Source organism: Eubalaena glacialis, chromosome 1, assembly GCF_028564815.1.
Source record: "Eubalaena glacialis isolate mEubGla1 chromosome 1, mEubGla1.1.hap2.+ XY, whole genome shotgun sequence".
Classification (NCBI taxonomy): domain Eukaryota; kingdom Metazoa; phylum Chordata; class Mammalia; order Artiodactyla; family Balaenidae; genus Eubalaena; species Eubalaena glacialis.
Genome location: NC_083716.1, coordinates 203,274,278 through 203,346,366, shown reverse-complemented (window position 1 = coordinate 203,346,366; position 72,089 = coordinate 203,274,278). Strand labels below are relative to the sequence as shown.

The following is a 72,089-nucleotide window of genomic DNA, read 5'->3' as shown; positions in this document are numbered from 1 at the left end:
TCAGTGTTCTATCCTCAGTGTTTTCTATGAGTTGAAAGTTAGATTCCTAATTCAATAACCTAATTAATGTTAATTAGTCTCATGTTTGATTTTTTGACACACATATCTCATAAAGTGGTGCCGTGTGTTTCATCCTGCATCATAACAGGAGGCACCCCTGTCTGGTTTTCTCACTGTTAGTGAGGCTAGATTGATCAGAGAGTTCTGTTCCCCATCAACACTTCACCTAATGGTTTTACCATCTGTTGATGATCTTATCTGCAACAGTTATTTCATGAGAACTTGAAAAATGATAACTTTTGCCAATTCTATGATTCCTTCTGCATTTGTTTGCTGAAATTCTGAATGGAAAACCTTTCCCTCATCCATTGGATTACCCTGAAAAATAGTTTATACCAGTAATCCAAGATGCATACTTAATTCTTTTCCTTTAATGATCAATTTTTAGAGTAATGAGCTGTGCCCTGGCTCCACTTGTTCTCAGTCAGCTTAAAAGACCCCTTGTCAGCATATTCATCATTGCACTGGCCATGCATATTAATGAGTGTTCAGCCTCTCCACTCACTGCTCTCTACAAGACCTGTTCCCTGACTCTAATGAAGTTTCCCTTAATGCTTGAGGAGCAGGTGGGAAGAAAACAAAACAAAAGGACCAAGTCAGGGCCAACCTTAGTTAATGTTATGAAACAGACACCTCCCTGTTTCTGTTCAACACCCTGCCTGGTTATCCCCCTAATTCTTAGCTCTCTTAAAACACTATTTGATGTACAATGCCAAGAGCAAAGCCTAATATAAACTAGGACTTTGAGTGATCATGGTGTGTCAAGATAGGTTCATCAGTTGTAACAAATGTACCACTCCGATGGGGGATGTTAATCATGAGGGAGGCTGTGCATGTAGGGGGTCAGCGAGTATGTGGGAAATCTCTGTACCTTCCGTTCAATATTGCTGTGAACCTAAAACTGCTCTAAAAAATAAATTACATTAAAATAAATAAAAACACTCCATGGCTGCCCAGAGCTGTTTACATTATCACCCCTTCTAAACTTGTTCCATTATGTAATGCCTGATGCCCCCAAATTAGTCCTCTTCCCATCTGGGTACAAACTCCTATAACGACCACTTTCTTTTTTCACTTATTAACTTGTACAAATTAATGCACAACGGGGCTTTAGAGTGGACTAATGAAGACATATGATGTTATCCCCTTAAAGTATGCTAATAAGAACAGTAGTTGGTGTTGACGGGTATGAAATATTTCCAAAGTCCTTTGCTATTACACTTTTCGTATCCCATTGTAATTATGAAACATCTGTGTTTTACCCTCAACTAGACTGTGAACTTCTCAAGTGTAGGATTTCATCTTATTCATCTTTGTATCCTCCAGCACCCAGCGTGGTTCCTGACCCAGAGTAGGTGCTGAATAAATATTCTGAGTGAGAAGAATAACTGAAATATTTTCCATTTAATAAAAGCAAGAGCTGTATATTATATACTTACCAATCTATACCAGAGCTTAGGATGGAAATAAGAAAGGAGCATCTACTCTGTGATCACTAATACCTAAAGCATTGCAAATCTAGGTCTTGGCGAAGGAAAGGGCAGAAATGGAAGGGTGTCTCGGAGGGTCTGCACCTGTCTATGAACCAAGCAGTTGAATTATATCTATCAAAAGATGATGTTGTTCTGGTAGCATATGGGCATTTATTTAAAGAAAAATGCCATTCACATCAGCTAGCACTCTAATCGTTGAACACTGGGAAAACACAAAGTAATGATGTACCATTTCTTTAACTTTGTCATTTCTTACAGATTTATAATCCCTCTAAATCTCCCAGACTATGTATTCCTATAAGACAACAACCAAAAAAGTGTAAGAAAATTAATCATGTTTAGGCTCAGTATTTATTTTTCTTTCATCCCATAGTAACTTTAATCAATATCTTGAAGCTTGTTCATTTGCATGTTCTCACTGAACAGGCAGATAGCTTTCGGGAATTTTTGGTTAATTTAGGACACACCTAATATTTTTTGCCAACTCTCCTTTCAGGAACGTAGAAGTACATTGCTTATGTTCACTTTCAATGACACTTGGAAATATAGCCATCACTGCTAAACTAAGTTTAGGCAATTTCTAGATGTTTGAATCAGTATCAAGCTCAATATTTCAGTTTTAATTAAGTTTGCCTATGGAATTCATGCAAATCTTTGTTGAGAATTCTAATTTGTACAAACCTAGACGTTCAATACCACCAAAACATGCGTGACAGGGATAATATTACCACAGCACAGAGATTGTTATTTTTCCTCTTAACTGTGTAGGGAGTCTGCTCTTCCTTGTACGTGTAGATTTAAATCCTTAAAAAATAACCTTCAATGACACTTAGAATTGAAAACAAGTATTTTTATCTGACCATGCCCTAATAATAGAAATACACAGTATTCTAAATATTATCTAACTTCCTACAGCTCAGACAGATTTATAAGACAAAGCTTTGTAGGCCTTAACTTTCAAATCTGTGTAATTTATCTCTTCCCCTTACACTTCCAATTCATCAGTAAATCATCCTACAGCGGCCCCCATTGCAAGCTATGGGAACAACATACGGTCTGTTCCCGTCTACAGTTTTGCTCTGTGATCCATGGAGGGAGTACCAGAGCTCTGTCTTAGCATCTGTCAAACTCCTTTCTCCAGACCAGACCTTTTGTGATTGATTTTTCTTTATTTAATTAAAGTGAAGCAAAAATTTCATGTTATCAAGAAAGAGATCAGTCAAAAGATTGCACTTTCCCTTTAATCCCTATCAAACCCAAAGCCAGGTAATGTTTGTTTACTCTTTTAATGTGGTTACTAGAAAACTTAAAATTACCTACGTGGTGGACATTTGTGGCTTGCAGTGTATCACCATTGGACAGTGCTGATCTAGACGCCACTCCTCCTGCCTCTGCCCCCCCCTCCTCCTGAAGGTGGGATTCTTTCAACCATCTAGAGTCCCAAGCTTTAGAACTGGTCTTATCACTCAGTTGTTGGGATCACAGGGCAGAGGAGTTGCCCACAACTTGAAGCTAAATTTATATGAACACAAACATACCTAGACAGTGTTCCAGGTGAGAAGATAGGAGTTGCTCTGACCTCTTTTATTACTTTCCACGGGACAGAAACTATGGCCACATGATGACATCCCATCACTCAGTTACATCAGCTGTGTCATGGAGGGGAAGAGTAGGCTTCTTTTTTTTAGAAACATAAAAAGCAAATGAGCAAGACCCCTAAACAAAGAGGGAGGTTTAGGTAGGAACTTTGCCAAAGCCTCATGTGTACCTCCTTGACATGGGTCTAATCTGAGTCTTGGAAGGGGACACAGATGTAGGTAAACCTGGCTAGAGAAGGAGAGACCAGCTCTACAGTCAGCTAGTGGCTCCCATTTCCATTGGAAGCAGATATGGTCACATGGTGATGCTAGAAAATGTAAGCCGCCATCAAAGAGAATTTTTCTAAGTGTCTTCCATAAAAGGCTCATTGACTTGCCATGCTGAGGAGGCCAGCACTACTTCATCTGTGCACCGGGCTGTAAATATCTTGGTGGGGAGAACACAAAAATAGCTAATTATCAAGATTACCTGGGGGAGCTTTTCAGAAACCACTCAGTAAGGATCTCTGAGGGTGAGTTAACATGAACCAGTGGCCAGAGCCTGCATGATGTTCACCCTTCCTTCCAGGCAAAGAGAAATTCTTAAGAGTGAATGAATTAAAATGAGAGGCCAGTTTCTGTCTCTTGATTTTCTGATGAGCTCTTTGTTTGTATGCTGCAGGGGGGAAAAGGGTGGGGTGGAACATTGTGCTAAGAACTAAAATTTGGAATATGTTAAGGAATATGTGCACCATAGAATGATTCACGAGCTGTGCTCAGTAAGCTTGCAGTCTATAATATATCCACAGTGTAAATTGTTAGAAACACTGAGACAAAAATTCCATGCATCGTTCTCATAGTGTTTTAAAAATATACTAGTGCATATTATGGTTCTGTCCTTAATAATGCCTGGGGATGTGGTATCACCTCTGGGAGATGTCAGCTCCTTATTGAAGAGCACAAAACATGAATATCAGGTAGAGTCAGCATCTGTTGTTTCTACCCATTGGCTGCCCTCCTTCCACTGGGAAAATGACCTCCCTGATTCATCTGATATGGAAGGAAATGTCAATTACAGGGTCTTTCCTGACATTTGGCCACATAAGTGAGCATGTGACCCAAACCTTACCAAGAGTGGTTTTCCAAACTGTGGTTGGTCCAAGAGCCAAAGGGGGTCAGACAAGACCAAATCCCCAAGTAGAGTCCAGGTATATGGACCCTGGGGGACTGTTTCTCTTCTCCCTGGGTGGTGACCTGGGAGAACCTTGAAGCCTAGAGCTCCTCTGCATCCTTTCACTCTTTCCCAATTAAGTAGCAGCCATAGTTTAGTGTGACTGGCCAAGGCTGCAGCTCCAGAGATGGGCCCAAAGTGTCATAAGTGTAATCTGGTCCTCGTGGCCACAGTGACCAGTCTCATGAGTGACTGTACAGGACTTCTGTTTGATGGCTGAGGTAAAAGTCTTTCTTGTCCTGGACAATATGGTATACTGATGTGATCCCTGAAGCTGCTGCAGCCATTTGAGTACCTAAGAGAAGTCAGCATAGGAATGTAGTCAACACATGAAGGAGGACAGAGTCAAACAAAACATAGAGACACAGAGAGCCCTGATCAAACCCCACCTGAACACTTTCAACTTCTGGAATGCAACCTCTAGTTTTTAAACCATGTAACTACTTTCTTATTTAAGCCAGTTTAATTCTGTTTTCTGTTACAAATTTGTAATTTCTGTTACAAATTCTGTTTTCTATTGCAAATCAAACTGATACAGAATTTGGTACCAAGAATGAGGAAATAAACCCCTAAACAGTAGGCTTGGCTGAGAGAAGGAGGGCCAGCAGAGGGCAGTGTGGAGCCCAATATTCCAGCGTGGAGGTTAGTCATCCCTATCTAAGGGCAAAATGTCAACTGCCATTTATCACCTTAATTACACTGTGATTTTCTTCACTTTGTCCTGTACCCATGTCTCTATCAAAAGTAGAAAAACAAAAGGTAGAATTGAGTACTGCTGGTTCAGAGGAGAGTGGGATCTCAGGCCTGCTTTACTCACTTATAAATATCATACTCATTATATCATGGTCTGATGTCTAAGGCATTTGAGTTCACAAACTGTGAAGTAGCTGTCCCCCTGATTGTAGGGAATGAGAGTGAAGGGGAATAGTGGCCAGGTAGGGGTAGGGAGTTGACCTACATTAGCCCTGAGGTCCTAGGAGTCTATAACATAAACATAGAGTGTATCCTAATAGCTCCTATTGATTTCTTTAGACTTTAGTTATTTTAGGAAACTAAGGCATGCATAAAATCAGGAGGCTGTCATGATCAAGAGGGTATCATCATATAACCAAGAGTTTTGGAATTATTAATATTATTAATATAGTAACATATTAATAATTATTCCAAATATTCTCATTATCAAACTTACATGAGCTCTATCAAAATAGCTCATGCCACTTAGTACTCTAAACATTTTTTTCCCTTTGTTACAAAAATTCTGAACATTACTGTATCCAAGCCACCAAGAGTTGTCAGGATCTTTATAAGAATACTTTCAGATACAACACCAAGAAAGAATATTGCATAAAACCCAGTCCAGACATATCTGTTACTATAGAGGTTTTGTCAGATGAGTGACATGTTAAAGCAAAGCACAAGGAAATGCAGATTTATTTGTGTCTTTATTTTACAGCATAATTTCTAGGAATAGAGCACTAGGAAAAAATAACTTAATTGTACTCTTCCCCCAAAAAACATTTTTTAAAGAGTGATATAATTAACTCTAAGACAACGTCCGAGAGGTGGAAAAGTTAGGGTTCTGGGTTAGAGCTGTGGGTCCCTGCAGACATCTTGAGAGTCAGAATTTCCAATAGCCTGTGTTTCCAGTACTTCTTACCTCCTGAACCAGGACCAGACTGAGCCAATTTTTTTTTCACTTTTTGGCCACTCCCCATTGCATGTGGGATCTTAGTTCCCCAACCAGTGATGGAACCCACACCCCCTGCATTGGAAACACAGAGAGTCCTAACCACTGGACCACCAGGGAAGTCCCAAGCCAATTTTTTTTTTTTTAATGATCATCAACAAAATCAGGTGTTTATAAAACCTTACCAGGCAAAATCCATGTGATTTTATGTGAAAGCCAGTGAAACATGAATCTGGTTAAATCAATGTTTTTCTCTTTAGCTGGAAGGAATAAAGGATGCATAAAGGTGTGACTATAAGAGGACAGAGGAGAATTTTCAAAGCTGAGCGCAGCTCTGGATGATAATTATGAAGAGCTCGGCCTTGGAGTGAGACTCCCTGGTTTGAATCCATCTCTGTCACTTATTACCTATGAAACATTGGACAAATTACTCACCCTCATTGTATCTCCATGTTTTCCTATGTAAAATAGAGTTGATAATAGTGTCTCACAAAAGAATGAGGATTACATGGCCTACTCATGTTAAAACAGAACAGCATCTGGCGCATAATAGGTTCTCAGTAAAAATAACTATGTCTCTGGCACTTAAATGTTGACATTTTTCAAGAGGTCTAGTAATGGCAAGATATATTATGGGTTTCCATAGCCTGTTATTTCTAGGATATTGCTGATCACTCTCTTAGAATTGGTTGATTTCTCCCGCTGACCTGGACCTTTGTTGGAAGATGTATAACATTAATTCTCTAGGCTATTTCTCTGCAACATTTCCTAAAGGTCAGTTTCTGAGAATGTTCGAACAATACCTGAATTTTACAGTTCCGTGAATTAAGTTAATTACTTTTGTTAAGTGATTTCATTATTGGATGCTTAATGGTGCATGACATGATACAGTGGTTGATGGCCACTTTGCCCTTTTGCTTTACAACAAAACTCTCCTTAAGATAGTATCAGAAGATGCTTCTTCAGGCTTAAGGATTTTTCTTCTACAAACAGGATGTAAGTCAAGGCTAAAAACTGGGTTACTGTGCAAATAGGGGAAAAGCAATGAGCACATTACTTATAAACCTATTTTTAGTTCTACTGCCTTCCACAATGCTGCCAGAATTATATCAGAAACACAGATGGGATTGTGTTATTCTACTGCTTAATAGTCTTCAAATGGCTCCTCACTGCCTAAAAAATATCCAAACTCCTTAACAAGCCCAAGGCTTTAAACAATCTGTTTCCAATCCACCCCTGTAAGCTCATCTCTACTCATTCCCTCCTCTACATCCATGTTCTGACTTCTGAATACATCATATACTTACTTGCTTCTATTCCTTTTCTTATGTGGTTCCCACAATTGGAATACCTTGCTTATCTGGCATACTATATTTCACCAGGTGAAACTGATATGCTGTCTGTATTGTGCTTCATACTTATTTCATCTTTTGTTGGCTTCCAGGCAGAATTAATCATTTCCTTCTCTGAGTTATAGAGAACTCAGTTCAAGTACTATACTGGGGATACAATGTGAAGTCTAAACAGACGTCAATCCTGCCCTTGTGGAGCAAACAATCTAATGACAAGTCAGACATTAATCAATTAATATCACAAATATAAAATAAACTATGATAAGAAGAGGAACATTTAGGCATTTAAAAAGGCTTTCCTAAAAGACCTGAAGAGTAGCAGTAAACTAGGTAAAGGGAGCAGGGAGAGTATTCTAATAAAAGCATGTGCAAAGTCCCTGTGGCAGGAAAGAGCATCAAAGTGTAAGAGCTGAAGGCCAGGGTGACTGGAACAGAAAAATCATTGAGACACCTACAGTTGGTTGACCCTGGAAAATAGCACAACAGCCTTTCTTCTCAAAACGTTACATCATCTACTCTAATCCTTTTGCCTCTAGAGGAAGATAATATGAGATTCCAAGAAAATTCAATATGGAATTTGTCAGATTTTCTATTACTGCTAATTCTTAATGATAAGAAAGTGAACCATTCCCTAAAGACTACTTTCGGCATTCATAAATGAAATTTATCTATTTTATTCTTTTTAGTTCTTTATATACTGCTCCTGACAGTATATAAAGGAGTTGTCATTGCTCAGAAAATAAGATAATTGCTTGTTTTCACTGGCAGGAGTAAGTCAACACCCTCCTGCCAACAACTACCAGTAAGTCCCCCCACGACCACCTCCTACACACACTGTATGTCCTGTAGAGGGTAGATAAGTTAATTGCTGGGGAAGTTAGCCACACGTTTACTCCATGTTGCAGTCTTCACAAGATTCCTAGTGTTATTGATCTTAGAAAATTTAGTATACTGCTCTGAAAGTAAACTTTAAAAAAATTTCTCAAGAGATGCATTTGCCAGCGACTTTTCATAATGGAAACAAGGGAGATAGTTGCTCTCTCAGGGTTCATTACAAAAACAAGGGTTTTTCTGGGTGATGGATTCAGGGCTACTTTGTGGGATTTTTTTTTTTTTTTTTTTTTAAGAAAGATGACTTTATATCGGAATCCTACGAGTATTACAATTCCAGTTAGAAAATGCAATGATGTGATGCTTATTTCACCTACTCATTCAACAGATATTTATTAGGCATTTACCATGGCCTCATCACTATGACAACTATGATCAGAAATACATTTGTGATTTATGTATTTTATTTCCTTAAGCCAGGCAACCGAAGTGTGACAGAAAACAAAGCAACCCTTAATAAGACTGGCATATCTGTTTTATTCATTTGCTCTTCAGACACATGCATCTCAGATATTAATTCCCACTTTGTGGTTGAGGACATTAGTATTCCATAACTAATTACAGTGCTGCTTACAGAAATGATAGATGAGGAAGCAGGAATTGTGAAGATGAGTCCAGAATCAAAGCACTTCATCACTTTTGATAGAACCAGAACAAAACTTTCCATTCGGTTCATGTGAAATGGATTACTGAGTAAGGCAAAAATGTAACCGGTCTTTCTCAATTCTAAAATTAGGTTTTTTGTGTTTTTACTAAATGCCTCTGTTGGAGCTTCTCTCTAACCATTCAGGACAAGATGTCCCAAAGCTTAAGCCATCAGGGCAGGCAGAAGATGGAGTTAGGGCAGACAGGACTGTGCTCAATTTGTGCTGGCAACTCTGCTTATTACTATAAAAGGAGCCATCACCTGTTTGCTCATAAGCTGACTGTCCTCAACTAGACATCTAAGTGCATTGTTGCAGTGTCCCCTACTAAGTTCAACTTCAGGTTCTCTCTGTTCTTTGTAAAGGGAATTTTATATGACTGTTGCCTGGATACCAAAGACTCCAACTTGTATTGCAGTAGTTCATACTTCTGTCTCCATCTGTCAGGTCTTTAAGATCTTATAAAATCAAACACTCAACCTAGAATTTACAATTGTGGGGAAATCGAATTCCCTCCAAATAGAAATAGAAGGGATGGTAGTTTCCTTTTTTCCCCAGTCAGGTCGCTGTCTAACAAATAGTTGTCTGTGATTTTGGAGAACACAAACTTCTCGGTATTTTATTTTCAACCAACGGTCACCCTGCTTCTTGTGTTTGTGCGTGTTTAGATTAATTTTTTGAAAATAGTGCACTTGCAGCAGGATGACCTCTTTAAAACCAGATCCTAAAGAATTTTGAAATTCTTATGAGTAGAAACTGTAAAAATAACTGAAAATTGACATTTAGAATCTGCGAAAATATTCCATCTTGCAAGAGAGAGTAACCTTAATTCTTTTCTGAGACTTGCTATTTCATTGTTCTTATGACTGAATAGGTACCCTTAGTGATAAAAATTAAAAACAAATATGAATCCACTCTACAGGGACAAGTCTGAAGCTGCCTAAACCTTTCTGCTGTCATTATGAATGAGCAACTAGCAGTTCTGTTGCTGATATAAACTAAATGGAGTCTCTGCAGATATTGTTGTTTTGTTGGGCAAAGAAAAATGCTTATTTTTCCTTTGGAATTCAGTGTGCACTCTGCCTAGAACTTTTCCCTAGTTTGTGTGAAAAAAGTTGAATTCCTGTTTGAGCACAAAATCTTTGACAAGATGAGGAGTTGAAATCAGGAAACCTGGGAAAAGGATTTATATAGGCTTCTTCAAGTCCAACTGGAAAAAGGAGTCAAAAGAAACTCGACAGAACCTAATGACTTTCAAGCAGGAACAGTCTGTTAATGTTCTCCTTGTGCTATTTCACATGAGACAACCCAGACTTTGAGGAACACGCTATTTTGTACCATTACATTCTCAGGTGATTAACTTACTAAAGCGAGAGTATGACATCATACCTACACCCTGCATGCAGGGTTGGGATTTTCCTTGAAGGCAGTGGATGTCCCACTGTCAATCACCTGAAAAGAGGCAGTCCCAGGAACAGGAGAGGAAACCCTTGGACTTTGGTGAGGGTAAAAACTTATTACCTATTGCTTGCTTCATGGCAATTTGTAATAAACCCACAAGTAAGAGACAAATTCTGTTGCTTTCCTGGTGATTAGGATCAAGCCATTGCCAGATACATGAAAACAGTCTGGGAAGCAACCCTATCTATACTATAACTAAGCATGGAAGTACTGGTAAGACTTCCCAGTACAAGAAGTCTGGATCCTGTGGATTCTGAAAGTCATCCCATCCAGTGGCAGTTGTATGTTTTTCTGAGCTAAACTTCCCTTTGATTACCTCCAAACTTACCACAAAGTCTAGTTTAAAGGTTGCAGCCTGATGGATGACTTCCAGAATGGTAGAGTAAGAAGCTCTGAAAATCTGCTAGTCTCTAAAAGCAAAGAGAACACTGGGAAAAATTGTCAAAATCAACCTGTTCAGAACTCTAGATATTAACTAAAGACTTGCAACAATGCAAAGAGTTTTATTCAAGAAAAAATAGGTGAATGTCAGTAAGAACAGCGAGTTTGTGGCATTTTAACTTGTCCTAATCGTGTTCTCCTCTCCCCAGCTCCATGGTATCCTTGAAAAACAACAGCCTTGTAGCTATGGTAGCTGTAAATACCAGCAGCCTAGCAGCCACCGGAGGGAACAAAATGGGTGTGGAATGCCTCAAAAGCCCCATTCCCAGAGAACTGTCACTATTTGACTTGTCTGGCAGCTTCCTGAAAAGCTCCAATCTCAGGGCTGGTCTTTATGTGACCTGACTCAGAGCTCACTCTGTGAGAACAACTCTATCCCCAAGGTATTTGATGAAAAACATCAGCAGCAATTATATAATATCACAGCTCCTGCTGAGGATAACAAGAGGCTGACCACAGAACATGAAAGGAAAAATTGGGGAAGGAGAAGTCCACAGAGCTTTGAAAAACTTTATATGTTCCTGGGAATCTAGGCCATACCCACATTCAGGAGCTGATGTGTATGCCCAGGAAAGACTTGAGACAACTCTAATTTCTCACATCTGACAGACCTTGAGGCTATGCACAAGCAGGAAGAGAAGGCTAATGCAGAGTTGTAAACTGACTATTGAAGTATTGAAGTCATGCCCCAACACACAGGCAAAGCTCCTCAGCAAAGGCTGCGACTTACTGGTTCAGGGCACTAAAGGAAATATCTGTCCAATCCTTAGCTTACCACAAAGAAAACCAACGAGAGACTTCAGTGGCTACAGTGACAAGGAAGAGACACTGTACAAAATTAGCCCAAGAAAGTCACTGAGCAAGCAAACAGCAAGAACAAACGTTGGGGAAGGTGAGAATCTGATTTCCAGAGTTGTGACATTACATTATTTAAAATGCCCCATTTTTGACAAAAAATTATAGGGCACACACACAAAACAAATCAACAAATAAAACCCAGAAAATTATACCCCATACACAGGGGAAATAAAGAAGTCAATAGAAAGTTTTCCTGATAAGACCTAGACATCAGACTTACCTTTTAAACATTTGGACAAACGCTTTAAATCAGCTATTATAGATATGTTCAAAGAACTAAAGGAAACCATGTCAAAAGTACTAAAGAAATTATAAGACCAACATTTCACCAAATTGAGAATAAAGGGAAAAGAAATCAAATATAAATTGTGGATTTGAAAAGTACAATAGCTGAAATGAAAAAATCACTAGAATGTATCAACAGCACATTTAAACTGGCAAAAGAAAGAATCAGAAAACTTTAAGACAGGTTAATTAAGATTATCCAGTCTGAGGAACAAAAAAGTAAAAGGATAAAGGAGAATTAATAGAGCTTCAAATATCTATGGAACACCATGAACATATCAATGTGTGCATAATAGGAGGTCCAGAGTGAGAAGAGAGAGAGAAAGAGGCAGAAAGAATATTTGGAGAAATAATAATAATAATAGTCAAAAACGTCCCAAATTTGATGAAAACATCCAAGATGCTCAACAAAACCCAAGTAGAATAAAGTGAAAGAGGTCCACACCTAGACACATCATACTCAAACTGTCAAAAGACAAAGAGAAAATCTTGAAAGTGAAAAGTGGCATTATATACAAGGGATTCTCAGTAAGATTAACAGCTAAGTTCTGATCAAAAACCTCTGAGACAAGAGGATGGTAGAATGACATATTCAGACTGCTGAGAGGAAAATAACATGTCCACAAAGAATTTATATTGCACAAAACTATTCTTCAAAAATGAAGGAAAAACTATGGCATTCTCAGATAAACAAAAATTGAGAGAATAATTGGCAATTAACTCACGGCCAACACCAACCCATCTTAGATTATATAACTCATGGTGAGGCCCTCCCATCAGGAAACTTGCACGGGCCTCTTAGATAGCCTCATCCACCAGAGGGCAGACAGCAGAAGCAAGAAGAACTACAATCCTGCAGCCTGTGGAACAAAAACCACATTCACAGAAAGATAGACAAGATGAAAAGGCAGAGGGCTATGTACCAGATGAAGGAACAAGATAAAAACCCAGAAAAACAACTAAATGAAGTGGAGATAGGCAACCTTCCAGAAAAAGAATTCAGAATAATGAGAGTGAAGATGATCCAGGACCTCAGAAAAAGAATGGAGGCAAAGATCGAAAAAATGCAAGAAATGTTTAACAAAGACCTAGAAGAATTAAAGAACAAACAAACAGAGATGAACAATACAATAACTGAAATGAAAAATACACTAGAAGGAATCAATAATAGAATAACTGAGGCAGAAGAACAGATAAGTGACCTAGAAGACAGAATGGTGGAATTCACTGCTGCAGAACAGAATAAAGAAAAAAGAATGAAAAGAAATGAAGACAGCCTAAGAGACCTCTGGGACAACATTAAACGCAACAACATTCACATTATAGGGATCCCAGAAGGAGAAGAGAGAGAGAAAGGACTAGAGAAAATATTTGAAGAGATTATAGATGAAAACTTCCCTAACATGGGAAAGGAAAGAGCCACCCAAGTCCAGGAAGCGCAGAGAGTCCCATACAGGACAAACCCAAGGACAAACACGCCAAGACACATAGTAATCAAATTGGCAAAAATTTAAGACAAAGAAAAATTATTGAAAGCAGCAAGGGAAAAACGACAAATATACAAGGGAACTCCCATAAGGTTAACAGCTGATTTCTCAGCAGAAACTCTACAAGCCAGAAGGGAGTGGCATGATATATGTAAAGTAATGAAAGGGAAGAACCTAAAACCAAGATTACTCTACCCAGCAAGAATCTCATTCAGATTCGATGGAGAAATCAAAAGTTTTACAGACAAGCAAAAGCTAAGAGAATTCAGCACCACCAAACCATCTCTACAGCAAATGCTAAAGGAACTTCTTTAAGTGGGAAACGCAAGAGAAGAAAAGGACCTATAAAAACAAACCCAAAACAATTAAGAAAATGGTCATAGGAACATACATATCAATAATTACCTTAAATATGAATGGATTAAATGCTCCAAGCAAAAGACATAGGCTCGTTGAATGGATAAAAAAACAAGACCCATATATATGCTGTCTACAAGAGACCCACTTCAGACCTAGGGACACATACAGACTGAAAGTGAGGGGATGGAAAAAGATATTACATGCAAATGGAAATCAAAAGAAAGCTGGAGTAGCAATACTCATATCAGACAAAATGGACTTTAAAATAAGGAATGTTACAACAGACAAAGAAGGACACTACATAATGATGAAGGGATCAATCCAAGAAGAAGATATAACAATTATAAATATATATGCACCCAACATAGGAGCACCACAATACATAAGGCAAATGCTAACAGCCATAAAAGGGGAAATCGACAGTAACACAATACTAGTGTGGGACTTTAATACCTCACTTACACCAATGGACAGATCATCCAAACAGAAAATTAATAAGGAAACACAAGCTTTAAAGGACACAATAGACCAGATAGATTTAATTGATATTTATAGGACATTCCATCCAAAAACAGCAGATTACACTTTCTTCTCAAGTGCACATGGAACATTCTCCAGGATAGATCACATCTTGGGTCACAAATCAAGCCTCAGTAAATTTAAGAAAATTGAAATCATGTCAAGCATCTTTTCTGACCACAATGCTATGAGATTAGAAATCAATTACAGGGGAAGAAATGTAAAAAACACAAACATATGGAGGCTAAACAATACGTTACTAAATAACCAAGAGATCACTGAAGAAATCAAAGAGGAAATCAAAAAATACCTAGCGACAAATGACAATGAAAACACGACGACCCAAAACCTATGGGATGCAGTGAAAGCAATTCTAAGAGGGAAGTTTATAGCAATACAAGCCTACCTCAAGAAACAAGAAAAATCTCAAACAATCTAACCTTACACCTAAAGGAACTAGAGAAAGAAGAACAAACAAAACCCAAAGTTAGTAGAAGGAAAGAAATCGTAAAGATCAGAGCAGAAATAAATGAAATAGAAACAAAGAAAACAACAGCAAAGATCAATAAAACTAAAAGCTCGTTCTTTGAGAAGATAAACAAACTTGATAAACCATTAGCCAGACTCATCAAGAAAAAGAGGGAGAGGACTCAAATCAATAAAATTAGAAATAAAAAAGGAGAAGTTACAACAGACACCTCAGAAATACAGAGCATCCTAAGAGATTACTACAAGTAACTCTATGCCAATAAAATGGACAACCTGGAAGAAATGGACAAATTCTTAGAAAGGTATAACCTTCCAAGACTTAACCAGGAAAAAACAGAAAATATGAACAGACCAATCACAAGTAATGAAATTGAGCTTAAAAATCTTCCAACAAAGAAAAGTCCAGCACCAGATGGCTTCACAGGTGAATTCTAGCAAACATTTAGAGAGGAGCTAACACGAATCCTTCTGAAACTCTTCCAAAAAACTGCAGAGGAAGGAACACTCCCAAACTCATTCTATGAGGCCATCATCACCCTGATACCAAAGCCAGACAAAGATACTACAGAAAAAAATTACAGACCAATATCACTGATGAATATAGTTGCAAAAATCCTCAACAAGATACTAGCAGACAGAATCCAACAACACAATAAAAGGATCATCCGCCATGATCAAGTGGGATTTATCCCAGGGATGCAAGGATTCTTCAATATACACAAATCAATCAACGTGATACACCATATTAACAAACTGAAGAATAAAAACCATATGATCATCTCAATAGATGCAGAAAAAGCTTTTGACAAAATTCAACACCCATTTATGATAAACACTCTCCAGAAGATGGCATAGAGGGAACCTACCTCAAATTTCACTAAGATCAGGAACAAGACAAGGATGTCCACTCTCACCACTATTATTCAACATAGTTTTGGAACTCCTAGCCACGGCAATCAGAGAAGAAAAAGAAATAAAAGGAATACAAATTGGAAAAGAAGTAAAACTGTCACTGTTTGCAGATGACATGATACTATACATAGAGAATCCTAAAGATGCCACCAGAAAACTACTAGAGCTAATCAATGAATTTGGTAAAGTTGCAGGATACAAAATTAATGCACAGAAATCTCTTGCATTCCTATACACTAATGATGAAAAATCTGAAAGAGAAATTAAGGAAACACTCCCATTTACCATTGCAACAAAAAGAATAAAATACCTAGGAATAAACCTACCTAGGGAGACAAAAGACCTGTATGCAGAAAACAATAAGACACTGCTGAAAGAAATTTAAGATGATACAAACACATGGAGAGTATACCATGTTCTTGGATTGGAAGAATCGATGTTGTGAAAATGACTCTACTACCCAAAGCAATCTACAGATTCAATGCAATCCCTATCAACTACCAACGGCATTTTTCACAGAACTAGAACAAAAAATCTTAAAATTTGTATGGAGACACAAAAGACCCCGAATAGCCAAAGCGGTCATGAGGGAAAAAAACGGAGTTGGAGGAATCAGACTCCCTGACTTCAGACTATACTACAAAACTACAGTAATCAAGACAATATGATACTGGCACAAAAACAAAAATACAGATCAGTGGAACAGGATAGAAAGCCCAGAGATAAACCCATGCACCTATGGTCAACTAATCTATGACAAAGGGGCAAGAATATACAATGGAGAAAAGACAGTCTCTTCAATAAGTGGTGCTGGGAAAACTGGACAGCTACATGTAAAAGAATGAAATTAGAACACTCCTTAACACCATACACAAAAAGAAACTCAAAATGGATTAGAGACCTAAATGTAAGACCGGACACTATAAAACTCTTAGAGGAAAACATAGGAAGAATAGTGTTTGACATAAATCACAGAAAGATCTTTTTTGATCCACCTCCTAGAGTAATGGAAATAAAAACAAAAATAAACAAATGGGACCTAATGAAACTTAAAAGCTTTTGCAAAGCAAAGGAAACTACAAACAAGAGGAAAAGACAACACTCAGAATGGGAGAAAATATTTGCAAATGAATCAATGGACCAAGGATTAACCTCCAAAATTTATAAACAGCTCATGCAGCTCAATATTAAAAAAACAAACAACCCAATCCAAAAATGGGCAGAAGACTAAATAGACATTTCGCCAAAGAAGACACACAGATGGCCAAGAAGCACATGAAAAGCTGCTCAACATCACTAATTATTAGAGAAATGCAAATCAAAACTACAATGAGGTATCACCTCACACCAGTTAGAATGGGCATCATCAGAAAATCTAGAAGCAACAAATGCTGGAGAGGGTGTGGAGAAAAGGGAACCCTCTTGCACTGTTGGTGGGAATGTAAATTGATACAGCCACTATGGAGAACAGTATGGAGGTTCCTTAAAAAACTAAAAATAGAATTACCATATGACTCAGCAATCTACTGGGCAAATACCCAGAGAAAACCATAATTCAAAAGACACATGCACTCCAATGTTCATTGCAGTACTATTTACAATAGCCAGGACACGGAAGCAACCTAAATGCCCATCGACAGACGAATGGATAAAGAAGAGGTGGTATGTATATAGAATGGAATATTGCTCAGCCATAAAAAGGAACAAAATTGAGTTATTTGTAGAGACGTGGATAGATCTAGAGACTGTCATACAAAGTAAGTCAGAAAGAGAAAAAGAAATATTGTATATTAACACATATATGTAGAACCTAGAAAAATGGTACAGATGAACCGGTTTGCAGAAATTGAGACACAGATGTAGAGAACAAATGTATGGACACCAAAGGGGGAAAGTGGGGTGGTGGTGGTGGTGGGATGAATTGGGAGATTGGGATTGACATATATACACTAATATGTATAAAATGGATAACTAATAAGAACCTGCTGTATAAAAAAATAAATAAAATAAGACTCAAAAGAACAAGGTTACTTATACCTCATGGCCTAATAATTGCCTTTGTGTTCCCACTGTTGCTCTTCTTACCTTAGATTTGAAACTTGGCCCTGACTTTTTTTTCCAAACTACAAACGGGTCTGTATTTCTGAATTTGCTTAGAATATATTTATACATCAATGGAAATTAATAAACACTTATTAAATTTTAATGTAACCAAGCAGCAGACTTATAAGTACACCTTCCCCTATTTTCAGTTGAATTGTGGATGTAATTCTGCCTCTCTAAGGCTAGGAGCATACCCATAATGTAATTCACATTCTTTCCAAAAATATATTTATGTATTCAGCAGGTAAGAATCAAGGGAGCTCACTAGAAAGGTGGAAGGAGAAGCTAATTATAACCATTTTACAAAATTCACATCAAACTTTTAACTAATAGTTAATTAGGCTAATGCACTTCAAAAATATTCATTATTTGAAAGTTCTGAATATAGACTTTTCCTCATCTTTAGCAAAGATGCAAAAAAAAAATGTCAAGCACTATATTCTACCTGCCTATCTGGATATGCTCAGCCTCAGTCCCATTATCTTTGACAAGTGTTTTCAGACCAGCCTCATCCCCTACCCCAATACCTACTCCATGCCACAGGACTCTTTGGATATGCCATGCTCTTTCTAACTCCGTGACTCCATTAACCTAGTCAGATTACTCATCTTTTGAGACCTAAACACCCCCTCCTCTGTAAATCCTTTTCTGATATTCTGGACAATTGGTCACTCCTCCCTCTGCAGTTCCACTTCTGCTTTTATTTCTTGGAAGTACTTATCACGTTTTACAGTAATTAATCTGCCCACATGGCTGCTGCCACTACTAGACTCTGATTTCCTCCGGAAATGGCAAGGTTCATGGGTCTCTGTATTCTTGACCCCCAACACAGTAACCAGAAAGGGCTCAGTGAGGTTTGATCTAATGAACTATCTGAAATAGATAACTAAATTTCACTAGTGAAGTATAGGTACAAAAGCCTTTAATGGAAGATGGGGTTCCTTAACATAACATTTTCTAACACTGTCTGCTAATAACATACCTTCTGATATTCCACTACTGTAAAGAAAATTCCCTGCTTCTTCATGACTGCTGTGCTCACATCTAGGGTACTTTATGTATGTTTTATTTATTTGAATAAACACATGAAGCAGTACTCTTGCAAAGCAATCAATGCTAACGTCAGCAACTTGATCACTCATGCAAATCTATGCTTGATCAGGTCTCCTCACAAGTATTACAAATATACCTAGGCATGTCTGACTGTAAGGATGAATGCAAGTTCTGCCAGGGAATGCAATATACATACTCAAGTAACTGTGAGCACCTTAATTAATCGTCTAATAATTCTAAATACATATATCCTAGTACCTAATATAATTCTTGGCATATGGCAGATGCTCAATGTGTGTTGTCAATTAATAAAATATAATGGTCTTGATTTAAATAGTGTAATTATCTCCTGAATCTTTTCCTATCTTTACCCCCACTTTTACCCTTGGTCAAAGGCAGAATTCTCTCTTTCAAGCACACCTTTTCAGAGGAAATAAATACTTTTTCAGAATGATTTTCTATAGTTACTCCTCTTGAGACCAGTTCAGCTTCCACTGCCAGCACTTGATGTCTCTAATATAAATGCTTTTCTAGTTTCCCATTTCAGAATTTGCACTGAAATAGTAACAAAGTTAATTTGATCACACAGAAATAGTCTCTTTTCATTGGGCTCATAGCTCTTGTGAGCTGTCTTGAATTCACTTTCAAGACTTGTCTAAATGATTTTTCTGTAAGACAATCATAAAATTCTTGCCTCCCAATTTTTCTCCAACTTTCTTTTCTAAAACCTTTAGTATTTATTTTTCTGCATCCAACTCTCTTTACCTTTCTTTCCCTGAGATCAACTCCTTGGTCTAAAGACCAGTCTCAGGAATGTAACCTTCTTTTGGCCTACTTCTAAATACTATGGAGTCACCTTTTTGTCTGTAACCAAATAGACTTCTGTGTAGTCAAGAAATTGGAAAGTAAAGTGTTTCTTCACACTCCTCTTAATGATGGAATTATAATGTTGTTTTACACTGGTCACTATGGTAAAGAGTTCAAGTTACTGATTGGTTTTTGGTTACATCCAATTTTTTTTAGTAATGCCTTTGCTTGGAAAGGGATACTATTACACAAAACCACCAGTTGTAGTAAGCGTGTAGCTGTAATTTTATAAGAATAAAACACACTTTTTAAAAATTAAAGAATGGTTCTTTAGATAGCTATACAAAGAAGCTTTAGTTTACGTACTACATATATATGTTATATCACAAGCAGATACTCAGCTAACATTCAAAAGTAGGGTGTTGATTTTTCTCTTCCTCTTCTTCTTCACTTCCATTCCCTTCTCTTGTAAACAGTGGCACAGCCAGGGGCCAAGGATGTGGCAGGATCAATGAGGTGGCAATGGGGTTGAGAGATTGATTACGTATAGGTAGCTGAGCAAGTAAGTACACATATCGATTATAATGGGAGCCAGGTTCTTAATGAAATGTGAGGCAATGTTAGCTGCTAGGGTGGGAAGAGCTGTGAGAGGAGATTTGAGAAGACAGTAGCCTTGAAATACTCATTTTGGAAAGTAGAAAAGCAAGTCAACTAGGAGGTATAATACAATTGTCAGATGGTGTTCAGTGGGCATTTGATATTTGTTCTATGTATTGGTTTCTTATTGGTGCTGTAATGAATTACAAATGACTTGGTTACCTTAGACAACACAGATTTATTATCTTAGTGCTGGAGCTCAGAACATGAAATGAGTTTCACTGGGCTAAAATCAAGGTGTCAGTCATCCCTCTGGAGATTCTAGGGTAAAACCTGTTTCCTTGCATTTTCCAGCTTCTAAAGGCCACCTGCATTTAAAAATTTTTTTTTATTCTGATTTCTTCCCACATCCTCAAAGGAAGCAGTGGAGCATCTTTAAAATCTCTCTGTCTCTCTCTGTGTGTGTATGTCCCTTCTTCTCTCTCTGACTGCTGTTTCCATTGCCACAACTACTACTCTGACTCTGCTTCTGTCATCACATCACCCTCTCTGAACCTCCATCTTATAAGGACCTTTGTTATTCCATTGGGCCCACAAGGTAATCCAGAATAATCCTCATTTCAAGATTCTTTTTTAAAAATTACAGCTGATTTACAATGTTGTTAGTTTCTGGGGTACAGAAAAGTGATTCATATATATATATATATTCCTTTTCAGATTCTTTTTTCATATAGGTTATTATAAGAATCTGAAAAGGAATACATATATATATATATGTATTCCTTTTCAGATTTTTTCATGTAGGTTACTACAAGATATTGAATACAGTTCCCTGTACTATATGGTAGGACCTTGTTGTTTATCTATTTTAGACATAGTAGTGTGTATCTGTTAATCCCAAATACCTAATTTATCCCTCCCCCGCTTCCCCTTTGGTAACCATAAGTTTGCTTTCTATGTCTGTGCTCATTTCAAGATTCTTAATCACATATGCAAAGTCCCATATTCAGTTCCTAAGGTTTAGAATATGTACATCTTTGGTGGGGAGCATTATTCTCTCTACCACATACTATGACTCTGAAGTGAGAACAGTCAAGAAAGTTTTCCTTTTCTACAGCTGCTAGGCGGAAAAAGAATGGAGGAAGTAGAAAGCTTGGTTTTACCAAGATTGTAACCCTGAAGGGAGAAAGGGAGAAAAGGTAATTCTAGCGATGGATCTTAGACTCTAAGTTGGATAAGAAAGGAAGAGAAGACACAGTGGAGTGGGAGGGATGATTGATAATTAGACCGTGGTAAGACCAGTGGGCTAAAGGTCTCAATGAGGTCAAAGAATTGCTGAGTGGGATGCCTAAAATAGGCTAGTGGATGCAAGGAATCAAGATTTCAGAAGTGTGCATTCATGCTTTGGATGAGGTCAGAGGTGTGACCATGGGAAAGGACATCCGAGGTGGGATGAAAGAACAATTATTGGATGCAAGGGAATTACTTGCAATTGTTCTGTTTAAGAAATTGGAAAAAGGGAAGTCACTGAATAAAGGGAGTAAGGTTGAAGTTTGTCAACAGATGCAACCCATGGAGCCAGAGTAAGGTAGATGATAGATAGATAGAAAGATAGATAGATAGATAGATAGATAGATAGAAAGATAGATAGATAGAAGATAGATAGAAAGATAGATAGATAGATAGATAGAAAGATAGATAGATAGATAGATAGATAGATAGAAAGAAAGATAGATAGATAGATAGATAGATAGATAGATAGATAGATAGATAGAAAGATAGATAGATAGAAAGATAGATAGATAGATAGATAGATAGATAGATAGATAGATAGAAAGATAGATAGATAGATAGATAGATAGATAGATAGATAGATAGATAGAAAGATAGATAGATAGATAGATATAGATAGATAGATAGATAGATAGATAGATAGAAAGATAGAAAGATAGATAGATAGAAAGATAGATAGATAGATAGATAGACAGATAGATAGAAAGATAGATAGAAAGATAGATAGATAGATAGATAGAAAGATAGATAGATAGATAGATAGATAGATAGATAGATAGATAGATAGATAGATAGATAGATAGATAAATAGATAGATAGAAAGATAGATAGATAGATAGATAGATAGATAGATAGATAGAAAGATAGATAGATAGAAAGATAGATAGATAGAAAGATAGATAGATAGATAGATAGATAGAAAGATAGATAGATAGATAGATAGATAGATAGATAGATAGATAGAAAGATAGATAGATAGATAGAAAGATAGATAGATAGAAAGATAGATAGATAGAAAGATAGATAGAAAGATAGATAGATAGATAGACAGATAGATAGATAGAAAGATAGATAGAAAGATAGATAGATAGAAAGATAGATAGATAGATAGATAGATAGATGATAGATAGATAGATAGAAAGATAGATAGAAAGATAGCTAGCTAGATAGATAGATAGATAGAAAGATAGATAGATAGATAGATAGATAGATAGATAGATAGATAGATAGATAGATAGATAGATAGGGTTAAACAGCTAGCTATTCATTTTTTTAACCCTGTAGCATTTGCTTATTAGCAAAACCAAAAGAGAATTCAGGGGTATTATTGGATAGAAAATTAAAATCATTCCTGTGCTCCATCTCTTCATGGAATGCTAATAATCTGGGTTACTTAGTGTTATGGGCTGAATTGTGTCCCAAAAGTCATATGTTGCATGGACATATATACACTACCAAATGTAAAATAGGTAGCTAGTGGGAAGCAGCCACATAGCACAGGGAGATCAGCTCAGTGCTTTGTGACCACCTAGAAGGGTGGGATAGGGAGGGTGAGAGGGAGAGGCAAGAGGGAGGGAATATGGGGATATATGTATATGTATAGCTGATTCACTTTGTTATACAGCAGAAACTAACACACCATTGTAAAGCAATTATACTCCAATAAAGATGTTTAAAAAAAAAGAAAAAACAAAAGAAAACAAAATTCATATGTTGAAGCCCTAAACCCCAATACCTCAAAAGGTGACTATATTTGGAGATTGGATCTTTGAAGAGATGATTAAGTAAAAATGAGGCAGAGTAGGATGTTATTCAATCTGACTGTTGTCCTTATAAGAAGAGGAAATTGGACACCCAAAAAGAGAGACACCATGGATGTGTGTGCACAGAGGAAAGACCATGTGAGGACATAGTGAATAGGCAGCCATATATCTGCAAGCCAAGGAGAGAGGCCTTAGAGAAACCAAACTTGACACCTTGATCTTGCACTTTCTAGCCTCCAGACCCATGAGAGAATTCCTGTTGTTTAAGCCATCCAGTCTGCGGTATTTTGCTATGGCAACACTAGCAAACTAATGTATCTAGTTTGTTTTAGAGATTATTATTTAGAAATTGTTCCTAATTTTAACACTACTGTAGCAAGTTCTTTCTAGCTGGAAGTTCTTTTTAGTAAGGATCTCAGAATTCACTCCATCTTACTTCCTCTTAAATTCTCTGAATCTTAGTGAAGAGGGCAATGAGAAGTATTCATGTAAGAGAAAGGTGATGGCCTATTTCCCACTGGTGCCCAGACTTTGCTTTGATCTGCAGAAATTCAGCCTTGATACGAGGAGATTATGTTGTGAAATCTTCATTGGCCAGGACACACATCAAGTCTTTTCCACAGGCTCTGCCTGGAAAAGTTTGAGTGCAAGCTGGCAGTAATATAAGAGCAACCTAGGAGTCCAAGTCCTTTCCTGCCTGCCTCCACCATCTGTCTTCCCCGTGGCAACTGATTTTCCACTTGCAGGCAGGCAAAGAGGTTTTGCTATTTATAAATTGAGGTGTTTGTGCTAAAACACCCAGGAAACCAGCAGAAGTAGAAGGAAAGGTTGTATAGTCTTACGCAAGTAAGAAGTGAAACATGAAAATTAAATACCTCATGAGGGATGGCTTGGCAAGATGACCCACATCCTATTACAAAAGACATTAAAGAAGTAATTTCATCTATTTGGAAATATCACAACAGGAACATAATGTTGTGTCCTTGTGTACTCCAATTCTTGCTTCTGAGCTACAACATTAATTTGTGGGTACCTTTCTACTCTCTCTGATCTTGAAATGTTTACAGAAATTACCAAACGTTTGGCCACCAAGCAACTTGTGAAGTTCCTGTAAGAAAAAAAAAAAAAAAAAGAATGAAAATGTGTCGGTAAACACAAGCTGGGTGAGAGTCTTGGTGTAGATTATGTCCCATGTCGTCAATTGGGCACATCATTGGCAGCAGAAGTCTGTGGTAAGAGTCTACACCTGGTGCACTCAGTTGAAGCAGGCCACCTGCCGGGTCCACTGTGACTACCTTGAGAACTACTGCTACAGCACCCATCAAGTAGTTCACTCCATCTTTAACTTGCCCAGTGAGGCCTCCCCACTGTTCCATCAGCTAACGCAGCAGGTGCAGTGTGTATGCTCTCATCCAGAACATGTCTGGATTTAATGATGCTGCATTTGATGCCAAAGAGGCTTTGTATAAACAGTCGTCCTGCCATGAGTGCCTGCCATTGCCAAAAACACATGGCAAGAGAAGAGCATGTTCTACAATGCTTACGGTGCAAAGGGGTGCATGTGTGTATTTTAAAACAAACAACAGAGTTAAAGGCATAATTATTGCTATTGCCTCCTTCACATTGGAGTCTGCTGTACTGTGAGAAAACAACCAACCTTAATGTGTTACATAAAATCACAGAACTCAAGCCCCTCATTTTACAAACGAGGCCTGAAGACTTTGTTCAATGTCACATGGAAGGTCACGCTGATTTCTTAATATCTGATCAAACGTACTTGCTAAAAGTTCACAGGCCCTATGCCTACAATTTCGGATTCAGTGAGCCTGGCTCAGGCCCAGGAATCTGCATTTTAACAAGTGCCCCTGGTGACTGCATGCAGGAGAGACATACTGGGATAATTAAGGGCAAGTCTCAAGCATCCTTTCATTTCATCTGGAAGAACTCATTTCAGCATTTTTTGTATGGCAGCTCAAGTGGTAAGGAAGCTCCCCTAGCTTTTGTTTGTCTGAAAAGTCTCTCTCTTCTTCATTTCTGAAAGACAAAATTTGCCAGATATTCTTTTTTGGCAGTTTTTTTTTCTTTCAGCAGTCTGAATATATTATTCCACTTTCTCCTGGCCTATAAGCTTTCTGCTAAGAAATCCACTGATACCCTATGAGGGTCCCCTTTTAAGTTAAAGCTTCTTTTCTCTTGTTGCTTTTAAAATTCTCTCTGTCTTTGATTTTTGATAGTTTCGCTTTAATGTGTCTTGGAGAAGACCTCTTTGAGTTTTGAGGGGGACCTATGAGCTTCATGGACTTGGATATCCAAATCTCTCCCCAGATTTGGGAAGTTCTCAGCCGTTATTTCTTTAAATAAGCTTTCTTCCCTCTTTACCCTCTCTTCTCATTCTGGAACTCCAGATTGTTTCTTTGGCTCCACAAATTCAGAGGTTGTTTGTTTTGTTTGTTTTGTTTTGTTTTGATGATATCCCATAGATCACATGCCTCCTTCTTCACTCTTTTTTTTTCTTTTTCCTTTGTTCTCTTCTGATTATATAATTACAAAGGTCCTGTCTTCTAATTCATAGATTTTCATTTTGCTTGACTGTTCTGATGTTGATGCCCTCTACTGCATTTTTCATTTTCTTCATTCTATACTTTAGCTCCAGAATTTCTGGTTTCTTTTTTATGATTTTCTCTTTGTTAAACTTATCATTTTACTCATGTATTGTTTTCCTGATTTTGTTGAATTGTCTGTCTGTATTTTCTTGTAGCTCATTGAGCTTCCTTAAGATAGTTATTTTGAATTCTTTATCAGGTAAATCACAGATCTCCATGTCTTTGGAATCAGTTCCTGAAAGATTATTGTCATCTTTTAGTGGTGTCTTGTGTTCTTGATTTTTCATGTTCCTTGAAGTCTTGTGTTTCCGTCTTTGCATTTAAAGTAGCAGTCCCAACTCCAATTTTTACTAACTGCCTTCAAGAGAAAAATATCTCCTATCAAGTCCTGCTAGGGTTTCTGAGGCCTCCAACAAAATTAAAAATTAAATAAACTTACAATTAAATAAATTATATTACAAATAATGGGTATATATAATCAAAACTCAGCACTTCTTAATGATTCTACTACATTTTACTATTACCTATATTCTTGAGGTTAGGTCTAGGATATCTGCATGGTGAAAATACTATAAAATAGTATTCCAACTTCTAATCCAGTAACATCACATTGGTAGCTTGAAATCAGCCATGATGGTAGTATTTACACCACAGAAACGAGAAAATGCTACAAATCAGGGCTTGATTTACTGTTTTGTTGATCATCCAGACTGAGATTCGGCAAACACTTTCCGTAAAAGGTCAGGCAGTATTTTAGGCTTTGCAGGCCGTACAGTCTCTGTCACAACTATTCAATGCTACTGTGATAGAGAGAAAGCAGCCACAGACAAAATGTAAGTGAATAACACAGCTATGTTTCAATATAACTATTTACAAAAACAGGAACAGCCAGACCGGGCCCATAGGCTGTAGCTTGTCAACCCATGGTCTACACTTAACAAAGTGATAGATAAAATGTTAATGTACATCAAATTTAAAAGAACGCCATAACATAAGGTAGTCATTAAATTGTACAGGGCACACACAAAAAAAGAGAAAATATTCTTCCAGTATTCTAAAACTATCATCCAATTCAGCAAAAAGTCTGTCATCTCTTTGATAAGCCAATGAACTTCTAACGTACATCATAGCTATTTCACTTTCATCTTACTTGCTGACATAAATAACAATATCAACATTTATGTTAGAATCACGCTTTTAAAAAAATATGGGTATTTATTCTGAAATAATAAATGTGTCTCCATTTTTTGGTCAGATGTAAAAATAAGGTTTTTAAATTGGCTGACATATAATCACAGATTTTTTTCTCATATTCTTTTCCTTTTCTTCCTTTTAAATATTAGGACTTAGAACACTTACCTCTAGTACTTATTTTACTAATTTGCTGTACAAACTAGGATGCTTTGAGCTAGAGGTAACAGAAAACTTAATTCAACCTGTCTTCAAATGTAAGTTTCTTGGCTTATATAAGACATACATCTAGGGGACTGGGCAGCTTTCAGGGCTGGTATCATCTATGGCTCTGGTTCCCTGCTGTTCTGCCCTCTGGTGTGTGTGGCTTCCTACTTAGGCTGGATTTGAAATGACTGTAGCACTTCTGGGCCATACAACAGCATCCAGAGAAAGACAAGAAAACTCCCAGAAGAGGGAGGCGGCACTTTTCCCATAATCCATAGCAAGTTTCTGCTTCATGTTTATTGGCACTGATTGGGTCATATGACAATTTTTGAACCTATCCCAGGCAAGGTGAATAGGCTTAACCATAGGCCCACCCTGGAACTTGGGTGGGATGAACTTCCCATAAAACATGTGAACTGAACTTGGCAGGGCTGGACACCTGAACAAAACGGAGGAGGGGGAAAATGAATAAGGAAAAGGTCACTGAAGATAACCCACTACTGTTTATTTTTTATTTAGCTTTTCTGTTAGCTCTTTCTCTGCAGCTTGCATCTCAACTGAAACCTTTAGTAGAGAGTTGCTCAAAAAGTTTACAACTTAAAGAAAATGACTGAAAATAGTTTCAGATAGTTAACTGTTAGGGTGTTAATCACAGCAAGCAAAAAACTTGGAAACAAACTAAATGTTTAACAATGAGGAAATTATGTCGTTGAAATGTTATAAATACCTTTGACATGGTAACATTTTCATGAAATAGTATATAGAGGAAAAAGCATGTTGTAAAATAGTATTTTAGAATCAAAAAATAAAACAAAGACCACCAGTGTTTTAAAAGGAAAAAAAAAAAAAGAAGCGAACTTATGTTCATTATCTTGGCACGCAGGGAAACCTAAGCCAGTGAGGAAATCACTGAGTAGTTTGCTCAGGGGGGAAAGTAGGTGTTAGTGGTACTTATACTTATTAAGCATTGAAAATTCTCCTCTGGGAAATAATGGAACAACTCCATCTGTCTGTAAACAGTTGATAACAGTAAGCCCCACTGCTTATTGATAAGCATCTTCAATTAGTTCCAGTAAGGGTCAAAGTTCATAGTCTTTAATCAACTTAATTACTTAGGACCACTTGTGATGAAATGCAGCGTCCAATTTTGGTACCTCCTAGATGAGAGTAAAATTATTTTTATTTCACTATCAACCTGCATCATCAGCATTCAGCCACTAACATTTAAAATAGAGGGAATTGAAATCAGAGAATTGGATACACAGGAGATGAAAGAGTTGAGAAATCAGGAGATGAGATGACAGATTAGCAAGAGCAGGAAGCTACTACCCAGACCCTAGACTAGTGGGACAAAGGGAAATGTGGTGACAGTATAGCCCAAAAGCTAAGGTCAACTGATGGAAACTAAGACCTCCATCATCGTATCCCAAAGAAGCTGGAGGAGATGCTCCTCAAGGCAGAGAGAGGGAGATGGAAATACCCTGGCTTCTCCCTTCCTCCTGCCCTCCAGTCTCTCACCAAGGCCACCCATTGGCCAAACCTCAATGAAACCTGGATGATGGATAATGGGGGAGAACAGGAAGTGCTATTTGCCATGGTCATACCATTCTTTATATATAGAGCATAGGAAGTAATGTATTGATATCTGACTGCAAATAGTTCTAAGCCTGGTACAGAGAACCTGCCAATGAATGTGTGAATGTATGTAAATGTCCATTTACAGGGATACTTCTAGAAGTCCATCTACATGGAAGAATGTTAGTCTTTTTTTTCTAGGTTATGATAGGTTTTTTTTTTCTATTTAATTGTTCATATTTTCTGATTTTCTTCAATGACTATATATTACTAAAGTTATTTTTTTAAGATTACAAATCGTTTTTAGGAATTAAGTATTAAAACGGGAAGTTTTATTGCAAACATTTGGTCAATAAATCACTGCTGCTTTCAAAAAATCTATATTGTTACTCATGCCCACATTGTCCAGAGGGCATGTAGGTATAATCCATCATGAGGAATAGCCACACTCCTCAGAGTGGAATATTTACAAAAACAAACAAGTCTTCTTTTTGCTTCAATTAGCTGCCTCTCAGAATAAAACATGAATATGTTATTGTCCTCATAGATGGACTCCTTACTCTTAGCAAAGCTCCCATCTCCTCCAGGCGTGAGGAGTGGAAGTAAAGAAGTAGTTAAAGGGAAGATAATCTCATTCTGCCACAGTTTTAATGGTTCAAATATTTTCTTTCTCTGTAAGAGTAAAGTATTAATTGCAGGATTATCACAAGGCTGGCAGTAAGCAATTGCAAGATACTGATGGATGAAGTTTTAAGTTTAATGTACTTAAAGGTGACATCTCAGTACACAGGAAGACATAGATAGGGAGTTACACAGCAGCATGTCCAAGCTTCCAAATCCCCAGGAACACCCCAAGATACTGAGGGCACGAGGGGAGATGGGGTGGAATCCAGAGTGCTCTCCTTCGCCATTCTCACAGAGTTTTCCTAATCTCTTGATCCTGCCTACTGTCTGCAGATTCTGGCCATCTGCTTGTCTGTCCAGTAGATACTAGTAACTACTAACACCCCCAAAACATTCCCAAATGCCTCCAGATAGGTTGAGAAACTGAGTGAACTAAAAGTCAATTTTTGCCTGGCATACTACCCCCCTGGTACAATGCATATCAATCCGGGTTGCCTGTTAAAATCAACAGGGAAGCTTTTAAAAATGCCAATACCAGGGCCCAAGCCTAGAAACTGTGAGTGGATGAGTCTTGTGTGGACCTGGAGCATCCACAGTTCTAAATACTAGTCAGGTACAGCCGGGGCTGAGGATCACAACTCAAAACCAGGCACAGATCTACCGAAAGTTATTTCAGAAAGTGCTTCTTAATGAGTGTACATGCATCTCCCACTGGGAATGACACCACAGGTTCTCTGCCTCTCTTCCCCAAGGAAAAAACTAAATGGAATTTTCCAGTTGTTAACTTTAGACACTTTTAGAAAGCCATTTGCCTCACTATCACCCTCACTTCAAAAGGAGGATTGAAGGAACCCAGGTCCACTTAGCCTGCTGCCTGGGCCAAAGATCCCAGAGTGGAGTGAAGGGTTCAAGAAGGGTAAACCATTTACTCACTTCTCCACAGCTGTTTTGGCATATTGTAGCTTTATTAATTTTTAGCTCTCAGATAAGACATGTCCATATTAAAATTTACATGCACAGACACACACACACACACACAGATAAATCTTCTGGGCTTAGCCCAAGTCCTGTTTTGAATAATGGGCCCTTAACTACATCACTTCTCTCATTTTACTAATGGAGAAATTGAGAGAGGTCCATTTGGTTTTCAACTTAAATGTCTCTTCTCCCAAGGAAGAGTCCCAGTTCCCCCATAAGTTACATAAAAGCCCTTGTTCGGTAGTCCCATCACCCCCTCTATGTCCCCTATCAGACCCCATTCCACACATCTTACAATAGCCTGGGATTGCCCATCAGACTCAAGTCCCTGAGAACAGAGACTGTGCTCTCTTGTTCATCAGTGTATTCCCAGTGCCAGGTACTATATCACATTTTAGGGGAGATAATAGCTCTTCTCTCGTTTTCATCAAGTGAATGCCATTTTTGGTATGCACGGAGTCAAATATTCTAATTTCTCTTTTACAAAACACATTCCACCTTAAGGAACACGATAGGAACATGCATTCCTTCAAAGCCATGTCACTGTCATCACATATAACAACACCTTCAGAATTGACTTGGAGGTTTGGGCCAAGTCTAATAATTAAAAAAAATTCCTGACAGATAACTGAGTAAGATTTAAGAATGTAGCTTAAATTGTGTCAGAAAGAATTACCAAGGTTTTTATTTCTAGAAAGAAATATGACATGTGAGGGGAAGTGAGGTGAAAAGTGAGCACAGGCATCAGAGGCAAATTGAAGAGGAGCCCGCTGGCCAGGACACAGGAGAATTTTTAGATGATTACATGCAGTTTTGGCTGTTTGAGAGTGCTTGGAAGAAAATCAGAGTCTGATTCTCTAAAAAAGTAAAACTGCAAGATGTGAGCCAACAGTACAAGGCACTAATCTCGAATACCTAGAAATCTACCTAATTTTTCAGTTGAGAATACTGTGGAAGAAGATGTCTAATAAGTTGTATATGTTCAGAATCTCATACTTTTTCAAATGCTCTCACTTTTCCTTTCACTTTGAAGAAAAGCATTTTCTTATTAAAATATTCTTTCCCAGCTTCCACATCAACTTTCTATAGCCTTGAATGCATGAATATTTGGCTTTTGTTTTCTCATCATTCTCTTAGAAAGACTACTATGTTGGTTTGCTTTAAACACAGGGTCTCTGCTAGGTGAGCCGTGTCTTTTAAAAAACTTCTTCTTTCACATGAAAATATAAAAGACCCTACTAAGTCTCTTTTCAAACAATTCTGTAGAATTTTTTTTCCTCCTTGTCTTCCTTATGTTGTGAACCCACGTGTTACTACCAATACCTCCATCTGCCTCTCAAAAATAAAGATCAGGTACATTCACTCCTCTCCTAGGTATGTGGCAAAACTCAGAGAAGAGGCTGTGATCGTCTTTTTCACAAGCTATCTTGTGTGTCCTCTGCATTCTCCCACAGGCAGGATGGAAATGCACTTTGTATTTCCCGCTCCCCATCTCACCAGCTGATCTTCCTATTTGGCCTTCCTGGTGGTGGGAGAGGGTAAGAAGACTAGTTTCTACAAGTGCAACATGTGGTCAGAAAGAAAAGCAGTGTCCACAGAGCAGCATCCCCTTGGTGATACGAAAGGCAGGCAACAAAGAGATGCAACAAAGAGAGTTGCATGAGAACAAAAAATAAATTTGAGCACTTGGGCCACGAGGAGACAAGTTGATGGGTTGTGAGCCAAGCTGAATTAGGAACTAAAGAATTAGGAGATAGTAGTGAACATCATACTGTTGGGCTTAGTCTCAATAGTCAACATCAGCATGGTGAGCCAGGTCAGTACCAAGTTATTACCAGCTCTGACAACAGAAGTCCTTGTTTAAAGCGGAAGATGGAGATTTCCTGCCTGACCTGGGAATTATGCCCTCATGAGTCTCAGAGTAGTTCTTAGCTGCCTGATACCCAGTGTAGTGGGATCATATTTTAGGAAGTAACTGAAGTTTATACCTCATTTAAAAAAACAAAAATTGTTAAACACATTAGTGATGAGAATATATAAAAATTTTAATAAATCTTGCTTCAAGGGAAAAAAGCCTATAGCAGACCAATTCAAAGATTCAATAGAGAATTTACAGGAAAAGAGAATGGCTAGATCAGTGTTTCTCATGCTCAGTACTATGGACACTTTGGACCTGATAATTCTTTATTTGGGGGGTAGAGGACTGCCCAGTGCATTACAAGATGTTTAGCGGCATTCCTAGCCTCTACACACTAGATGCCAGTAGAAACCCCCGCTCCCTCCACCAGGCTGTGACAACCACAAACATTGCTAAATGTTCCCTAGGGGGAAAAAATACCTCTGATCGCGATGCATGGGGTTAGATTACCATTGGTTAGACTCAAATCAAAAAGAAAAGAGTGGTTGGTTAAAGGTTACTAAATTCTTGACAGATATCAGCTGGGTATGTAGGTGACTGGGCTCCCAGCTTTTTAATCCCATTAAAGTTCCTCAGGAAATGGTTTAAACATTTTATCAGGATTGCTATTTTCTCCCTGAAAGGAGATTGTGAATTACATCACACAAAAGTTCTGTCCCAGATCAGATCTGATTTGGGACAATTTTCTTTTACAACCTCTAGGACACATTTATACTCATGACCCTCTTCCCAAGCATTTAGGCAATAACAGTGACAGTTTTTCATATGCTCTGCTCTTGAGGAAAGCGAGATACAGCAAGAAAAAAATCAGGTAGACACATTTCTAAATATTATTATTAAATGCCTAGCAGGAGCAATCACAGGAAACTTAAAGAACAAAAGCCAGACCTTCCATTGCAAGAACCAGGCCTTTTGAAAGACCAAACATGTGTGCAACTCAAGGCTTGAGAATCTGGAGCATTCAGAATAGAAAACACACATACACACACACACACACACACAAATACAGTATTCACACACAGAGAAAAAAAATGCTCAGAATACAGAGATAACACAGGGAGTTATCTAAAAGAGCTCTATTCCTGACCCCAACCAGGGTGAAAACAGATATTGGAGAATGAGTGGTGCATCAAGAGAAACACTTAGATCCCCAGAGCAATGAGGGCAGGTATAAACAGGCAGAGGGCCTAAGGAAATTGCCCACACCACTCCCACCCCAACCTGTCTCCTCAGTTCCCCATAGCATGGGGCAGGCAGGCACTAAAGAGAGCTGAGAGTGCCAGTGGCCAACTTGCGGAGCGGGAATGTGTCACTGAACAGGGACAAAGTGACCGGCTAGCAGAGGGCTGGAGAAGTGACCACCCAAAGTGAGGTTTAAATGAGAGTCACAGCTAAATCTTGGAGGAAGCTGACGCTCCACCAAGAGTCTGGGTTGTCTGAGTTGGCAGGATGAGACCTCACCTATGGGCCATGCTAAAAGAATGAGTGAGTTATATTAGAGGTGGACACTCCAACAGTGGATGCAGCAAGAGCAGAGCGGTGAAAGGGAAGAAAAGGGGCAGGAGAGAGGACAGATCTCGGAAAGTACAAGCTTGTAATATTTTAAACACTTCATGATAAGAACAAAAGAGAGCCCCAGAGTGACAAAGCTAGGCAAACTATACTGACTCCTCATCCTCCTCTCCTGAGAAATTCAGGAAACCACACCCCCTTAAACACTAGCAACAAAAGACAATTGCAAGTGAATTTCCTATAAAGTTATGATAAGCGGAAAATGAATAAAGAGCAGAAAAATATTGCTGCAAATAATAAAGGCATTCGGAAATTTGTGGATGTCTATTTATTTATTTATTTTGGCTGCGTTGGGTCTTCATTGCTGCGTGCAGGCTTTCTCTAGTTGTGGCTCGCGGGGGCTACTCTTCGTTGCGGTGCGCAGGCTTCTCATTGTGGTGGCTTCTCTTGTTGCAGAGCACAGGCTCTAGGCACGTGGGCTTCAGTAGTTGTGGCACACGGGCTTAGTTGCTCCACAGCATGTGGGATCTTCCCGGACCAGGGCTCGAACCCGCATCCCCTGCATTGCAGGCGGATTCGTAACCACTGTGCCACCAGGGAAGTCCATATTTAAAACAAGCTAAAAGAATATAAGAAAATTATAGAAGCAATAAAAGAATAGCATAAATCAAAATTTAAAAAATCTCAGAAATGAGGTGATTAAGCAAAAGAGAGCTGACAAAGGAGAAAAATTAGAACTCATAATAAGGCATGTCGGGAATTAAGACAAACTGGAAAGAACACAAGAGCAAATAATAATGCCATAAAAGAAATAAGAGATTAAAAGGAAGAAAAACTTTAAAAGCAAAAGGAAAAGAAGAAAAAAATTATAAAGATTTGAGAGAAGCAATCAATATAGTAGATAGGCAAAGAAGCTTCAGCATACATAGGAGTCACGAAACAATGTGTAATTCAATGATGCTTTCTGAAATATAAGAAAACTTGAATCTACATATTTAAAGGGCATTTTGTATACTTGGAAAAAAAATCAAATCAGGCAGTCAACATCAAAGCATTGCCTAGTAAAACTACTGAGCATTTTAAAAAGAAAAGGGAGGGGATCCAGGCAAACAGACCAAGTCACTTATAAGGGGAAAAAAACAGATTGATATTACACTTTACAACAGCAGTGTTTTACACCAGAAGACAACAGAGTAATATATCTAGGTTGCTCAAGAGAAGAAAATGTGAGCCAAGTATTTTATGTCCATTCAAACTGACCTTTAAGTATAAACACAACACACACACAAAAAAAAACTGTTGTGAACATGTAAGAATAGGATATTATTCCCATCAGCACTTCCTGAGAACTCTTTTACAAAATAAGCTTTTCTAGAATCTGGAGAGGCACTGGCAAGAAGAATGTTCCTGATCATTGAATATATATTTACTTGTAGAACTGATTTTTGTTTAATTTTTGTATGACAGTTTCATAAACTGCTACTTTACTAAATTCTCTTTTTGTTTAGAGTAGTTTTTCACTATTTCTTTTGGGAATCAAGCTATATAATAATATTATCCACAAATAGAGATAGTTTTACTTCTTCATTTCAATTCTTATACCTCTAATTACTTCATCTTGTCTAAATTCATTGCCTATTACTACTAATATGGTGTGGAAATGTTTGCCTTCCTGGTCATTTTAGCAAGAAATTCTCTAATGCTTGCTCATTTAGTAAAACTGGCTTTAGGTGGAGATATATATATATATACATTCTTTTAGATATATATAAAAGACATTCTTTTAAATATATATATATATTCTTGTTTAGAAAGTATCCACCAGTTTTTATTTTAATGAACTAGTGTTGAATCTTGTCAAATTATTTTTCTGCATATATGGAGTTGATCATATGATTTTTATCTTTATTTCTATTAAAATGATAGATTACATTAGCTGATTTTCTAATGTCAAGACTTTACATTGCAAGAAAACTTTATATGCTCATAATGTAATATTTTATTAATGAGCTGTTAGATTCTTTTTCCTAACCTTTTATTTAGAACATTTTCATTGATGGTCATAATGAGATTGACTGGTAGCTTTATTTTTTTGGTGCAAATTTTGTCAGATTTGGAGATCAATTTACTTCATAAAAAGAATTCAGAAGTTTTTTTTCTTTTCTCAAACCATGCTCTGGAATAGTTTAAATACTATTAGAATTAGGATTAACTGATCTTTAAAGTTTTAGTAAATTCCTGTGTGAAACCATCTGGCCTTTAGAGTGGAGTGCTGTTTGATTTTTCTATTTCTTCTATGTTAATCGGTCTATTTATAGATTCTATACCTATTGGTGAATTGTATTACACCAGAAAATTACTTATTTCAAATTTATTTGCAGAGAGTTGTGAAAAATAGTCTTTTATAATTTTTAAAGATTTCTCTCTTCTGAACGTCCATCTCATGATTTCTAATTTTGTATATCTAAGTTTCCTCTTTTCTTTGTTAGTTTGACCAGTGGTTTTTCTATTTTGTTGATTTTTTTCCCAGAGAAGAAGTTTTTTTTTTTTTTTTTTTAACTTATTCATTAGTTCACTCTTTTTGCTTTATTTTGTGTTCTAATTCATTATTTTCTATTTTTATCTTTATTAATTTATTCCTTCTGCTTCTCTATTTCCTTTGTAACTCTTTCTCTAGATTTTTGTGTACGGTATATGATTCATTTGCTTTTATTTTATTGCCATAGCTATTTAATGCCTTTTGTACTCCTGTTCTGATATATTAATGGCTATAGAACCACATTCTGAAGATCTAACCTAATATGAATATTACAAACACACATGGGGGACTGGCTGAATTGAGTTACATTCATACCACTATGCAGCCACGAAAATACATGAGTTAAATTTATATAGGTTGCCTGGCAGAAATTTCTATAAATATTTGTTTAGTGAGAAAAGCAAGATGTAAAGAAGACTCCATCATTTTCTTTAAAACAACGACAAGCCTTTAAATACATACTAGAATATGATTACATATCCATGGAAATAAATGGAAGAATAAATACATCAGTTATTTGGGGGAAGGAGGGAGATCATGTGAAAATAAGAATACACACAGAAAAATGTTTTTAAAACATGACCAATAAAAATAACATGATCACATTTAAGATAATTATAAATATATGAAAATAAATATAAAGAGAAACAAAAAGATGGTCACTAAAATGTTAAATCCTGATACCTCAAAATGGTGTGATTTTAGGTGTTTTTAACTTTCTTCTTTATACATATTTTTTAAGAAGAGAATGACAAAATATTTTTGTGATATGGGCAAAATCTCTCACAGTTATTTTCATCTGAACTGATCCTCATTTCTACCAATATATATTTATATATTTTCCTTATCTCTTTCTTATTTTTTATATAGATTAAAAATCTCTCAAAGAGAAGCTAATTTTCTATCTGACTTGACAAGGGCTTATAGCTTTGCAGAAAGTGGTGAGAGTGACATTTTTTCCTTTTTTGTCAGAAAAACCATGAAGATTTAGGAGGTGATTTAATAATGACATTATTTTAAAATGAATATTATACAGGAATGAGTAATCCTTCCACTCATTTAAAAAATGTTTAGAAATGTATTAGAGTTTCATGAAAACTGGAATTCCACAATTTTAGAGCAGTATGGTAAAATTACAAAGGATTCAGAGAAGCATCAAAAAAGATCACTGAAGGATCGGGCTTCCCTGGTGGCGCAGTGGTTAAGAACCTGCCTGCCAACGCAGGGCACACGGGTTTGAGCCCTGGTCCGGGAAGATCCCACATGCTGCAGAGCAGCTAAACCCGTGCACCACAACTACTGAGCCTGCGCTCTAGAGCCCACGAGCCACAACTACCGAGCCCGTGTGCCACAACTACTGAAGCCCACGCGCCTAGAGCCCATGCTCCGCAACAAGAGAAGCCCCCGCAGTGAGAAGCCTGCGCACTGCAACGAAGAGTAGCCCCCACTCGCCACAACTAGAGAAAGCCCGCGTGCAGCAGTGAAGACCCAACACAGCCTAAAATAAATAAATAAAATAAATAAATGTATTAAAAAAACAAAGATCATTGAAGGATCTGAAAAATAAAATGTATGGGGCAAAGTTATAGGAAAGTATTGTTCAGCAAAGTAGTTGAAGAGAAACTGAATAGTCCTTTTCACATCTATAAGAGCCTCTTCTACAGAAGAAGGGGGCCAGCTGGTTCCAATCTCCATTAATGATGAAACCAGAAGGGGGAAGATGGAGGAGGAAATTGCAGCAGATGAGACATGGGCTGACGACAAAGACCCTGGTGGCCACATTTGTCAAACATGAGGATGAGTTACTAAGGGAGGCTGTGGGATCACTTCTCCCTTCTCCTCAGGGGCACTTCCCTCATCTGTCTGGAGTGGTTTAAATGCAATCCGGCCTCGAGAGAGGTGAACACCCTCATGACTTACAGGCTCATCTTGCGCTGTATGTCTATGACAAATTTGGAAGGGTAAATTTAAGGCTAAAACTATTACATTCCCTTCCATCACTCTCCACCCCAGTGTCCAATAATGGAATATTTACTGTAAAAGTTTATGAGCAGCATGGCAAAGGTTGGCTCCAGCAGGCAATTTAACAGAGAGTGGCCCATGGAACAGTATAAACCTGGCTCCACTACACACAATTTCAACAAAGAAATTTCATTGTGTCCTGTAAACCTAATTAAAATGTTTTTGCTGGTTTCCTAAACAATTTGTTTTACTTTGGACCATTCTATTAATATAAGATCTTAAAAGTTGTTGTGAAGCAGAGCCTTTTTGCAAGATGGCTGTGTCTTATTTTGCAACCATATTTCATAAATAGTTGCTTTTATCATTTGTATTATGATTATTATTAAAGTAACAATGAAGAAGAGATCAAAAATCACCCCAAAGCACTATGGGAAGAGGATCAAGGATTCTCCAGGAAGCAATGTGGAGACACCTATGGAAATCAGGCTGAGAAATTAGTAAAGAGACCTAAAATGGCTTAGAAATAGCCAATACTTAGGAGTCCTAATGTTTTTATAATATTTAAAATTTTTTATTTGTGGTAAAAAAAACGATAACAGGAAATCAACCATCTAAACCATGTTTAAGTGTTCAGTTCAGTAGTGTTAAGGGTATTCACATTATTGTGCGACAGATCTCCAGAACCTTTCATCTTTGTAAAAACTGAAACTCTATACCCATTAAACAGCAGCTCCCAATTTCTCCCTCCCCCAATCCCTGGCAACCACCATTCTTTGTTTCTGTTTGACTACTTTAGATACTTCTTATAAGTGGAATCACACAGTATTTGTCCTCTTGTGACCAGCTCATTTCATTTAGCATAATGTCCTCAAGCTTCATTCATGTTGTAGCATGTGGCAGGATTTCCTTTTTTTTTCTTTTTTAATTTTATTTATTTTTGGCTGCGTTGGGTCTTTGTTTCTGGACGTGGGCTTTCTCTAGTTGCAGTGAGCAGGGACTACTCTTCCTTGCGGTGCACGGGCTTCTCATTGTGGCAGCTTCTCTTGTGGCAGAGCACAGGTTCTAGGTGCGCAGGCTTCAGTAGGTGCAGCACGCGGGCTCAGTAGTTGTGGCGCAGGGGCCTAGTTGCTCTGTGGCATGTGGGATCTTCCCAGACCAGGGCTCAAACCTGTGTCCCCTGCGTTGGCAGGCGGATTCTCATTCACTGAGCCACCAGGGAAGTCCTCTTTTTTTTTTTGAAGGCTGAATAAGGTTCTCCTGAATGTATGTATATACCACATTTTGTTTATCCATTCATCTGTGGATGGACATTCGGATGTGTCCTAATTTTTTAAATGTAACATGAAGTATTTTAAGAAACATGTCAGTTATTGTGCTATCGTCTCTCAGCTCCAAACTCACCTTCTTATATTCTGTTTGAGGCTAATGGGACTGAGTCTCTGTAAATCAGGTCTCTTCTTTGCTGGCCGACTCCACTGGACTCTGTCGATAGGGGGCGCTAGAGGGAGTGCGCTGGCTGGAGGAGCGGGTAGAGCTTGCTCCTCTTGGGCCTCCATTGCCTTCTGTGTACTTGGAGTTCCAGGGTCACTCCGGCCTTGCAGTTCCTCCCAGCACGATAGCAGCAGCTGAATGCAGCCTGCAGTTTTTCTAACAACTGCAGGGCCGGCCTCACTGAACCGATGCCAGCAGCACCTGAGCAGCCCCCTTCCAGGGACCTGAGAGGCACCTCCTTAGGCCCCTCCTCTGAGCTTCTGCCTTTTAGTAATTTCCACCTTGGCCTTTTACCTCCAGCTCTAGTTAAGGGTGAGAGCTGCCTTCTGCAGTTGTTACCTCTGAGATACATCAGCATCCTCTTCCTGCCTTTTCACTACCTAGTTAACAACTATACACTATACCTAGTTAATGATTCTCTATATTCAATTCACTCTGTTTAAATAGCTGATCTGATTTCTACCTGCTGACTGCACCTGAACGGATACAGAAATCACGCAAAAAAAAAGTCACCTGAAGTTCTCAGGACCTTCCAGAAAGGAAGAACAAGCATGGGCATGGCCAAATATATTGTCATTCATAAGCAAAAGACAAGTACAGTATAGAATGCTAAGCTCTGTTCCAAGGAGAAGGAATGTAGGTTGTTATGGAAGATAGAGGTTGGCCCCTAACCCAAAGGGGAGTTATCTTATCAGGAACAGACCTGCGCATGAAACAGTGTGGGGGAAGGGCTGGGGCACCCATGGACCTGGAACCTCCACTCTTGAGAGCCGAAGACCGCACTCAAGGGCTGCTGCCACCCTCCGCTCTCCTCTGGGTGTTTCTCCACAGTCACAGGTCACCGGTAAAGGTGAACAAGCAAAACGTGGGTGTGTGTGTTCTATCTCCTTTACATTCCCAGTCCCCCAAGAGAGCAGCAAGGAACACTTTAGCTTTAGCTCTGTAACTCTTCCAGCCCCAAGGAGGACCCAGCCAGAGGAAACAGCTATAGTAGTCAACAATCTAGGTCTCCATTTGCCACAAAATGCATTCATCTGGGAGATGTATATGAGCTATTGTAGGGATAAGCCCGTGGGTGCCCATCAGAATAACTGACATTTCCTGCACCAGGGCTATGTGCCAGCCATTTTCTTGATTGCTTCTTATCCATGAACTCCGATTCTTCAACAACATCCTTAGTATCATTACCACCATTTTACTGATATTCAAAGAAATTAGTCTTGAAGAGAGTTAGTGAGCTTGCCTAATGTCTCACAAGCAGGGTTTGATCTAAGATTCTAAGATTCTTTGGACACAAGAGCCTGCAGTGTTCTCTCTACTGCCCATTTTTATGAAAGAACCTAAAATTTCAAGAAACTATCCTGTTAGTCCACTGATTTATCTTCTATTTATACTGTTTCAGACAAAATACTTCATAAAAATCTGCTGCCTGGCTTTTAAATATAAACAGGCTCTTCCTTGGAAGTAGAAAGAAACTATTCACATGATGATAGTATGTATAAATGTAAAGTTATTTATATGTTAAACTTTTGGGAGTTAGACTAGTAGAACCATTCTAGAGAGTGATATTCTGGTAGTACTTATCCAAAAAAAAGTGTGCATATACCCTTTAACCATGCTATCCTAACCCCTGGGTATATATATATATCCCAGAGAAAATATCACACAGTCCAGAAGAATCTTCATTGTAGTTTTGCGGTTGCAGAAAGCAAGCAATCTCAGTGCCCATTCTAGGGAAGCAGACAGGTAAAATGTGATGGATGCACATTCTTGAGTTCAATGCTGGAAAGCTTAAGAACAAACATCCCATTTCCTGGGCTCCCTTGCATCTAGGGCTCTGGATCTGGTTGAGGCTACTCTGTCAGATGGACTTTCATGACATTTGGAGGGCAGCAAGGAGGCAGAGGCTGGCATCCCTGCTGCTTCAGCTGGTTCTGTTAGCAAGCGGTCACCGAAGACGCCTGCTCCGCTGCTGGGCTTCCTGATCGCAGCGGCCTCCTGATTGTGGCAGGGCCACTTGATTTGGGCACCAGCAGCTTCTTAGTTCTGTGGTTTCTTGTTGGCCTTTAAGCTCTTAAAGCAATTCTTTGAGGCTCAATTTTTAACCTTCCTAACAATTCTGTAAACCGTGTATAGCCCTGTAGTAAGTCCATTTCTGCTTGAACGAAGTAGGAGTTGTTCTGTTCCCTGCCCTGACCAAAAACACCATATCACTGTCTACCTTGAAAGGGACGCCTTAGACAGAGCTTGTCAGGACCTGTGAAGAGTAATCTGCATTTCTACGGCAGAATAAACAGTTTTTTGCTTTTCTTTTTTTTTCTAAAAACAAAACTAATGTCTAGCATGCTTCATGATCAGTAAATACGATGTTAAAAATAAAATTTCTTAAAAATAAACATGCAATGATATCTCCTACTAGCTATATACACAAAATGTTTAGAAATATAACCTATCTACATCGCCAGGCACAAATATAACTTTATTTATACCAATATATTTTGTGCAAGACTTGCAGGCACCTCAAGGGAAACCTTGAATCATGTTCTGCTTATTTTTGTTTTACTTTATAGTCTGAGCTAAAATTGAATACACTTTCTTTGTTTGTCTAGCTTTACTTTAGCTTATATGAAACTAACTATGGAATCTGAGGAATCTTAAGGAAGCTTCTCAGATTCCCCTGCAACAAAACCAACAGCCGTACCGCTGGATAGGATGTATATTGTGCCCCTATTCTTACAAGGCATTTTATGCAGTCTCTTTCCAGCTAGAAACAGCAATTTTCAACATGTACGGAAGGAGGAGAAGCATTTAAAGCTAGTTTTACGAAAGCACACATTGTTTTATAGAAATAGCACATTCCTGGTACGTTGCCTGGGCCAGGGTCTGAGCAGCTGAGGCTAGAAAAGAGGACAGAGAGGCCAGTAGGAGGAAACCTCCATTGAATGGCTACAATTTCCTAACCATTGCACCTACCACCAGGGGCCCCAACGCCTGGAAGGTACCTGAACTTTGGGCACCAAGGTTAGACTTCTCTCACCTCTGTCCTTAATTCTGCAGCCAGTTGTATCTTGGGAAAGGAATTGGTTTAAAAAAAAAAAAATCTGTTCTCATTTACCAAATGAAGAAGGGAAAAGCTTAACTCGATTTTCTGGAAAGGGCAAGTGAACCCTAACAGCACTGCTTTTATTATCTGTTTTAACTTAATTGCTGAACTTGAGAATGAAAAACCTATGTATGAGTGCCCACCCCACTGCTTAGCCCCGAGACCTGGGTCAAGTCACCCAGTATAGGCTTCTGTGGCTCCACTGGGGGGATCATTGCTTTCTGGTCTAATCCCAAGCTTGGGGCTAGGGTGACATAAAATATTATGCAAGAAATCTCCTTAAGAACTTGAGAAAAATCATACAATTGTCAGGCGTTAGCACAGAAATGTGTTATACTCTTGTCATCCGTGTGATGACTACCAAGTTCCAAAAACAGCATCTGTTCCTAAAACTGTTGCTAACAGACATTGATCATTCTTTCTTTAGTCAATATTTATCAGGCACAAGTGTCTGTTGAATGACCATATGTATGAATGAACACAGTGTGCTCTGAGGGAGCAGGGCTGATGGAAGTCACAAGGCGAATGCACGACACAGTATTGCACAGAGCCAGAGGGAAGGAGAACAGATACTTCTTTGCTTCATCCTCTGTATTTTTCACTCGCGATACAGCAACTAAACTGTAATCACTTTTGAAATCCCTTGCAGGTGTTTCACTTGGCTCCTTTGCTCCAGCTCCAATGACTTTCCACATTCTGGAATCTGTGGTAATGGCTGATAATAATGTGCAGTGACAGTAATTAAATTATGAAAGGGAGGAAAATGTGTATCATGGCTGCTCTCCATGACTATAAAACATAACTCTTTTATCTACTATGATACTAGAGCAGTTTAGTAATGGATGCTGTGGTGATACCCAATGTCCCAAAAGACCCACCGTTTTTCCAAAGTCATTTCACTGGCTTGGTGCATCTGTGTTGGTAAAAGCACAGCCCTCTAATGCATATAGATAGCAATTACTGGGCCGAGGAACAGTATTATACCATTAAATTTTGTAAGATGTGTCTAGACCATTCTTTAATTTCCTCTTTTTCTAGGATACTGGCAGAACATTCTCAAATGACACTGAAATGTGAACTTGGTTGCTTATTTTATACTCATTAGAAATCAACTTTCAAATTCAGTTAATTATAATAGTGACTATTATAGTGACTATAATAGTGACTATTTACACGTGTAACACACAGGGTCTTATCTGATTTTTCTTCTAAATTTGAAACTCTGTGAGCTCTTGAAGTTTTTCCGTGTTAATGTTTTATAAAAGATTTCTGAAGACTTCACAATCCCAAAGCAAATAACATTAGAAATGAGAAATCTTGCCAAATTTAGAATCTTTGTATTTTGATGTAGACAATCCAACTGTCTGGAAAGTATCCTCCTAGGGATTATATGAAACATGTGCTGTTTCACTAGTCCAAAAAACTTTCCCTAATACATTTACCAATCTTTGGGTGGAAACTATTTTTTAAGAAAACTTTCTCTCCAATAATAGCATATTACCAAGCCCCACTCCAGGCCTGCTAAATCAGCAACTGTGGAGCAGAGGAGATGCTGGGGTGCTGGGGGGATGGGGAGAAGCTGTGTTTTAACAAGTCCATCAGGTGATTCTGATGCAGTGGTTCTCAAACTTTTACCAGCCTGAGAATTTGCACGTCTGAGTTCCCAGGTGACGCTGATGCTACTGATCTGGGGGACCAAAAGATAAAGACCACTGCTCTACAGTATTGTTAAAATCCTATTATCACTATAAGAGTTTGACAAGCTAAAACAACCTTCCCAAGTAATTTTACTAAAATTATCAGTCATTGAAAAATCTTTGTGAATTTTCTTCCTTTTATGGAGACAGTATACAGTGAGTAGATAGGAATGTAACAGTATTTCATCATACCATAGGAAAGCTCCCAATTGATGTATTTTTTATTTTTTTATTAATTTTTATTGGAGTATAGTTGCTTTACAATGTTGTGTTAGTTTCTGCTGTACAGTAAAGTGAATCAGTTATACTTATGCATCTATCCACTCTCTTTTAGATTTCCTTCCCATTTAGGTCACCACACATTATTGAGCAGAGTTTCCCTGTGCTATATATTAGGTTCACATTAGTTACCTATTTTGTACATAGTAGTGTATATATGTCAATCCCAATCGGTATTTTAAAAGTATTGTGCTTTTCCCAAATGGCTGGGTCTTGAATCCTCTTGTCTATGTTCTATTGACTTTTGGTGTTTCTTATAGACATTATCCCTGTTAAGCCACGTAAGGCTCTATTTGGCTTCATCACTTTTCATGGGTGGTAGACATGGGAAGAGGTAAAACTTGGTTCCAGGATCCCCCTAGCCTTGTGGTACAAAATTTATGAATGCCACACAAGTGATTTCATGGTAGAAAAAGTCCTTAAGCCAAGTTGAGAACAAGATTGCTACTTTGCAAAATTCCAGGAGAGTGCCATCTACATTGTTGCAGAATGGTGGTGCCTGGGGTTGCATTACGCACAGCCTGCTTACCCTTAACAATAACCCTGGTTGTGAAGTAGACATGATATTTCTACCATCTCTGTACACACCTTTTGTACTTTTGTTCCCGACCCTTAGTTACGGTGCCTAAAATTAATCACCTTACCTCTGTCCTAAGGACAGAGCTCTGATAGTATGCTAATGACTTCATGCAATGTAGGATAACTACTTTTACATTTGAGTAGCTGATACCTTTTGGGGTGCCTTCCCATTTATAGTCCTCTCTCTAAAACGCTTTCTTACCCAAGGGAGTGAACACCTACAGCCATCTCTATACTACATGACATAAGCCACTGGACATAGCTAATTGGATCATTGGTGGCACCTGACAAGGGAAAGAGACTAGACTGGCTGTCTGATGGCCAATAAAAATTTGTCAAGAATTTGAACTAAGAGATATAAAGACTAAGTATTGGGAGCTGAATCATATCGATGCAAAATATTAACAATAGATTTCAATGAATCGTTAAGTTTCCTGAAACTGACCAGGTTCCCACCCTTTCTGAAGTCTAGTAGCTTTCACTGATTCTACAAGATACTCTATTCTTTTTCGGTACTGGTTATACTTCACTTACCAGCTCTTCCCCCAGGTCTTCCTTCCCTTCTCTTACGTGCTCTGGGCTCCAGCACCTGACCAAAGTACACTGCATCACTCTGGGTCTCCTGCTGCCTGGCTTCCATTGGAGTTGGCCAATGGAAGCACCTGCAGGTCATCAGAGTATTTCTTCCCCTCTCCCTTCCTCCGTGCTTCAGTGCCTTCTCTGCTAGTAGTTGCAATACCGCCAACTACAACTCCTCCCAGACAATCCCTCCCTCAAGGTTTCAACTATCACCAGGCTCTAGAAACACTAGAGGTGTTTAGCACTAGAAGTGGTACCCGCTTTCCACTGTTGCTGATCTCTATGTACCTCACCACCCCTTGTTTCTTTCTTTAACCATGCCCTGTAAGCATCCCTTTCATTAATGTTCATTTGAACCATTTGGGTGAATTCTATTTCCTGTTGTAACCTTAACTGACACCTTCCAATAAATCTTCCTATTACTAGTTAGATAGTAGTATTCGCTTAAATGGGTTGTAATTGGACTGTGGCACATGCAAGCAAACATGACTTAACTAAAATATGCTACCTTTTAGAGGGGCATTCAAAATTTGAAAAGATGATATCACTTTCAGGTAAACATGGTAGATTTATCTCTGTTGCTTCAAAAATTCCATGGAATAGCAGAACAAAAATACTCAAAAAGTACCAATGCACAAAAGAATGGAATGGGAGAGAAGGCCACAGTGAACTAGAGATGGCGGTGAGATTTAGGAGATACTATGTGGGTGGAGGAGTAAATGACCAAATGATGACACAGCCCAGGAAACCAGCCTAGCAGAGGGGATGCCAAGAGGCAGTGAGCTGATTTCCCCATCCACAGCCTCAAAACCAAGGACTAAGATGTACCAGGGAAGGGGTGGGTGTGGAGAATTGCCCTAACCAGGAGGATTGGTTGAGAGCCTGAATGTGAAGTTATTGAAACTCCAGGTCTCCTCATGGACTCCCCAGATTTTGCTCGCAAGAAATGTAACCAGAACTAGTGAAGGATGGGTATGTAAATTGTGGAACTCAGGGGGATTATGTCGCAGTCTGAATAAGAGTCCCCCATCCTTCCCTGGCCCCCACCCCGCCGAGCCCCACTCCCACCCTTTCACCTACTCTACTTTCAGATTCTAGTAGCCACAGGGGATTGGAGAATTCTCCTCTGGAGAAAATGACATACCCAGAGAGAAAACGTCCAAGTACTGACAACTGGGAATCCAACAAAGGGCCAGATTTATGTCTGTTCACCATAGAGAGAAACGTACAGGTTGACAAGCCCCACTGCTAAACAAAGAAAAATGTCTTTTTAGTGTCCTGCTCAAGTATGAATGGAAAACCCAAGCAGAACCTGTCTTTGGCCTCTTGCCTGGCTCTCCATTTAAGATCCCCACATATCATAGGCACAAAAACTAAATGTATTAGAGAACACATGATACCTCTCACTCCAGATTTATCACAGAGCCAGTACAGTGAATTACAACCACAAGCATGCATTCTAAATATCTTGAATAAAAACAAAGTTTTGACAATACTCTTGAAAAATGTTTACATTCACTTTAACTTACATTTTCTGATGAAAATGTGTTCAAATTGTATACACTCTGAATACAATTATGGCTATTTTTAATTCTGTAGATCATTACTGTCAATAACATAAATCATGTAAAAATCTTGCTTATAACATAATTAGTTTGCTGAAATAAAGGCAAGAAAAATAACTTAGAGAATGTGTTATTAAACATTCATAAATTATATCTATTTTATTGCTTGTCCAGACATCAATAGCTCTATAGAAGACTCAGACATGAGCTGTAATAATTAAATTCAATTGTCTTTGATGTTGTAATGATTTCCAGGCATAAGAAAATCAGCTTTGCATACTTTTTAAAAATTATTATAGTCATTGTTTTGAAAGTATGCTTGTAAATGTAGGAAAACTGAACAGTGTGTTAGCTTGAATTATAATTTCTAGACGTTTAGATATATGGTGTATGGGCTTCCATTTGTAGTCTTGGGCTGGGTCCCACAATATTAGGGGCAGACCTGAAGCACTCACCATTTGAGGAAAGCCTCAATAGAGAAATGAAGAAAGAGTATAAAGCAAGTGAAAGAAAGGAATTTCAAGGATAAAAATGAAAAAAGAAAAGAAAAACCAATGCAGATGTCAAAATTCTCTTTAAAATTTTTAAATGATTAGTAATCTCAGAAAGATAAAAGAAGCCATGCAAAGGAAACCATAAACAAGACCAAAAGACAACCCTCAGAATGGGAGAAAATATTTGCAAATGAAGCAACTGACAAAGGATTAATCTCCAAGATTTACAAGCAGCTCATGCAGCTCAATAACAAAAAAACAAACAACCCAATCCAAAAATGGGCAGTAGACCTAAATAGACATTTCTCCAAAGAAGATATACAGATTGCCAACAGACACATGAAAGAATGCTCAACATCATTAATCATTAGAGAAATGCAAATCAAAACTACAATGAGGTATCATCTCACACCGGTCAGAATGGCCATCATCAAAAAATCTAGAAACAATAAATGCTGGAGAGGGTGTGGAGAAAAGGGAACACTCTTGCACTGTTGGTGGGAATGTAAATTGATACAGCCACTATGGAGAACAGTATGGAGGTTCCTTCAAAAACTAAAAATAGAACTACCATACGACCCAGCAATCCCACTACTGGGCATATACCCTGAGAAAACCATAATTCAGAAAGAGTCATGTACCAAAATATTCATTGCAGCTCTGTTTACAATAGCCAGGACATGGAAGCAACCTAGGTGTCCATCATCAGATGAATGGATAAAGAAGATGTGGCACATATATACAATGGAATATTACTCAGCCATAAAAAGAAATGAAATGGAGGTGTTTGTAATGAGGTGGATGGAGTTAGAGTCTGTCATACAGAGTGAAGTAAGTCAGAAAGAGAAAAAGAAATACAGTATGCTAACACATATATATGGAATCTAAGGAAAAAAAAAAAAAGGTCGTGAAGAAACTAGTGGCAAGACGGGAATAAAGACACAGACCTACTTGAGAATGGACTTGAGGATATGGGGAGGGGGAGGGGTGAGATGTGACAGGGTGAGAGAGTGTCATGGACATATATACACTACCAAATGTAAAATAGATAGCTAGTGGGAAGCAGCTGCATAGCACAGGGAGATCAGCTCGGTGCTTTGTGACCACCTAGAGGGGTGGGATAGGGAGGATGGGATAGGGAGGGTGGGAGGGAGGGAGATGCAAGAGGGAAGAGATATGGGAACATATGTATATGTATAACTGATTCACTTTGTTATAAAGCAGAAACTAACACACCATTGTAAAGCAATTATACTTCAATAAAGATGTTTAAAAAAAAAAAAAAAAAAAAAAAGAAGCCATGTATTCCTAAAAAATGGATCGGGATTTTTTTATTATTGGAATTCAGTAAGAAGGCTCTCTTGGAAATAGAGAAAGCAAAAATTAAAAGTACAAATACACACTGGTTAAAAACTCAACAGTAAAAAACAATTCAATTAGAGTATGGGCAAAAAATATGAACGAACGTTTCACCAAAGAGGATATAAAGATGTCAAATAAGCACATGAAGATATTCAACATCATTTGACATCAGGTAAATACAAATTAAAGCCACAATGAGGTATCACTATATACCTATCCAAATGCATTAAATAAAAAATAGTGACAATATCAAATGCTGATGAAGATGTAGAAAAACTAGATCACTCATAAAGTGCTGGTGAGAAAGTAAAATGACACATCATTATGGAAAACAGTTTAATAGTTTCTTATAAAACTAAATATACAACTACCATACATGTAATCCAACAATTGCACTCTTGTGCATTTACCCCAGAAATATGAAAAAGTTACGTTCAAAGAAAAATCTGTACATGAATTTTCATAGCTGCTTTACTCTTAATAGCCAAAAACTGGAAACAACCCAGGTGCCCTTCAACAGTTGAATGATTAGACAAATATGCTGTGGAATACTACTCAGCTATAAAATGGAACAGCAATTGATAAACTAAACAAATTACATGAACCTGGAGGGAATTATGTGAAGTGAAAAAAACCAATTCTAAAAGGTTACATAATGTATGATTCCATTTATAGCACTCTTAAAATGACAAAGTTATACAAACGGAGAACAGATTACTGGTTGTGAGGAATTAGGGATGGAGTGGGGAAGGAAAGTGGGTGTGGCTATATATATCTAAAAGGCCTAGATGAGGGATGCTTGTAGGGATGGAAAAGATCTCTGCTTGACTGTTTTAGTATCCTGGTTATGATATAGTAGTACAGTTTTGCAAAATATTATCATTGAGGGAAACTGGATAAAGAGTATTCAGGATCTCCCTGTATTATTTCTTACAACTGGATATGAGTCTATAATTATCTCAAAATAAAAAGTTTAATTTACAAAATAAAGAAGTACTGGAAGATCAATTCAAAGAAACCTAGAAAATAGGACATAAAGACAAAGACATCTGAATATGATACAATAGATTAAAAGAAAAATTGGAGGACCAATCAGGTCCAAGCAGGCCCTGAAGCCACAGGTAAATTACATAAAGAAATAGTCCAAGTGCCCATGGTCCACACTCCTGCTCCAGTGCCTTTTCTCTCCCAGCCTGCACCTATGGCCTCATGGCCAGTTCCCTATGATCAGCTGACAGAAGAAGAGAAGATTGGCACCTGGTTTACAGGTATGCAGGTATGCACAATATGCAGGTACCACTCAAAAGCAAATATCTGCAGCACTACAGCCCCTTTCTAGGACATCCCTGAAAAGGAGTAGCAAGGGGAAATCACCTCAGTGGGCAGAACTTGGGGCAGTGCACCTCATTGTTCACTTTGCTTGGAAGGGGAACTGGCCAGATGTGTAATTATTGATATATACCAATTTGTGGGTTTTGACCAATGGTTTGGCTGGATGGTCAGGGATTTGGAAGGCATATGATTGGGAAAAAAATGGTGACAAGGAAATTTGGGGAAGAGGTGTATGGATAGACCTCTCAGAATGGACAGAAGACATGAAGATATGTGTGTCCCATAAAGCATTTGGTAAATGTTCACCAAAAGGGTGACATCAGCAGAGGATGATTTTAATAATCAAGAAATTAGGATGGCCCATTTTTTTGGATACCAGTCAGCCTCTTTCCCCAGCCACCCTGTCATCACCCAGTGGGCTCATGAACAAAGTGGTCATGGTAGCAAGGGTGGAGGTTATGCGTGGGTTCACCAACATGGACTTCTATTCACCAAGTCCTACCTGGCTATGGCCACCACTAAGCGCCCAGTCTTCCAGCAGCAGAGACCAACACCGAGTCCTCAACATGGCACTACTCCTTGGAGTGATCAGTCAGCTACGTGTTGGCAGGTTGATTATATGGGACCACTTCCATCCTGGAAGAGGCAGCATTTTGCTCTTACTGGGATATACATTTACTGTGAATATGAATTTGCCTTCCCTACACACAACCCAAAACTATCATCCATGGACTTACAGAATGTCTATTTACTGTTATGGTATTTCACACAGCATTTCTTCTAATCAAGGAACTCACTTCACAGCAAAAGAAGTATAGCAATGAGCCCACACTCATGGAATTCACTGGTCTTACCATATTCCCCACCATCTTGAAGTAGCTGGCCTGATGGACCCATGGAATAGCCTTTTGAAGAACTGGTTACAGCACCAGCTAGGTAATATCTTGCAGGGCTGGTGCAAGGTTCTCTAGAAGGTTGTATATGCTCTAAATCAGTATCCAGAAATGATTCTATTTCTCTCATAGTTAGGAATCAAGGGGTAGAAATGGGAGTGGTACCACTCATTATTACCCCTAGTGACCCACAAAATTTTTGCTTCCTGTCTCCATGACTCTATGCTCTGCTGGCTTAGAGGTCTCAGTTCCAAAATGAGGGATGCTTCCTTCAGGAGACACAACAATTATTCCACTGGACTGGGAGCTAAGACGGCTACCTGGCCACTTCGGGCTCTTCATGTCTCTGAATCAACAGGCAAAGAAGGGAGTTATTATGCTGGCTGGGGTGATTGATCCAGACTACCACAGAGGACACGGAACTACTACTCCCTAATGCAGGTAATGTTGAGTATGTCTGGAATACAGGAGACCCCTAAAGACATCTCTTAGTATCACTATGCCCTATGATTAATGTCAATGGAAAACTACAATAACTCAATCTAGGCAGGACTATTAGTGGCCCAGACCCTTCAGGAATGAAGGTTTGTGTTACCCCACCAGGTAAAGAACGACAACCAACTGAGATGCTTGCTGAAGGGTAAAGGAATATAGAATGGATAGTAGAAGAAGATAGTTATAAATACCAGCTACAACCACATGACCAGTTACAGAAATGAGGACTGTAATTGTCATAAGTATTTTCTCCTTATTTTGTTATGGATATGTGTGTGTATATTAAGCAAATATCTTTGTTTTCTTCCTTCTCTTATTCCCTTATCATGTAATATATTGTACCATGAAAGTACAGTATAATAAAATGTACTTACTTTACATCATAGTACTCAAGTTACAGGACATCAAAGAGTAAACATCATTCATGGACTTTTCCTCCTCTTCTGGAAAAGGGGTACATGCATTTTGGTTGTATGCAGGCTAGTTGTATCATGTTAGGTGGAATTATCACCTTGTTATTATCTTTATTTGGGGATTAATATGGTTTAAGAAGATGCATTGGGTGCCAAGTTGACAAGGGCTGGATTTGTGGCAGTTAATTTTATGTAGAATATACACCATCGACCGTCTTGGTTCTCAGGCCTTCTGAAGACTAGAACTATACATCAGCCCTCCTGGGTCTTCAGCTTGCCGACTGCAGATCTTGGGACTTTTTAGCCCCCATAATAGTGTGAGCCAATTCTGTATTAGACACACACACACACACGTGTATATGTATATGTTTACCTTATTGGTTCTGTATTTCTGGAGAACACAAAATACCTCACCAAGGGCCCCTAAAATAAATGAAAAATGCTCATAGCCAATCACCACTGTCAATAACTATGAAGGGTCTGAAATTTTATCTAACTTGTAAGCAAACAAATAAGCCTGCCAGAGTTTCATAGGTTCTGGCAGAAGAAGAGATCCTCCTGGATTAGAGACAAAGGACTTTATTACAATACAACAAGCAGGATGCATTTCATATTCACATGGTTCTCCTCCCTCCATAAGTCCCATGGGGGCAACACAGAGCAACCCAGGTAGATGCTGCACATGCTGTGGGTTTGTGTCACAGCTGAGAAACCCTGAGCTTGGGAAACCCAATTCTTTTATAGTGGGCTACAAGCAAAGCTGCCCAAACTTTGCACAGAGGGAAACACCGCCTTAATATGTTGGATGACAACCAAATACACCCTCTGTTAACGAGAGAGACACTATATCTTCCAAGGCTGTTTTCTATACAAATGTCTTTGAAAAGATGATTCAGAACAAAAGGCTATCAGTGCCTCAGTTCACAAGACATGTAGAAATGCAAGAGACACAGGGAAAATTGTCTCCCAAAAACCAGAAATAAATAAAAATAAAGAGAGGATTTTAAATGTTTACACAAGGAAAGGACAGGTCTATTCAGGCTTTTAATTACCAACCTTACAAGCTAGAAGACAATGAAGCAATGCCAGAAGACTGAGGGAAATTATTTTCAACTTAAAATTCTATACTCAGCCAAGTTATCAACTGAGTAACAGATAGAATAAGAACATTGTCAAACATGTACAGATTTTAAATTAATTTCTGTGAACCTCCTACAGAAAACTACCAAGAAGCTATGCGCAAATCAAATGAACTTAGAAAAGAAACAATATGAGATCCAGTATACAGGAAATTCAACACACAGGCAATCAACAGAGAGAAATTCTAAGAGAATGGTGAAAGAAGTCCCCAGATAACTGTGCAGTAGGTCATAAAAGCATCCACTATAGACCGGAAAAAGAGAAGAGATGGCTCTGCAGGGAGAGATCGTGTGGTAGCAGAGTGGGAAGGAGGGAGAAATGACCATTTAGGTGACCATTTGGAAAATTATATTGACAGGAGTTGACAGAGCTATTTGAATTTGGGGCTTAATTAATAACAGGCATAATTTATTTTGAAAACTAAGCAAATGGAAAAAAATTGAAGCAGTTATTAAGTCCAGGGAAAGCAAGGAGTTATGAAAAATATAATAAGAGTACAGTATCTGACTAGCAGAGAATAATATTAAATAGCTAAAATAATTCAAACAAATACTAGCTATTAAATTACTGTGTTATAACTATATTGGGAAGATGGGTGGAAAAGGATTAGAAGTGATGGTTATATAGAAGCTAAATTCTTGTCCACTAGTAGAATTCAACAAATGATGTCTATAATTAAGAACTAAAGGAAGTGGCAATTTAAGCATTTCGTTTAAAAATGCGGAATTAATATCAGTAGCAATAGCGAAAAATGTTGAAAGTGGTTTCTTCATGAAGGAGTGGGACCAGGAGCGTGTATGAGTAAGGTAAGGAATGTCTTCTGGGGAAGGTAGTAATAGTAAGTCATTTTCTCACTGACTTCAAACTTACTTTTATTATGTATATTTAAATTTTATAAGACTTAAAAATTTATGCTTAACTGATAAGAAAAAAAAAAAAAAACAGACCTAAGAGACTTCTGAGCCTTAATCCAGTGGTTTTCAAACTATATGTTATGGGCTCCAGGTGTCTAGATGGAGGTGTTTTAGGTCTCACCATTCTCTTAGTTACCAAAGTATCACAGTTCCCATTTTTCAATATATACACTGGGACTCTATGCAGGTTAATTTCAAGACACTTCTTCTGTTAAAACATAAGTAGTGAATAAAATGAAAACCCAAAGTAATAATATAACCTAACAAAATAAAATAGTGAAATGAAATAAAAATATAAAGGAATAAAATACACTTGGAAAGGACTATCTTAAAATAATAAATTCCTCATCACCAGATGGCATATATCCAAAATGGGCTGGCATAGAGATAAGTTGAAGATGAAAGGCAATTTTTGTTGTTCTTCTTTTAAATCAACCTACACTGTCAATACACAGAGCAAGCTGTCTGACAGTCAAGTTGTAATTCTCTTCAGGAAGGAACATATTCCCTTCCATCTTTGTCCCCTGTTTATATCAGCCAAATCTTATTGATGCATTTATAAGTGAATATCTTTTTATTGCAAGGAGCATAAGTTCAATTCAAACTAGCTTAAGGGGAAATAAAATGGAACATATTGACTTGTGTAACTGAACAGCTCGAGAGTAGATTTTTAAACTGGATGGACCCAGGAGCTCAAATGTCAGGTCTCTGCCCATCTCTCAGCTTCCTCTGTTTTGACTTTATTCCAAGACAAGTCCTCCACTCATGGCATGAAGCTCCAAGCATACAGCCAACAGTCTCCGCTATCCCCCAAGAAAGAACTGCTCTTTTCCAAAAACTCCACAGAAGTTCCATATTGGTTCTGATTGAACCAACTTAATTTGCATGCCCTTCTATAAATCAAAACCCTCTAGACCCATATGTGACACTGCAGATGGAGAATAAAAAGAGAGGGCTGAGCAAATTCTGTTAGATTTGTTACTAAATATTTAATACGACGGTAAATGGTATTACAATCCTGAGCGCCAGTTACAACATGTGGGTTTTTTTCCCTCACACCAAGCAGTTCTCCAACAATTTGACTCAATTCTATCTGGAGAGAGCTGCAGCCCGCAGGTTAAGGGCTAGTGCTACAAGACTGCTCCTCACTCCCAGCACTTCAGATGCCAATCAGAAGTCCAGGTTGTCACCTGTGCTTCTCACTAAGCACCTATCGAAGGTTCCAATGACCCCCTCCTTGAGTTCCATTTATTCACTAGAACAGCTCACAGAACTCAGAAGCACATTTTATTTACTAGATTGCCAGTGTATTATAGAAGGATAAAACTCAGGAACAGCTAAATGGAAGAGGTGCATAGAGCAAGGTGTGGGGAATGTTGGGAAGTTTCCATGGTCTCTCTGGACACACCATTCTCCCCAAATCTCCACATGCTCTCCAACCTGGAAGCTCTCCAAACCCCCTCCTTTGGGGTTTTTTTGAAGGTTTCATTGCATAGGCGTGATTTCAACCTCCAGCTGCTGTCTCTTCCCCAGAGGTCAGGGGGCTGGAACTGAAAGTTCTCATCTTCTAACCACATGGCTGGTTCTCCTGGCAACCAGCCCCCATCCTTAGATGGGGGGTGGGTGTCCCAAAGTCATCTCCCTTAGCATAACAAAAGACATCTTTTGGCTCTCACCACTTTGGAAATTCCAAGGGTTTTAGGAGCTCTGTGCCAGGAACAAAGACCAAATAAATATTTCTTATTATAAATCACAATATGACAGGTATCTTTTTAAAAAGTATTTTCTATGTGTTTGCTGCTTCTATTTTCTAGAAAGAGTTCACTAATCTGCTGCCTTCACTGCTTCTGCCTTATAAACTCCCAAATGTTCAACTACCTTCTAAAGTATAGTTTCCACCCCTAATACCTCTGGCCAAGGGCAGGAATGTCCTCCCTAATCCATACCTTACAGACAATCCTTTGACATTGACGATCATTTCCTCCTAGAAATACTCTCTTCACTTAGATTCTGTGACACTATACTCTGACATCTCTGGCTCTGCTTTTCAATGTCCTTTTTGAGTTCTTTCTTTGTCCATTCCTTAGGTTAATATTCTTCAACATTTTTATCCTAAGTCCTCTGCCCATTCCTATATATTTTACATTGGCAATTTCTTCTGCATTCATTATTTTAAATACTATTTTTAACCAAATAACTGTTAACTGTATATTTCTGCCCCATTCTTTCTCAGGTTCAGAAACCTTGCCAGAGACTGTTGCTGTTCACCAATATCTGAATTCTCCTGTTCTTTATGGGCACAGAGCTAAAATGTATTTTTCAGCCGCCTTTGCAGTTCAGAGTGATCATATGATGGGTTCTAGACAGTAGAAATGAGAGGAAGTGATATTTTTCACTCCTAGGGCTAACCCATAACCCCCAACACCCCACCATGTGCAGTACTTATTCTGCCAGGTAAATGAAAGAGTGCCAGGTATCTGGAAGAAATACCTAGATAGAAAGAGTCTGAATTATTTTATGGAGCAGATTACATCCTACCACTCCAGCCCACATTGTACTTTTGAGTGAGAAATAAACTTTTATTGTGTTAAACTACTAAGGGTGTAAAGCAATTATACTCCAATAAAGATGTTTAAAAAAAAAACTACTAAGGGGTTATCTGTTTCAGCAGCTAACAGTATTTACCTGAACTAATATAGACCCATTTACCTAACTGCTTCCATAGCTTTGTCAAACTCAAGCAGACACAATGCAAGCTCATCATCTTCTTCCCCTCCTCCTCCCCCCCAACCTCCTCCTCCAGCTCTGATCCCTTAGTGATTACCTCATCAGCTTAATTACCTGAAAGGGAAATCTGCCAATCTTGAGTCCTTCCTCTCCTGCATCAGGCAGGGCCAATCATCAAGTGATCTCTGGAATCAAACCACTTTTCTCTATGCCCTGGCTGGATTACTGCCATGGCCTCCTAACTGCTTTCCCTGCTTATACTCTTGCTTTTTTCTAATGCATTCTCCACAGTGCCACCAGATCCATCTTGGAAAACTGCAAATAGAATCACGTTACTCCTCCACTATGCTGAAGATAAAGCCCAAATACCTTCCCATGGCTTAAAAGGCCCTGTATGATCCGTTTCTTGCATCTCTCTCCAGGCCCATCCTGTATGGTACTCAGTCCTCTACCACGCTGAACATCTTCCTGTTCCTTGAACAGGTTATGGGCTCTGAGCTTCCATCTGCTACTGCTTTGGACTAGCGAGCTCAGTGATGGCAGTGACATCATCTAATTTTTACACTGGGGTATTTCCAGACTGTTTGGTGTAAGTTAGCACTCAAGCATTGTTGAGTGTCTGACAGACTAAGTTTGGTTTGACCACAGACAAAACCTATGTAAATATCTCATGTAAAGACTGATATCAGAGTCTCAGCCATGTTAATATCCATAAATAGGAATGCAAAAAGCAACAGTACTTTTGAAATGGTAATCATATTAGTTGGGGGGAAAGGTAGGTAGCTGTAACAAAGAGACTCAGAAGGAGAATGGCTTAAAGAACAAAAACATTTATTTTCCACTCATATAACAGTTCTGATGTCAGTTGTCCAGGTTGGCAGGGCAGTTCTTTTCCATATGGACATTCAGGGACCCAAGTACCTCCCCTCATAGTGCTCCTTCACTCTTGGGGATAGTGTCATTGTCTACAGGGACAAAACTGGATCACCATGGGTTCAAGCCAGTGGAAAAGGAGAAGAGAACATGGGAGAGAAGGTACATAGAGGAGAAAAGAACATATAGGATGTATCAGGCAGGATTCCACCAGAAAAACAGCACCAGTAGGATAATATATATATCTAGCGATTTATTGCAAGGAATTGGTTTATGTGACTATGGGTGCTGGCTAGGCAAGTCTAAAATCCATAGCACAGTCTCTCCCAAAGGGTGGGCTGGAAATTCTCAGACAGAAACTGAAGCGTTAGTTCCCAGGTAGAATTTCTTCTTCCTCAAGGAAATGTCAATTCTGCTCTTAAAGGCTTTGAACTGATTGGATCATCTCCATCCTGAGCATAAGCTCTATTAAACTTAACTCATATTAATCACATCTACAAAATACCTTTACAGCAACACCTAAATTAGTGTTCTATTGAGTAACCGGGGACTATAGCCTAGCCAAGTTGACACATAGAACTGACCATTACAGAGAAGAGGGTAACAGAGAGGAGAAGGGAACAGAGAAGGGAAGAGCACGTAGAGCAGTATCATCGGCTGCCTTGGGTCCCAGGTGAAGTGGGCAGATTCACTTCGACTCACTTTCCATGATGATCACATGGGTGTACCCAACTGCAAGGAAGCATGGGAAATGTAGTCCAGCCACATGCTCAGTAGAAAAACAAAAACAGTTTTAGTGGATAATTAGTAATCTCCACCACAGCAATGATCAGTTTTGAGAAAGAAGGTCTCAGTTCTTTGGCTATCCATGTTTGTTCCTTGTACTACAGAACTGAGAATGCACTTTTCTCCTTCCGAATAAAAGTCTTACCTAATACCTAAAGACCTGAAAGCACTGCTGGATACAGATCAGCTTATGTATACAATAGATCACACAAGGTTATCTCCTTGGCACTGCTTGCCCAGCGGCTCTTTTTACAGTAATGATATGGGCTTTGTGATCAAACTTTGGTACTTGCTTCTGCAAATTTCTATCATTTATAACCCTCTAAATATACTGAGTCAGTATAATATCACTGACACTCTACCACCGATGTTAAATTAAAACTATTAAGAAATTGTGATTCTAGCAATTAGCTAACTAAGAGGGAATAACACACTAAAATATTTTGGCTATTTTAACCAAAGAGATTTCACCATGTAAGAGCAAGCTTCCTGCCTTTGGTATGTATCCAAGCGTGTGAGATAATGCCAGGACTGGAGATGGAAGAAAGACATGTTTCTGTCCTCTTAGCAGCTTTATTTCATTTCACTCATTTACTCGTTTTTGAATCTATAGAAATGCCTAGAATAACTTTTCTGCTGGCACCTATCAGTTTGTTTCCTCCTCATTCTCACTCTTCCTAAAATCTACTGGTAAGCAAGAAAGGAAGGGAAGAGGAGACAGCCGGCAATGGCATTGCTTTACCCTCCCTCCAGTCCTGATTTCTCCACATTCACAACATTGCTGAAGTTAAGAGGCTTAAGTGACTCTCATGCTAGTGAGATACCCTATCAGTGCACTCCCATCATGACAGGGTCCCTAAAACATTATATGTAGATGCGGATTGTAGTTACTATTCTAATATATGTCCTGCTGCAAAATGGGGTGAAGGTAATAAGGAATCCAAATAAGATATGGTGCCTATTCTCCAAAAATTTACAAATAAGCGACTTCATAGATGAGGGCAGAACAAAATTAGGGCCCATCACTTATGCAAAGAACTTCTGGGCTTTTATGAACACGCTCTCCTCCTCCCCTCGAGGTCTGTCTCTAGTTTTTTCTGACAATATTACTGAAGCCAGCTGGAAAGAAGGAGGGTTGGAATGAGGCTAGATAAGAAAGTTAATAAAACTAAGTCATCTATGAAGGATAAACAGTTGATACCACCGTTCTGGTTCTGAGCCGTAACACTGTTTCCCACAGTCAATGAGGATTCAAGCGTTCTTGAACTGTTTGCATTTCAAGTCGGGAACTGTGTTAAGCACTTTATGTTTACGAGTAGATTTACTTCTCCAAAAAGCTAATTCTGTGCGGTAAGTATGATTAGCCCCAATTTTCAAATAAGGAAATCAGTGTTTAGAGAGGTTGATGAATTTGTCCAAGATCAAGTTGCTAGTATGTAGCAGAGACATTACGACATCTTTTTTCTACCACACACACACAAGAGATGTTGAGCTATAAGGAAGAGTCTACAGTAGATTTAAAAATTATTCCCACTCATTAAAGATGTGAGAAATAAAGACCGAATCATTAAAGATTTTAATAAATAAGGAGACTGATGGCAGAACACATTTTCTAAAGGTCTTAAAACTACTTGGATAGATTAAGTTGAAAGCTAGGTTGGTGAGTAGGAATGGATGCGAGGACAAAGTAAGGGAACCAGAAGTTCCATGTTATCCAATGGCTGCTGAAATGTTGTCTGAAATTAGCCTTAACTAGAATCAAAAATAAATCCCAACACATACTCAGAGTCAGTAGGTCTTAAATTGCAATCATGTGAGATTTCTTCAGAGACCCAAGATATTAAAAATGAAATTGTATTTGTCTATAATATTTTTGTTGCTTCATGTTAAATATGTCCTTTAAACTATTACTACAAAATAATAGTTTTCACTTTCTAAATGACTTCAATCTCTATTCTAGTTTTCTTTCAAAACTTATGTGGTATCTCATCCACAAAGACAATTTTCAAAATACCAAACTTTGTTTCTGCCTCTATTAACATACTTTTTGCCTGTAATGGAACTCTTTTTTTATGAATATGCAAATAGCGTCTAACATGATTCCTGAACCAGGGTAGATAATAATAGTTTGTGTTAGAAAAGAGAGACAGAGAGGAAGAAGGAGAGAGAGAAAATAAAAGAGAGAAAGAAAGAGTATTGATTAGTTTCCTTGAGGACAGAAATTTTGGTAGACACGAAGAAAGAAAATAATGTTTGCCCAAGATGCCCTCACAGTCATAGAGGAGAATAACAGCATCATTATCACTGATAACATTAATTGAGCGCTTACTATGTGCCATACTTTCCTCGCTATATAGTTACCATTATTCTTCTCATTTTAATAATTGAGCACACTGAAAAACAGATTACACAAGCCCAAAGTCACAGGAAATGGTGAAGCCATCATTTAAACCTTAGCAATCCAAGTCTAGATCCCACACGTAACCAACACTCTGCTGCCTTCCAAACAACCAGATAACAGCAGTATTCCACAGGAAAGGAAAACTCTGTTCCAAGTGCCAAAGGAACAGAAAAGAAGGAATATTCTGCCCAGGTGGGAGAAGTGAGGGTGTTTGGGTGAGACTGAGGCGTAGGTGGCAAGCGGTGTTTAGAGAAGAGGTGACGTCGGGCTTCACCTTCGATGGTGGGAATCCACATAAACGTTGGATTGGGGATGTTGAGGAAGGAAAGACAAGCCCAGGCCAAGGTAAAAATTTGCCCCAAACTATAGATATCTGAAAGTACATGGTATATCCTGTGTGTGCAGAAGGCAGTAAGGGGGTGGGGGAAGCGTGCAGCAGGGCTAGCGACTCTCAGTGTGAGTGGTGAACTGACTGTGAGAAATATTTTTAATTTTCATTCAACAACTATGTATTGAACACCTAGTACATGCCAGCACATAACAGTGAATAAAAGAGGCAGGCACTCTTTATGGTGCTTACATCCTAGTGGAGGGTGACAGGCAATAAACATATAATGTAGCATGTGGTGATAAGTACTAAGAAGGAAAATAAACCAGTGTAAGGAGACACAGAGTCAGGAGTGGGAGCTATTTGAGATAGGCTGGTAAGCGGAGGCCTTTCTGATAAGGCATTTATTTACACAGAGACCTAAATGAGGGAAGACTTCATTTTGCAAGCCAGGAAAGTTCATGAAAGATTTTAAGCAGGGATGTGACTTGATCAGATTTCCTTTTCTGAAAGCCAGTTTTTGCTGATGGCTTCATACAGGGAGAGGGAGTTGAGGCTAATGAGACTAGAGGACCACTTAGAAAACTATTGCAATAATCCAGATGACAAAATATGATAAACAACTACAACAGCAGCAGTGGGTGTGTAATTTTAAAATAAGAATAAGCTCTGTGGGGGACCTAGAATGCTGAGAAAAAAATCTCTTTTTAGTAACTTAGACCAGAGGCAATTGTAGACATGCAAAAAGCCAGAGGATATTGAGAAAGCAGACAAAGAGAAAAGCAGAGTTATTTATTGCTTGGCCTGCAGCATCAGTGGAAATGGGCATGAATGGCTGAAGAGAGAACGTGGACCATTTTCTCACTTCCCAAAGCAAGTGCTACAAGAAAGGAGGACGAAAACCTTCAAATAGTCTTAGCTTGAAACAGTGGTAGTGTCCAATGTCTCTATCATCATGGAAGAAAATGGGAGATAATGGATTCCAACAGCTCCTAATTCCTTCCCACCTACACAGACATTAGTCTCCCCATGCTCTATCCCCCACCAGCATGTGTGTGTTCCCCCCATGATGGTTATTGGTCCTGCGAGATAGGCAAGGGTAGACACCCTGCAGCAGGCAGGGGACAGAGATGAAGGTGGTATGCAGACAGGAGAAATGGCCTGGGGTGTGTCTGAGCTGGCTTCACTGCCCCTACTCTTAGAGGATTGAAAGAACAGAAAGTAAACAACCTACAACGAAAACATACACCAAAGACCATCATAGAGATGGGCAACACGGGGCTTCAGGACAAGGCCCAGCCTGGAGACCGAGGCTGGCATGAATCTTCTTTCTTTCTCCTTCCCTAAAATTCACAGGGTTGGTCCTGGTGAGGTTGGGAGGATAGCAGTCTAGAGAAAGCTACCATATAGCACTGCAGGTGTGTGATACAAATACGTTTTTTCTATGTGTCTTAAGGTGCAAAGACTGCTGGCATGAGGGGAGATCCGCCAAGACAGTGGAGCAGAAAGACCCTGGGTTCACCTCCTCTCACGATTACACCAAAGTCACCACTATCTGCAGAACAACCATCGATGAAGAAAACCGGAAGCTACCAGGAAAGATCTTCTACAACTAAAGACAAAGAAGGAACCACCAGGTGAGTGGAGTAAGAGAAGCAGGCTTGTGATATAATCAAATCCCATACCCCCCATGGTGGGCAACCCACAGACTGGAGAATCATTAGAGTGCAGATATTCTGCCACAGGAATGAGAGTTCTGAGCCTCACATCAGGCTTGCCAGCCCAGGGGTTCTGCACCAGGAAGATGAGCCTCCAGAGCATTTGGCTTTGAAGGCCACCGGGGCCTAATTTCGGGAGACCTGGGGAAATAAAAACTTGACTTTTAAAGGGCGCACACAAAACCTCATGCAAACCTGGACGCAGGGCAAAAGCAGTAATTTGACAGGAGCCTGGGCCAGACCTACTTTCTGGTCACGGAGGGTCTCCAGGAGAGACAGGGTTGGCTGCGGCTCATGCCGAGGACGTAGACACTGGCGGCGGCCGCCTTTGGGAGCTTTCTGGTGACGGTGGCGCCATCGCGGGCTCCTCCCTCTCACTACAGGCCAAGACTCAGCCTGCAGGGGCCGGTGCTAGGACACCTCAGGCCAAACCACTAACTGGGCTGGGACAGGCCCACCCCTCGGCAAGGAGGCTGCCTAAAGACTTCCTGAGCCCAGCAGCTGCCTCTAGACGTACCTCTAGATGCGCCCCTAGACACGGCCCTGCCCACCAGAGGCCCAAGATCCAGCTCCGCCCACCAGTGGGCAGGCACAGGCCTTTCCGGCCAGGAAACCTGCACAAGCCTCTAGACACAACCTCACCCACCAAGGGGCAGACACCAGACACAAGAAAACCACAATCCCCATAGCAGGCCAGACCCTACCCTGGGACCAGCTGGTCCCTGACCCTGCCCACTAGCATGCCAATGCAAGCTTCAGGACACCCCGGATCGCATACCCAACTGTGTCACAAACCACCACTCCCCCCTATCCCCCCCGGCGATCTGACACCAGCTCTGGGATCCCCAGGCCCTGCCGCCAGACTCCAGGACCCAGCTCTGCCTGCCAGTAGTCCGGCACTAACCTTAGGACCTGGCTTCACCCAGTCTTCTGCATCCCACCCACCAGTGAGCCAGCACTAGCCCCGGGGCCCCCTAGGGTTCTGCAGCCAGCCACCTCTAACCTGCTAACCAGCAACATCTGCACAAGGCAGGGCCTGGCAACCAACCGGACTAGGGGCAAATGAAGCCTACCAGACCACCCATATAGTCAGCCCACCACAACAGAAGGACCCACGCAGCTCTCTTAGCGGGAACCCATAGAGCATATTCCTTGAGAGATGAGAGGGGAGTGCGCTGCTGGGATGCATAGCACGTCTCCTACAGAAGGCCACTTCCCCAAGTCGAGAAACCTAACTAACTTACCACATACATAAAAATACAAAGAGCAACTTTAGATAAAATAAGGCAGCAGAGGAACATATGTTCCAAACAAAGCAACAAGATAAAACTCCAGAAGAAGAACTAAGTGGAGATAGGCAGTACCTGAGAAAAAGTACAGAGTAGTGATTGTCGAGGTGATCAAAGAACTCAGGAGAAGAATGAATGCACAGAGCAAGAAGTTAGAAGATTTTTTAAACAGAGAGTTAGAAAATATAAAGAACCAAACAGAGGAAGAATCCAATAACTGAAAGAAATAGAAAAAACCACAACTAGAAACAAGAAAATTACAAAATGAAAAGCTCACTGATAAAGGCAACATACGGTAAAGGTGGGAGATCATCCACACACGAAACTAGTAGGGAGGTTAAAAGACAAAAGTAGTTAAATCACCTATATCCACAATAAGCATTTAAGGGATACACAGAACAATTAGATGTACAATAGGATATCAAATCTGGTGGCATGGGGTTAAACTCTTACTTTTCAGAGGAGTCCTGGTCTGTGACTAACTCTTGTTTACAAGGGTGTCCTTGCCACATTATTAGAGCTTGGCACCAAGAAGAGTTCAATAAATGCTTGGCAAGTGGGAAAGCCGATTTAAGAACCCTGCGAAGCTGTTTTAGGGTCTCTAGTGGCCATTTTGGCAGCTGGAGCCCCATTTGGGGGCTAGAGATACCTTCAGTCTGAGTTGTTTTTGGTTCTGGAGAGCTAAGAGGAAGTGGAGCAGGACAGAGAGGGAGAAGCTGGCCGCTTGTCAGACTCAAGAGGTGGAGAGATAAGGAGGCTTCCTAAATTTCCCTCGAGCATACTCAGCCCTGGCTCTAGAGGGAAGAAAGATGTCTGGGAACCCTGGCAGGATCCTACAATCACAAGATGAATATCATATACATGCTTAACTTCCACACATTCACCCATTTCTGCTCCACAACAGGCAGCAAGAGGGAGCAGGGGTTGAGGGGTAGGGAGGGGTGGTTAGAAGAGATGAGAGATGGAGAGGGGGAGAGGGGGAGGGGGAGAGGGAGGAGGGGGGAGGGGTAGAGAACAAGAATCAATGAAGAAGAAATAGCCACATAGATTTCTTTGAACTAAGCGTCTCCAAGTGAGAGACGTGAATCCACTGTTCCCTTAGCCTCTTGGTACCCACATTCAAACATTTAACTTTTTGTAGAGTAAGGCATCTAAACACAGGTTCTTTATCTGGTACTCAATTACAGAAACAGAAATCTGTTCCAAAGCTTTGCAGGACCCGTAATAGATGGTATGTTGATCTCCAGTGTGACAACTTCCTAAGGGATTTTCAAAGGTTGTTTAATGCTTCATGATCTTCACCTTCTGTGCTTGGCTTAGTATCTACCCCAGGTCACGAATAACGTGTGACACTGTTATATTGCTCAGGGACCTGTTCCTGATGAACTGAGAAAAAGGAACCTTTTCCAGTCAGGGTGTAGGTGCTGCCATTTTGAATAAGAAGTAAACTTGCCAACTTAGTAATGTGATAAAAGGCACGTGTATGAAGACATGGTTTGTAGTCAGATCTGTGTCTCTGAACATGTCAGATTTAGCCAGGACTTCGTGATTGTGAAGAAATTTCTCCAGTTTACTTCTCTCTTCAATTAATAAGTCTCAAAGTTTCACTTCATAAACTATCTCCCTCATCCCTTACTCTAGCTCCTAGATCATTTTCCCCTTACCAGACACTTTAATGTTCTAGAATCTTGCCATGCTGTTCCCTCAGGGTGGAGAGTCCTACCTCCCACGTTTTTACATTCATGGAAATCATATTCTTCCCTCAAGACTGTGCTGTAATAGTCCCTCCTGTAAGTGTCTTTCTTAAACTAGCCACCTTCTATATTTGCCTACTTGTCTAATTATAACTCACAATATAGTTAACATATTACGTATGAGACAACAGAAGTGGAAAAGACTTTGAACTACATGTAAAGTTTGAGCTACATGTTAAATACATTACACCAATTTTTTCTACTTTGTGTTATAACTAGTTATAATTATTTGTCATCTTTCTTGTGTTAGTTTCCTATTCCTGTAGTCGTCAAGCATTCAGATGACTCCCGCCAAAACTGTCGTCTCACTGCAACCATATGAAATAGCCTAAGAACCACCCAGGTGAGCTCCATCAACTAATAGAACCATGAGAGATAATGATAAATTGTTTTAAAACAGTTTTCTGGTTTTCTGTTAGGCAACAATAGAAAACCAGAACACAGCCAAGAACATTCCAAATGATACAAAGATCTAGAAGCCGTGAACAAATGTCTTTGCACACGAGTGTTTTCTGAAGAATTCATGTGTTGAGGTGGCATAGTGGAGAGAGGGCCAGGACCACTCAAAGGGTCTGTACTGACGCAACAGGAAAGACGGTGCTGCTGAGGCTTGAGACACAAACAGGAACCTCACAGTGGCAATAAATTGGAACTAAACATGCTTTGGAGCCCTCCCTGGTATCACCTAAGGATCTGGGAGCTTTAATGGCTCCCAGAAAAACTCACTGAATCACTTATACATTAAACAAATACTCAAGGAAAAGTTTACCAGGGGAGAGAGACAGACAATAAATGAGTGAATGAATATGATATAAATGGACAGAGACTTGGTCATCCATTGGGTTTTCATTATTGCTCTCATTCCCTCTGCTACCCAGCACTGCTGTGTTGTGCCTGACCTGTCGCTATCCCTCAAGCTCTGCTGTCTGAGTACATGTATAGGCACCACCTCCCATGGCCATAGAGTCCCTCATTGCTGAGCCTCAGCACTCAGCGTCCAGTGCCACAGCCAGTGCCTGGCCATCTTGCAAGCTGGGCATGATGCTGCCATTCAAGGAACCCCAGAGGCCCCATCATTCCCCCATTTTCTGAAGGTGACTTTCTATCTCTTGGCTCTGTCCATTTCTGCCTTATCTAACCCACAAGTCTATCCACCTCTGGGAAAACCAGGCTAATCCATCTTGATGATCTAGAAACCCTTCAACTGTTTACTCCACCCATCAGGCTGAGGGTAGGGGTGAGGATAGGGAGCAGGGGGAAGGGACAGAGTTCAGCTTCCAGGGACCAAGGATGGTCTCTTCTTCCTGGGATGGGGAGTGAGAGGAGATAGTGAGTCCACAGAAAGGAGAAATACAGTTTTCCTCTTCCTTTTTCTAATAGTTCATTCTATTGCACACAGTTACTTGAGATAGGAGAATTGGTATTTTAGTCCATGGGGGAAAAAAATCATTCTGAATTCTTGCAGTACATATAAAATTGTTTCTTGAACTAAAATGATGAAAGAATATATTAGGGCTTCCCTGGTGGCGCAGTGGTTAAGAGTCCACCTGCCAATGCAGGGGACATGGGTTCGTGCCCTGGTCCGGGAAGATCCCACATGCCACGGAGCAACTGGGCCCGTGAGCCACAACTGCTGAGCCTGCGCGTCTGGAGCCTGTGCTCCGCAACGGGAGAGGCCGCAACAGTGAGAGGCCCGCGCACCGCGATGAAGAGTGGCCCCCGCTCGCAGCAACTGGAGAAAGCCCTCGCAACGAAACGAAGACCCACCACAGCCTAAATAAATAAATAAATAAATAAATTTAAATTTCTAAAAAAAAAAAACAAAAAAAAGAATATATCAGAGGGAAGATTTGAAAATAGTTCATGAAAGAGATTTTCCTTATTTATAGCCCAGCCTTCCCTTGAAATGAACAGTATTTCAGTTCATATCAGGATAATTAATAGACCTGAGAAAGCAGTATTCTAAGAAAGGTGATACTTAAAAGGCGATAATGCCTATTGCATTAAAAAGCAAAATACACCAAACAGCATAAAACTGTCCTGTGTGTCCATTTCACAAACTCAATCTTTCCAAAAAGATAAAAACATCGTAAGGCTCAGCACTTCAGAAATTAAATGCAATCAGCTAAACATGAAAGTAGGTTTTGGTATTGATGGATTAAAGTGCCAATTTGAAGCAGTAACATTTGAGAAAAACTGGCAGCAAATGCAAAAATGTCATTTCCAGAGGTATCATTATTCAATCAGAGTTTCTTGCAATATAGAGAGGGCAAAATAATGTGGGAGCTATAACTCCTTGTTTCATCACAAAGGAAGCGCATCCATGGGGAAGATGCTGAGGCTGGAATCAGACTTGATCTGGTACTGCAAACTCCACCCTGAGTGACCTGGTGAGTCACTGACTCAAAGCTCCTCTCCTCACTCCTACCTTGGGACAATATCACTCCTACTGCCTGCCTCTCGGGGGACTCAAGAAATATATGAAAAATATGTGCAATGCCTTTTCAAAACCCTATACAAATGCTAATCCCCATGGTTACTTATTATTGTCAAAGTTATTTTGCAACAGTTGAGATATGGTTCTAGACAGGATAGGAGGGTGGTGCCCTAAGAATTTACAGTGTTTAAGGTTACAGTGGGGGGGGTTGTGTGTATGTGTGTTGATTTCACAAGAGGACAATAAATAGAAGGCAATATTTTCAAAGAGTATTATACAAAGAAATATTTGTTTGGGCAGAATTTTTCCCCAGGTTAGCTCAAGTCCCTTTACCTTCATTAATAATTTTTTTTTAACTTTTTTTAATTGGGAAAATATTCAAACATAACACAAAAGTAGAGAGAAATACAATATAAAATGAAATCCCATGTACTGAGCATACAGAACCACAATCAATATTCTACTTGTAAGGGACTGAATTGTCTCCCCAAAATTCATATGTTGAAGCCCTAACCGCCAGTACCTCAGAATGTGAATATATTTGGAGACAGGTCCTTTCAAGAGATGATTAAGTTAAAATAAGTTCACTAGGGTGGATACCAGTCTAATCTGACTGGGGTCCTTATAAGAAGAAGAGCTTACGACACAGGAAAGACACCAGGATTTCCCTCACACAGAGAAAGACCGTGTGAGAACACAGAGAGAAGACAGCCACCTTCAAATCAAGGAGAGAGGCCTCAGGGGAAATTGACCCTGCCAACACCTTGATCTTGGACTTCCAGCCTCCAGAATTGTGAGAAACTATGTTTCTGTTGTTCAAGTCACTCAGTCTGTGGTACTCTATTATGGCAACACTAGCAGAATAATACACTGCTGTCTTTGTTTCTTCTATTATTCTACTTTTATTTTGTTAGAGTTCTTTAGTAAATTTGGCACTCATTAAAATATTGCTGTTTAGCTCATGGGCACCCTGTGCTCTCCTGAAGCAGTGGTTAAAGACATGTTCCAGGAAAACAGTTGTCATCCTGGGCCCCAGAGCCACAGGAACAGCCAGTGTCTATTACAGGAGAACCTGAGGTTGGTACCCAGAGAAGGACATAGTCACTCATGTTCATATAAGGGGACAGGGTCTAGAGTCCCTCTCTTAGACCAGGGGCAGCACCATCATATTTTCTACTTCAGATTCTCTTTATGTTATAGGCCAATTTTTAAAAAATTTATTCTTGCAAAATTTGGAGACATACGGTAGTAAAGTCAAGGCATCCTTGAGCTACTCTGACTAGGAATTATTATTAAAATATTTACACAAAAATAGAAAGCAGAGCTTTACATTCCAATAAAAAATAAAATATGCTCGAAATAGGAACCTGCTAACATACAGGGTTGTCAGCAACAGAAACACAGCCCTGGATGGGAATAGAGCCTGGTAGCCATTCCACAGAGCTAATGTCAGAGCCCACAGTGTCAGGCCAAATTAGAAAGGTATGAACTGCAGCAGGGCTGGCACCTGCCAAATGCAGCCAGACACACGTTCTCAGGGGGTGTGGGCCAGAGGATGTTTCCACAAAGTCCTTTCAATTCCACATCTAAGAATATGGAAGGATTCAAGACCTGCGAGTTGAAAAAGATAAGGAAATAGGAGAGGAATGGACTCCAGACCTTCAACTTGTACCTCTGACCAATATGAAATAGCAGAGACCAGATTTATCCTCCTACACATAACAACTAAAAAACCAAACAAAATATATGAAACAAAGGCTCCCATGACATTGCATATTAGGCAAAAAAAGAACAGTGATCTCTGAGAAATGGGAAATAAATGAGATAAGCCTTATGAATACCTGAGTTTACTGCCCAGAGAAAGTTTATAGGCCATGCTGCAGGGATGGGGAACCCAAGCAAAGCCTAGTGGTCTCCCTGAGTTGAGGATATAGAGTTGGGAATCTAGGGCGCAAAAGGTGGTTTGAGTTCAGAGGTCAGAGTACTGGAAAGGTGATAGGTACACAGAGGGAAAAACCCCAAGGATCTGCAGAGAGGCTCCCTCAAGTATTCTGTTGAGTACTGATCAGCACATACATTTGAGGAAACCACCTGAAGTCTGGTAAGGGTGAGACTAGGAGGGGGATGGCAGAGATATGGAAATGATCGGAGGGAACGGTGCCCAGAGATCACACAGAATCAAGAATAGTGCCTGCTCTCAATAGCCAGAGTGGAAAAACCTCATAATTCATGGAACATTGCTTAGAGAACTAAGTCTCTTGCCTAAAGTAGTGGGGAAAATGTAACCCTTGACTAAACACTCTAATCAATAAAGGCAAGGCACAAAAAGATCAAATCATTTTAAAGTAACTTACCTGCATTGCAGAATATTGTAGAATAAATATTGCAGAATATTTAAAAGGATACAAAGTATCTAGCATCCACAAAGGTATGATATACAATGTCTGGCATCCAATCGAAGGTTGCCAGGCAGGTAAAGGAGCAAAAAAATACAACCCATAACAGTAATAAAAATCAGGGACTTCCCTGGCAGTCCAGTGATTAAGACTCTGTGCTTCCACTGCAGGGGATGTGGGTTCGATCCCTGGTTGGGAATTAAGATCTCACATGCCTCACAGTGTGGCCCAAAAAGGAAAAAAAAAAAAAAAAAAAAAAGTATAAGAAAACTCAATCAACCAAAACTGATCCAGAGTAAAACAGTATTATTATATTGTTTTATCATTGTAACTGTTGCTATAACTGTATTCCATATGTTCAGTAAATTAGAGGAAAGATTAAACATGTTAAGTAGAGACATGGAAGATAGAAAGATGACCCGATTTGAACTTTTTAATGATACCTGAGATGAAAAACACACTGGATGATATTAGTAGCAGGTTAGACACTGCAGGACAAAGATTATTTGAAGACATAGCAATATAAACTATCCAAAATGAAACACCAAGAGAAAAAAGACTAAAAAATAAAA

The 72,089-nt window shown here is 39.2% G+C and overlaps 1 pseudogene; it reads left to right on the top strand.

Annotated features, from left to right (window-relative positions):
- The first annotated feature begins 40,151 nt into the window (after positions 1-40,151).
- Positions 40,152-52,574, top strand: LOC133091817 (uncharacterized; annotated as a pseudogene).
- The last annotated feature ends 19,515 nt before the right edge of the window (positions 52,575-72,089 follow it).